Raw genomic sequence first — 72089 nt, forward strand, 5'->3', positions numbered from 1 at the left:
TTTTGCACATGACTATTCATTCCATAAATATCAACAGGAATACAAACGTGACCAGAAAATATTATTGCACATGGTGAACATCATATAACCTGATATAGAAGGTGTTATCAGTCGTTGCATATGGAGATAAAAGTCCCATCATGCTCCATGTTTCCTCCTGCTGAACGGGGAGGAGTTATACAGCCTGATGGCCACAGGTAGAACAGACTTCCTGTGCTCGGTGCTCTGGTAGGACTCCAGTGTGGCGTGCAGGCGGTGAGCGGTGATGTCCCTGATACTGAGGAGTTTCCTTAGCATCCTCCTCTCAGACACTTCCACCAGAGACTCTAGCTCCACTCCCAGGACAGAGCCCGCCTTCCTCATGAGCTTACTGAGTCTGTTAGCGTCCTGTGTCTTCAGCCTGCTGCCCCAGAACACTGCAGCGTAGAAGATGACGCTGGCCACCACCGAGTGACAGAACATCAGCAGCATGGTTCTGCAGACGCTGAAAGATCTGAGTCTCCTGAGGAAATACAGGCGGCTCTGACCTTTCCTGTAAACAGCATCTGTGTTTTTAGTCCAGTTTATTGTCGATGTGGACGCCCAGGTACTTGTGCTCGTCCACGATGTCCACCTCTGCTCCGTTGATGCTGACTGGATTTGGACCGGTCCTTCGCCTCCTAAAGTCCACCACCAGCTCCTTTGTGTTTGTGATGTTGAGTTGTAGGTGGTTTAGTCCACAGCACTCCACGAACCTGTCCAGCACACTCGTGTACTCGGCCTCCTGATCCCTGCTGATACAGCCCACGATGGCAGAGTCGTCCGAACACTTCTGCAGGTGACAGGACTGTGACTGGAACCTGAAGTCCGAAGTGTAGAGAGTGAACAGGAAGGGAGACGGGACTGTCCCCTGTGCTGCTCACCGTTATGATTAACAGAAGTTATAAGTATAAATCCAGATTGTAAAATCGACGTTTGTGAGGATCTGCGAGCAGGATTATGTTCTGTGTCTGTAACTTTTCATAATGATCTTCATTCTGATCTTTAAAACAATAGTTTGATCCTGTTTAAACACAGTGTGGAACATGCAGTCAGTCCTGTGTCCCTGGACTTATAATTCATTCATTCATCTCATCCTGTCTGAAATACTGTACCTCTGCTCCTGCTTAAAGTGTCTTTAGTCTAGATTTTTATATTATTATCCATCTAAACTTTTTGAGATATTTTTGGAAAGTTTACTATCATTTAGCTTTTTATTATTAACACTCAGTTGTTTTACAGTCTCTGATGTCCGTTCTCTGTGATCTTCTTTAATTCTCCTTCTGTTTATTCGTCGTCGTCCTCTGCAGCTGCTACAATCCTCCTGCTTTGTTCAGTAAAGTTATGTTGAAAGCTTAAAGCTTACACAGTGATCCTCAGAGCTGAGGCGCCTCCTGGTGGCCAGATGTGGAAGCAGCACAGAGAGAGAGCGAGTGTGTGTGTGTGTGTGTGTGTGTGTGTGTGTGTGTGTGTGTGTGTGTGTGTGTGTGTGTGTGTGTTCAGAGTGAGGAGCGTCTCTGCATGTAAACATGATGTATGATCTTCATCATGAATGTGAGCCTGTTGTTCCCACACAGAGGAGGGTGTGTGTGTGTGTGTGTGTGTGTGTGTGTGTGCGTGTGTGTTTGTGTACAGCGGTGCCTTGTCCACACATAAGCCGTCATGTGTCCCTGTTAGTGCCAGTGTGACTGTCTGTCGTCCCATCAGTGTGGGGAGCAGAGGAGGAACATGTTCAATTAAAGAAACACTCTGCACGTCTGTGATTATAAACACGCTGCACGTCTGTGTTTATAAACACGCTGCACGTCTGTGGTTATAAACACTCTGCACGTCTGTGGTTATAAACACGCTGCACGTCTGTGGTTATAAACACGCTGCACGTCTGTGGTTATAAACACGCTGCACGTCTGTGATTATAAACACGCTGCACGTCTGTGGTTATAAACACGCTGCACGTCTGTGAAATATAAACACGCTGCACGTCTGTGGTTATAAACACGCTGCACGTCTGTGGATATAAACACGCTGCACGTCTGTGATTATAAACACGCTGCACGTCTGTGGTTATAAACACGCTGCACGTCTGTGGATATAAACACGCTGCACGTCTGTGATTATAAACACGCTGCACGTCTGTGAAATATAAACACGCTGCACGTCTGTGGTTATAAACACGCTGCACGTCTGTGGTTATAAACACGCTGCACGTCTGTGATTATAAACACGCTGCACGTCTGTGGTTATAAACACGCTGCACGTCTGTGATTATAAACACGCTGCACGTCTGTGGTTATAAACACGCTGCACGTCTGTGATTATAAACACGCTGCACGTCTGTGGTTATAAACACGCTGCACGTCTGTGAAATATAAACACGCTGCACGTCTGTGGTTATAAACACGCTGCACGTCTGTGGATATAAACACGCTGCACGTCTGTGGTTATAAACACGCTGCACGTCTGTGGTTATAAACACGCTGCACGTCTGTGGTTATAAACACGCTGCACGTCTGTGGTTATAAACACGCTGCACGTCTGTGGATATAAACACTCTGCACGTCTGTGATTATAAACACGCTGCACGTCTGTGTTTATAAACACTCTGCACGTCTGTGATTATAAACACGCTGCACGTCTGTGGTTAGAAACACGCTGCACGTCTGTGGTTATAAACACTCTGCACGTCTGTGTTTATAAACACGCTGCACGTCTGTGTTTATAAACACGCTGCACGTCTGTGGTTATAAACACTCTGCACGTCTGTGATTATAAACACGCTGCACGTCTGTGTTTATAAACACGCTGCACGTCTGTGGTTATAAACACTCTGCACGTCTGTGATTATAAACACGCTGCACGTCTGTGGTTATAAACACTCTGCACGTCTGTGTTTATAAACACGCTGCACGTCTGTGTTTATAAACACGCTGCACGTCTGTGGTTATAAACACTCTGCACGTCTGTGATTATAAACACGCTGCACGTCTGTGGTTATAAACACTCTGCACGTCTGTGTTTATAAACACGCTGCACGTCTGTGTTTATAAACACGCTGCACGTCTGTGGTTATAAACACGCTGCACGTCTGTGGTTAGAAACATGCCTGCGATTACGAGATACAGAAGTTGAGATGTCGAGGAAATAACTGAGATTACTCGTTATCACAGGAAATAACATGTACGTGTGTCTGCTCAGGGCTTCCGTAGAACAGCTTCCTGTACATGAGGAGACGTTGCTTTTTTTAACAGTCTAAGACTGGGCGGGGACGTAGCAGGACGATGTGTGTGTGTGTGTGTGTGTGTGTGTGTGTGTAACAGTGTGACTCACTGATGTGTTTATGTCACAGAGGAAGAAGATAAATAAACGCACGTTCGTGGATGTTTTCACAGGATAATCCTTTCAAACACATGAAGCTGTCTGATCACATGACTTATGTCATACTTTTATTCATTATATGAACACTTAATCCCAAAACCTGTCCAAGGTCCCGACGACCCCGACCCTCCACGTCCACGTCGGCTGTTTGTTCACTCGTGTTTCCTCCTTTTTCTCATCTGTAATAATATCTGTTCCCTCTGTCCTGTGACCTCCGTGTTCAGACCTGCTGATTATTTCATCCGTGTGAGAAAGTTTCCAGCTGTCAACATTCCTCTGCTGGATTCCTCCCATGATGCACCAGGGCTCAAACAGATGCAGGTATTTCAGTGGGAGGCTGGAGTCCTCTGCTGTGTCCGTCAGATGAAGTCACAGACGTGGGGACTGTAGTCGCCTCCCACTCTGCAGCAGCACAGAGGCTCTTTATGTGGCCCAGTACCAGCTGGTACCAGCGCTCCTCGTCCTCCTCCAACACTTCATCTGTGTCTGCGCCCGAGCTCCGGACATGGAGCTGAAGCTGAGGATCAAACCTGTGGACGTTCTCCTCGGAGGGCTCGTCTCCGTCTGCTTCTGTTCACTCTGCTTGGCTGAGAGACGTGAGTACAGGACGAGTGTGTGGGGGGACTATCAGTGTCTGATGGGGGGATGAAGGAGTGAGGACGAGGCTGCTGAGTGTCACGGTGTTCCTCCTCCTCCTCCTCCTCCTCCTCCTCCTCCTGATTCCTCTGTAGAATCAGTGACTTTTCTTTCTCACGTTGGATTAAAGGATGTTCAGAGGCCTGCAGGTCGAAGAATCCACAGCTTCACAGCAGGAATTTAACACAGTCAGAGAGCTTAACCTTTGTGCAACTGAGATACTCTTTCTCTGTCTCCTTCCTCTCAATCATCCTCCCCTCAGCTTATGGGGCCCAATGTGGCCCCTGACCCTTATGTTGGGAACCAGTGCTGAAAGGACAGACTGGTTTCAAAGGCTTCATTTAAGTCTTGTGGGATTTGTAGTCAGCAGAGGAAACAGCAGCACAGACAGAGATTAGAGATTTGACGTGAACTCTGAAGATGGATTCATGTGCAGCTTAAAGAGACGAGATATCACACGTTAGCTTGTCAGCTTTTTGGTGAGTTTACAGCCTTCGTGCTAAGCTAAGCTAAGCTAACAGGGCTGTTGCTAGAGGGTTATCCTGGATTTTGCACTTGATTCTGCAGACCTGATGTAGACTTAGACTCTTCTTCTCTCCATATTCTGATATCTCCTCCCTCAGTGTGCACGGTTCCTCCTGGTCCCGTGTCGGTCCCTGAAAACAACACGGCCGACGTGCAGGTGGTGAAAATCATCTCCAGCAGTGATGTGACGCTGACGGTCTCAGTGAACCCTGAAGATCTGTTCTACCTGAGAGGAGACGCTCTGATGGTGAAGAAGGGACTCGACTACGAGGTGACTGAAGCTCAGGAGCTCAGGAACACTGGAGTCTGAATATAGATCAGATTATTACAGAACACTTGTGACAGATCAAATGAACAGACCTGATTGGACAGATTTCAGTGATAGTGTCTGTCAGAGAGCCAATCAGGGCCCAGCCCAGCTGTGATCACTTCCTGAAGCTGGTCTGAAAGACAAATAGATGCACCTGATTAACAAATGTAAACTGAGAAATCAGAAGTGAAACTCAATCAAATGTAATAATAAATATATGACATCACTTCCCCTGTGAGAGAGAGCGCAGCGAGCCGGCTGCACGCTCTGCTCAGTAACTGTAGTTTAACTTTCATCGCTCGTCTTTGTTTGTTTTCGTATCAGACGCTCACTTTGGGACAGAATGAAAAAGAAACCAGCTTTGACTGACAAACAGAGACAAGTACCTTCATCATCCTCATCATCACACAGCTGTTACATGAAGTCTGTGTGTGTGTGTGTGTGTGTGTGTGTGTGTGTGTGTTCCTGTAGTCGGTGTCCAGTGCGGCTCTGGTGGTGTGGGTGCAGTGCAGCAGAACCGGATCGAGCTCTGTGAGTGAGACACCTTCAGCACATCATCACAGTGTGTCAGAGAGGAGCTTAAAGTGCAGCCACACTGTTCAGCACGCGACACATCAGGCGGATATCGTCACATCATTAACTCATGAATATTCTTCATGCACCAGAGAACACACCAACGTGTTTGTGTCACTGAGCGTCCTGCAGGGGGCGCTCTGACCAACACATGATTGAAATCTGAAGTACATCTTTCAGAGAGCTGTCAATCATTAAATCCTCCATCTTTACTCATCACATCAGCCGCTCTCATCTCAGATCTGCATTTACTCCAGGTTATTGATTATCGGTATTGGCCATGACGAGCAGATAATTATCGACATCGGCTGGAAAAACATTTTGTGCATCAACAAATACTAAACGATGTAATCACCTGTGAGATTGTCTCTGATTGGCCGGCTGCCTGCTCTCTCTCCTCCAGGTGAACGAGTCTGTGGAAGTTCTGGTTGAAAACGTGAACGACAACCCTCCGAACTTTGCACAGAACCACTTCCTCCTGGAGGTGAACGAGGTGAGGAGAGTCACATCAGGGCTGCATGTGTTCATGTGTTCATGTGTTCATGATGCTGACTCTGAGTTTGTCTCCTGCAGCTGACTGCAGTGAACTCCAGTGTCGGAGTGATCGAAGCGACAGATGTCGACTCAGAGCCGCTGTACTACCGCCTGGAGTCTGCCACAGTAAGAACGTGTCACGTGACCGCAGCTGGACTGTTGTCACGTGACCGCAGCTGGACTGTTGTCACGTGACCGCAGCTGGACTGTAGTCACGTGACCGCAGCTGGTCACGTGACCGCAGCTGGACTGTTGTCACGTGACCGCAGCTGGACTGTAGTCACGTGACCGCAGCTGGTCACGTGACCGCAGCTGCAGATAGAACAGTATGAATGACTTCAGCTTAAGGATATATTGGCTGTTACATATATCTCACATGTACATCACACTAACTGATGTTAGTGGTGAAATGTTTTAACCTGTTGCACCTTTGTTTTAAAATGATGCTGTGTAAGTGTGACTGATCGTACCTGTGATGTGTCTGTGGAGCACCTGTGTGTGAGGCTTTTCTTTGTCCGTTAAAGGAGAAGTACTTCCGCCTGGAAAACATCAACTCTCCAAAGATCCTGGTTAAAAGCATCCTGGACTACGACGTGGTGCAGAAGATCTCTCTGGTGTTACACGTGCAGGTACAGAGAAAATTGGTGATAACATTATCCCTGAAGCTGCTTCCCTCCGACCTTTGACCTATGACCTATGACCTATGACCTATGAAATGTGTTGTATGTTCCAGGACACGTTTAACGGTTCGGCCTCCGACGAGCCCTTCTTCACCTCCGTGGCCTCCATCACGGTGCTGGTGAAGGACGTAGATAACCGGCCGCCGTGGTTTCAGCCGTGTCTGAGGACAAACTTAGGAACCGCCAAGCTCTGTGTGAGCGGCGGCTACAGAGGACGAGTCAACCTGACCGAGAAGGAGGTGAGACGTGATCCACCTCAGGGCTTCAGTTACACCACGGGAGCATCAGAGGGAGAGTTTCACGATAATATCTGTAACACAGAGAGGCAGAATCAGGTCGATCATCACCTCCAGGATTCATTAAGTTCTATCTTAGGTTTATTATACTGGTTTACACATGCACTGATTTACACATGCACAGGTTTACACATGCACAGGTTTACACATGCACTGGTTTACACATGCACTGGTTTACACATGCACAGGTTTACACATGCACAGGTTTACACATGCACAGGTTTACACATGCACAGGTTTACACATGCACAGGTTTACACATGCACTGGTTTACACATGCACAGGTTTACACATGCACTGATTTACACATGCACTGGTTTACACATGCACTGGTTTACACATGCACTGGTTTACACATGCACAGGTTTACACATGCACTGGTTTACACATGCACTGGTTTACACATGCACTGGTTTGAGTCCACAGGAGGGGCCGTTAGTCCTGGAGCCCGGTCCGGTGTTCGCCAAGGACGGAGACAAGAACCGGAGCGAGCAGATCAGCTACAGGATCCTCAGAGGTCTGAACACCTTTGATCTGATTTGTTGTTTCACACGACATGTTTCTGGACTTTGTTTGTGGGTTCAGCTAGAAGATCAACAATCAGCTGTTGTGAAGCAGTGCGAGTCATGTGATCAAACCTGAACACAAATGATCTTCCAGCAGAAACAAAGAGAAGCCGATCTCTCTCTCTGTCCTTTCAAACACTTTGAACTAAACTACAAACTACAACAAAGAAGCTGTAGAGAGCAGAAACACAGGCTGAGGTCAGACACACACACACAGATGGCCGTCTGGCCCTGTCTGCCTTCTGCTGCTCTTTATACTCTCCTTGTTTGGTAAGTGGGCACAGGTGAGCTCAGTCACCTGCTGCACAGATAGAGAGCCACACCTGGAGAGCACAGGAGAGAGAGAGACAGGAAACGCACAGGACTGTGGCAGGTAACACCTCCCTGATAAGAGGAGACGAGATAAGATAAGATGATGAGACGAGACGAGCTTTACTGAACCTCCAGAGGGGAAATTTACTCGGCCCCCACAGCCTCATGCGGGGGGGGGTGTCCATGACAGGGGTCAGCTGACATCCTCCTCTCACCCACCTCCTCTCTGGAGTCCAGAGGACAGTCCAGGACAGAACCGGACTCTTCCTCTGCTCCTCCTTTACCACTTTATAAACACTGTATGAACTATATATATATACATATATATATAAATATATATATACACATATATACATATATAATGTCCTTCTGGATGTCGTCTCAGAGTTTTACTGTCTTTTCTTTCATCATCAGGAAATGAAGGGAATATTTTCCAGATAGACGAGGACACAGGAAACATCAGCATGACTAAAGCCGCTGACATCGTGGGCCCCATCACGCTCACCGTTCTGGTAAAATCACCTCTTTCTCTCTGATGTTGTTGGATGGAGACATAGCAAACTCTTGGATCTTCTCGGTTGTACCTTGTCTCTCTGGGTCCATCAGGCGTCTCAGGTGACCAACAGGGATCAGTTCGCAGTGACGCAGGTCACCGTTGAGGTGATGAAGAAGAGCAGGAACCCTCCTCGCTTCGAGAAGGAGAGATATGAAGGATTCATCTACAGCAACTCGGTCCCTGAGAGCATGATCCTCCGAGACCGCAGCACCAACCGGCCCTTCAGGGTCCGAGCGCGCGACGAGGACTTCGCTGCGGTGAGGATCTTTATCTGCAGTTAGAAAGCTTCATCTTCTCGTCTCAGAGCTACAGAGACAGATGTTTCCTCAGGAGGAGCCCAAAAACAGAGCTAACAGAGTGTTAATGATTTAAACTCCTTTCACACATCTCATGTCTCACGCAGCAGGAGGTTGTTTGTGTTGGACGCTCTCACAACTTGAAATACTCATATGTTAGGTATAGGTGAGGGGGCGGAGTCTGGGTAGATCATGCAGTAGGAGGAGGAGGAGTCTCAGTCATGTCACTGTTGTTCACTCCAACATGTATCACCTGAGGGAGCAGGGAAGAGGATAAAGCAGAGAGACTCCGCCCACTGGCTGTGTGAATGTTCCTGCTGCGTTCACACACCTTCACACACAGTGTCTGACAGGAAGAAGTCTACTGACAGTCCTGGTCAGACACACTGTTCACACATGCAGCCCAGCAGCACGATGTCAGGTAGTGTGTGTGAAGGGGCTTTAAAGGAAGCTTCTGTGCTTCATAGTTTTACTGATGTACGAGTCAGTGAGCTAAGCTAACAGCTACAGGCTGCTGTTATTAGGAAACAAAGCCAGACAGAAGAAGTGCGTTCTGACTGTGCAGCACCAGACAGGTGATGTGGTGAACATGAAACAGTAGAGAGACAGGTGATTACTCCAGAGAAACAACCTGTCAACGCCTCTCACAACACAAACACCAGGTTAGATCAGCACGAGCACACATCCCAGGATGCTTCTCTTTGCCCTGTTCTTATTGCGTTTCTGTGTGTGTGTGTGTGTGTGTGTGTGTGTGTGTCAGGGCGTGAACCCTGACATGAAGTACGAGGTTCAGTACAGCAGCTACGTCAACGTGACGTCAGACGGTTTTGTGATCCTGAAGAGAGTGGTGAAGACGGAGTCGTTCGCTCTGCAGGTGACTGAACAATAAAACATGTCTGCTCACATTAATGAAACTTCTTCAGCTGTAAAACTTTGATCCGTCTCCTGCCTGCAGCTCAGAGCCGTGGACACGACGACAGGAGAGTTTGGAACAGCCGCCCTCTCTGTTCAGGTCATACCAGGTGAGTTTAACACTGACACAACATTAGAATGAGCAGCAGCAGAGACAGACGGTACGTGTATCTGAAACGAGCCTCATTTATCTTCTATCCTTTAAAGACACACCAAATGCTCACAAGAACACCACGTGTATCCATCCGCTGCTTTAAATAGTCCCCAAGAAGTGCACTATTTCCCCCTGTTTGAGTAACGTTTGTTATAATCTGCTGTGAGCAGCCCAAAATGACTGAACCTGAATCACAGACTTTATGTGTGAGCGTTTGTAACTTCTGTTAATCACTGTCAACACGTTTACCATCATGTACAAGCAAAAGGTTAAATACTAAACTTTCACACCTTTAAATAGCCCGACTGCTGTCATATTTACAAACCTGCATGAGCAGGGTAATGATCCTACTGATGATGTGATGTAACCCTGACTCTCTCACCTGTCCTTCAGCGGTGGCCATCCCGTCTCCCTCTAACGTCGGGTATCGACCCGGCGACATGGCGCTCCTCGGCCTGGTCATGGCGGCTCTGCTCGTCCTCTGCCTCATCGTGATTGGCTTCCTGATTTCCCGCCTGTGGAAGGGAAACGCTGGCATGGACAAAATCTGTGAGGTCAGTGTGTGTTCATTTTTAATATGTGAAGAGTTTCAGCTGAAACATCCGAACATCACGGCGAGCATTTAAACACACTTCCTGAAACACGACCACTCTCATATGTGTGCATAAATCAGTGGGGCTAAAGCCAGGAGGTGATTAGCCTAGCTTAGCATAAAGACTGGAGACAGAGGGAAAGAACCTGGCTTTGTTGAAGAAATGCAACATCAATAAATGAGCTGCAGCGTCACCTCTCAGACCAACAGTGTCTCATATCTGTGTGTTACTGTCGAGCTTCAGTCGTGTTGATGGACACATTTTTAAACTGAGGATCGAGCCAAGCTAGCGGTTTCCCCCAGCGCCCAGTCTTTATGCTAAGCTAAGCTAATCACCTCCTGCTTGATCTCAGCTGTGTTAACCCAGCCGTCTCTCTGCCTGCAGTGTCTGGGCCCCTGCCTGAAGTCGGAGCAGCCCCGCTCCGGTCACAGGGACTCCCTTCAGTACACCAACGACGGCTTCCAGACTGAGGGCGACCCGAGCCGCGGGGGGGCCCGGCGCTGGAACAACGCCATCCCAAGGAGGAGCACCTTCCCCCAGCCACGAGGCCGGGTCATCCCCCTGGAGAGACGGAACCGCCACTGCTCTTCCTGCGGCGTCTACGACAACCACGTCCCCGCCGGGAGCCCGTCAGCGAGGGCGTCCAGGAGGGGCCGGGGGGACGGTGACGACTATGGGACCAGGTCCATCCTCAACAAGCAAAGGAGGAGGGAGGGACAGAAGACCGTGTGGTTCAAGGAGAGCGAGGACTCCTCCGACATCGAGGTGGAGATCATCCCGGACTCTGTGGGCCGGGTAGAGGAGGAGACGCAGGAGGAGCTGGAGGTGGAGATGGAGGGGGTCGTCAGGGACCCAGCGGCCCCGCTCAGAGAGTCTGAGGGGGGGCAGGAAAACCAGAACACAGAGCCCGGCGAGGAGCGGGAACATGGAAACAACAGCTCAGAGACAGAGAGGCTGGGTGAGGAGCAGGAGGGCTGACAGCAGGGGTCAAAGGTCAAACTGGGAGAAAACTGAGCTGTTTTGTGTCTGTAGACGGCGTCCTGCAGGAGGTCTCAGCAGGCCGGAGAGACACGTCACCCTCTCTGGATGAACTCCTAAACCTGGAGGACAGATGATTTTTATACTGTGAGAGTTACTGAGTGTTCTGTCACACTTACACCGCCACGATTCTGCTTCACAAAAGCTCTTATTTTTCTACTTCATTTGTTTTGGTAATATTTTGTTCTCACTGAACTAATCAGAACATTGTTTCTTAAACAGTCTGAGCGGACTAAACACAGTCACAGAATACAGGCAGCAAACAGGAAGCTGCGGGACGAACACAGCTTACGGTTTGAAACATGACCCATGGAGGTATCACTACCCACAAGTGTCTGCACCTACAAGCTACTTCCACGCCCATGTTTTTCTTATAGCACAACGTTTAAACCTGCTCTGGCGTTTGAGCCTCCAAAACAGAGACGTTCGACAGCCTGCTGACCGCGTGTCCGTTCGACATCCCCGGGGCTCTGTCTCAGAGTGTGTGGCCAGAAACTGAGACCTTTGCTGCTGCTGCTGCTGCGCAGTTAGATTGTGCACTAAATAAAGCTACTGCTGCCTACATGCGCGGGAGGGAAGAGATTAAAGCTGCTTCCTCGGCCCATCGTGGAGTGCATGCCCCTTGTACGCCAGTGGTCATGTGATATAACATTTCATGTGTTCGTTCTGAGACGCTCGTGTTAAACGCTCGTCTGTCACCAGGTGAAACTACAACTTCTGGGTTTTGTTCCAAAAGTAGAAAAAGTAATTCCTAATCCCTTTGACATTTGACAAAATGTAATTAACAGAAAATCAGCAGTAATCTTATTTAAAGTATATTGTTTGGTTCATTAATGTAAGGATGATTTTAAATGATCTGATGTTTTGGTTTATTACGCAGCACAGAACCATCAGGTGTTCAGTATTTAACACTTAGAGCTCAAAATAAAACATCTTTTTCTGTGGTTTTAAACGTAATAAAATGCTTTTTCAGGAATGTTTTAAACATTTATAGGACATGAAATTCACAATGTAAGTGTCAGTATGTTACATCACCTGCAGTCAGGCGGGGGGGGCAGCACCTAACTAACACCTGTCTCCTCCTCCGCTCACTTCCTGTTCGAGCTTCACTAAACTCAACCAGATTTTGTTTTGAAATGATGTAATGTACTGACCACTGAAGCGCTGAGGGGACGTTTCCATGTGGTCTGTGTTTTACTGAGCACGTTAGTGAGGGACTTATTTTACGATGAGTACGATGTTAAGTTTAGTTTTTGTACATTAAAGTGATTCATGTCGATTTTAGATGAAATAATAAAGTTTGGAATGATTTGTTGAGTTTGGGGATCGGCTCGTTGGACAGTTCATTTTTCAGCACACATGTTCGCCCTGTGGGAAATGTGATGTTTAAAGGACAGTTCCATAACTAACAGCAGAGACTGAGGTCAGTGCGACTCGCCGTCATCAGCGTGAAATAGTGACAGGAAACACCTGATTAAACCACCATGTTTACCTTTTGCGGATTAAACAGAGACGACGAGTTTGAGAGTAGCTGGAAGGTGGATTTCCTAAGACAGAACTTTGCTGCTTTGTATCGTTTCCAGGCTAGCTACTACGCTAAGCTGACTGGCTGTAGTTTTATTTTGCATATCACACCTGAATCTGTGACAAACATCAGCTGGGGAATTGTGGGTAATGAAGGCAGGAGGTTTTACAAGCAATACGTGTGGTAAAAAGAGATGTCTCTTTGGTTCATCGTGTGTCCGTCCTCTGAGTGTTACAGGAGTGAAAAGATGAATGAGTGGAGTCTTTTTAGCTTGTTTGGGTTATAATACTCACAAGAACATTTTCATTGATGTCCAACCCCCTAAAATGAAAACTTTGGGGTTTTCTTCGACATACCTGAAGGGAGGGGAGGTGGTAAATATTTTCATTAAAGACAGAAAATCCAGATTCTTTTAAAAAGTGTTTATTGAGGCCGATCACATTAAGACACATCTCATCACCAGTCAGTAGTAGAACAACGTCTCCTAAAATGCAAATTTAAAGTTCTGTTTAAAACAATCCCTGATTAAAAACAAGAGAGATCACGTAGATGTTAAAGTGAACGTACCGATACGAACATCTGATCCCTCATCATTTACACCTGTCACATGACACATGAAACCTCCACCTGTCTCATTCAGTCTGCTGGAAATCGTACACTCTTCAGATCAGTGCATGAAGGCTCTACACAAAACCTATCGCTAAATACGGTTTGATTGGAAAGCAACAGAAAGCGTGCAGCGCAGATTCTCTCCCTAAAACTGTTAGCTTCGTACTTGATCGTGTTGCTCCTGTGCAGGATGTGCTTATTTGGACTTGGCAAAGCCGACCCTGTTGTTGTCCCGATCAAAGACAGTGTAGTACTGCCCAATGAATACATCTCCCAGAATCCACAGGGGCCCAGCGGGGGCGGGGATGTCCAGACCCATGAAGCCGCTCAGACAGATGGTCTTTCCTGCCTGAGTCACCTGGATAACAAGGAGACACACGCACAGTCAGACACTAAATCTGCAGGTAGAACACAGACCTGCAGGTAGAACCTAAACCTGCAGGTAGAACCTAAACCTGCAGGTAGAACACAGACCTGCAGGTAGAACCTAAACCTGCAGGTAGAACCTAAATCTTCAGGTAGAACCTAAACCTGCAGGTAGAACCTAAACCTGCAGGTAGAACACAGACCTGCAGGTAGAACACAGACCTGCAGGTAGAACCTAAATCTTCAGGTAGAACCTAAACCTGCAGGTAGAACACAGACCTGCAGGTAGAACCTAAATCTTCAGGTAGAACCTAAACCTGCAGGTAGAACACAGACCTGCAGGTAGAACCTAAATCTTCAGGTAGAACCTAAACCTGCAGGTAGAACACAGACCTGCAGGTAGAACACAGACCTGCAGGTAGAACCTAAATCTTCAGGTAGAACCTAAACCTGCAGGTAGAACCTAAATCTTCAGGTAGAACCTAAACCTGCAGGTAGAACACAGACCTGCAGGTAGAACCTAAATCTTCAGGTAGAACCTAAACCTGCAGGTAGAACCTAAATCTTCAGGTAGAACCTAAACCTGCAGGTAGAACACAGACCTGCAGGTAGAACCTAAATCTTCAGGTAGAACCTAAACCTGCAGGTAGAACACAGACCTGCAGGTAGAACCTAAACCTGCAGGTAGAACCTAAATCTTCAGGTAGAACCTAAACCTGCAGGTAGAACACAGACCTGCAGGTAGAACCTAAACCTGCAGGTAGAACCTAAACCTGCAGGTAGAACACAGACCTGCAGGTAGAACCTAAATCTTCAGGTAGAACCTAAACCTGCAGGTAGAACACAGACCTGCAGGTAGAACCTAAATCTTCAGGTAGAACCTAAACCTGCAGGTAGAACACAGACCTGCAGGTAGAACCTAAATCTTCAGGTAGAACCTAAACCTGCAGGTAGAACACAGACCTGCAGGTAGAACACAGACCTGCAGGTAGAACCTAAATCTTCAGGTAGAACCTAAACCTGCAGGTAGAACCTAAATCTTCAGGTAGAACCTAAACCTGCAGGTAGAACACAGACCTGCAGGTAGAACCTAAATCTTCAGGTAGAACCTAAACCTGCAGGTAGAACCTAAATCTTCAGGTAGAACCTAAACCTGCAGGTAGAACACAGACCTGCAGGTAGAACCTAAACCTGCAGGTAGAACCTAAATCAGAGACAGAGCAGTGTTGGATCCATGTTTGTTAATCTCAGGTCTATGTTGTGCGCCGTCTCTCCTCAGACAGACATCAGCCTCCTTCTGACTTCACTGAATCAAACAAAGCTGCACTTGTTGGTTTGTTATGACTCCACACAGTCACAGAGCTGTATTGTCCCTGCAGGAGCTGACTCTGTCGCCCCCTGCTGGATGACAAACATGTACACAGTCTCACCTTGAGGACGTACTGCTCTCCAGTCAGAGAGTAAGACTGCCCCCCGATCTTAAAGGTGATGATGGGCAGAGACGGGACCTTATCGCAGCTCACCATGTACTGAAACAAGAGCAGAGGTCACAGCTCAATACACAGCTCATTTTAATTCATCATCTTATCACTCGGGGCATTTTCGGCTAAAACGCCTAAAGCATTAAAAAAGTAAATAAAGGTCTGTTTTTGAATCACTTGGGGTACATGCATGGGTGTGGGCTTGTTTGAAAGGTAAGACTCTGAATTTCCTCCTCAAACAGTCAGAATCACTGTCAGTGCTACTGGCATTGAGTTATTTAAATTGGAACAACACAGAAATTTGACATTTTTATTGTCACCTGAATTTTTCTTTGCAAAAAAAAGCCTGCAGAGGATCACACTGACAGGTATGACCTGGAAAGGGGGGAGGGCCCTAGCCCTAGCCAAAGTTGTAAACTTGTCTCAGTCCAAAGTAGATTAGAAAAACAGCTGTAAACACATTAATATTTTGTGTTATTCTTAAGGTTGGTCCATGCGTTTCCAAAATGGACCACTTGGAGACTCCAAAGGACCCATGCTAACCAAGGCCACATACTGAGGATAAAATGACTAACTTTTGAATGCTTCAAGCTACAGACATGGTTCGGGGCTCTAATGAAAGGTGACACTTAGAGGTACCCTATCCCATATTCATATTCATATCCCAGATTCACTGTCAGTACTTCTGACACAGAACTATTGAAGCATAAACAACTTTTTAGTGCACTTTTATCCTTTTGAAACTAAACTTGTGCATATAAAAGAGTCAAAACAAGTGCTAGAAGTTTATATACAAAGTAACACACAGAAAACTATTGACATATCTACATGCACACACAGGTACACATCTATTTATAAAATCAACTTTTTACAGGTCCTTGGTAACGTCATTATAACAGCCCCCCACTAGCCCCCCTCCTCTGTATGCAAATTCACAGCCTGTTGGCAACATGGCAGCCATTAGAAGAGTCAGAGCGAGATCAAAGCACAACGGCACGTCCCAGGACGAGCACTTCACTGCACTTTGCCTGCACCGCAGCGGACAAAACGCATTCGTAACTCAAACTAAGGCTTATTTATAATAATATAAATTAATATATGTTATATCACACACACAAACACCTGCAGGTCAGCAGACGCACAGGGAAAACACACGGGAAAGCGAATGACAAAATATGCATTCATAACTCTAAATAAGGGCTATTTATTTATAAATATAAAGTAATATAAATATATATGTGTAAGTTATACAATATAATCATTACTTTGAGGGTCTACAGTCCAAAACAACGGCTCTAAGACGGGTCTCTCTGTTTACGCACAGACGCAGCCAGCTCAGCCTCACCACTTCTCCCTTTACGCTCCCCCCTCCTCAGCTTGCATCTACAGTTACCCAGACACATCATATATTGCCGTGTTCAGAATTTCATTGGCTTTCAGCTGATGTCAATCACACTTTGTTAAGTTGCATTTGGCCGGCTCTGCCTTCAGTCAAAGAGGAACAGGCACCTTCCTTCAACGCCGACTCTCGTTGGCTACTGTAAGCTGAGAATCAGTAATGGAAGCTCCTATTGGTTCAAATAAGACCTCTATAGAACGCTAAGAAGCTCGCCTCCATTTTGATATCGGAACGGAGCGGTATATGAATTTATTACAGTAAATACACGGGGAAATGAGGCATTTCTGACGGCTGATTAGTAACGACGAACGGCGATCCGTGGATACTTATTGATGGAATAATGCTTTTGGACTAAATACTTCACTGGATTATATCATCTGGACCTTTAGCAATGTACCAGGAGGGAATTCATGAAAATAATATGCATCAGTGGAATACAGCGAGCCTTCATCGGTGAGTTACGGCAATTTAGTAATTGTTTATGTATTGTTGGCGTTAATTGCACCCGCTGTGGTGATTGGATCTTTTAATGGTTAATATCAATAGAATCTTGAGAATCTTAGCTTTCTAATGATGTGACACATGAGTGACAACATAAAGTAAGCATCGTAGCACATATGCAAATGTTGCAGTGATCGCCATGACGGCCCGCCGGCGGGCCGTAGAGTGGTAAGAGGCTACCAACAAACTGGAAGTAAAATGTATAAAACTGAATTTCAGTTTGATTTCACAAAAGTATTCGGTACCACATAACACGGAAACACGTCAAGCAACACTTCAAATCCATGACGTGTATTTAAGGAGGTGCGTTCAGTCGCTTTGGTCTTTCTATGAAATATATCACCAATCCTTTAAGGGCAACACGCTCTATGTTATGTGTATTCAGTGTGTGTGTGTGTGTGTGTGTGTGTGTGTGTGTGTGTGTGTGTGTGTGTGTGTGTGTGTGTGTGTGTGTGTGTGTGTGTGTGTGTGTGTGTGTGCGTCTCACCTCTCCCTGGATGAGAGGAGTGGCTCCGATGGCTTTCTGTAGGTTCCTGACCTCAGCGGAGGGGCCGGTGATCAGGGACGTCCCTGTGTCCACGATGGCCTCACAGCCGCTCGTACACAGACTCAGCTGAGGGCCCACGGACATCCTGTAACACACACACACACACACACACACACACACACATTAATATACCGCACAAACACACATACTTCAGTATTTGAAGTACAAACACAGCCTCACTATGACCGGCGAGTGTTTTTATGAAGCACATATGAAAACAGACGCAAGCTTCAAAATAAAAGCAAAAAGAAAACAAAGGAAAGAAAGAGTTGGACAAAAGCCAAGTGAAACTGTAACATAAATAAAAAGGTTTCATGAGGATTATTATGAAATGACATCTATAACAGTGTTTCTCAACTGGTCTCGCCTCAGAACCCACCACCACCTCCTTAGTGACCAATTGTGACCCAAATTTTTTAACCAGTCAAATATATTTAATTAAAATTTGTGCAGTTTGCATAAGAAGAATATATTCCCTCTACAACTGATTCAATTAACAGCCTAACAGAAATAAGCTAAAAAAGTGCGACATAAAGGCAACTACTGTGGGGCTCAACAAACTTCAAGAATGTAAATGTGACTGTAGCTGGGATTACTAAATCAGTGGATACATGGAGTGTGAATAAACTACACTTGTCATGTCATAGGAAGCCCATGTCCTTCAAAATAAAAGTGCAGCAACCACTTTTTGACACAACTTTTCTTTTTTTCAAGCACACATCCGCGACCCACTTTTAGGTCCCGACCCACCAGTTGAGAACCACTGATCTATAAGATGTAAACTGTGTATAAGCTGCACAGAAAGGACTGGTCTTACAGATGGTGAGTAAATCAAAGATGCTGTGGTGGACGTCCCAGAGATCAGCTGATGTCTCTGATAGCGAGCTCTTTAAATTTCGCATTTTCAAATCAAAGGCAAAACATTTCCAAGTAAAGAAAAACAGTCCTCATGTCGGAGGTCAGAAAATGTGTGAAGTGGAATAAATGATTTCATCGTTTCGTCAGCTGACTGATCATCTTTACACATCTTCACGCGGTTCACACCTGTGCTCCCCCCCTCACAAGGATGAGGACAACACCATGACCCGTGCGTGGAGTGAATCTTTGTATTTATGCTATTGGAAAACTGACCCGTCCATGTGGATCTGCCAGTAGGCCTGGCGGGTGATGTTGACGTAGTTGAAGTCTCCACTGTAGTATTTGGGGTCTGTTCCACCCAGCAGCAGCTCACCACCAGGCTCCGTGTCCGGGTTCCTGAGGAGAGAAGAAGAAACTCAAAGTCAAAGGATCAAAGGATGAGGTCTCTTTTCTCGTCCTCTGCTTTAAAATATTCGTTAAAAATGGATTTGAAAGAAATTTTGATTCATCAAAGCATTCAAAGTTACGCTTTCCTGGTTACACAGGTTACACATTCCCACCTGTTGAGGTAGAAGGAGAAGACGTTCTTCTCCACCTTCTTCTGGCTCATGATGTTGTCAAACACCGGAGCGACCCCGTCCACTGAGATACGAGGGTACGCCATGCCGAGGATCCCATCAAACTTGGCAGCGATGAAGGCCACGCCCGGCTGCTTGATTGCTTCTCCGAAGAGCTGGTTCTCCACAGAGAGGTCTCCGATCTGCAACAAGAGAGGAGGAGTTAGAGAATTCAAACCCACTGAATTTAAAGTGTACTGTGATGAGATGCTCTTACTGTGCAGGTGTCCTGGCTGAGGTAGCCCGACAAGCTGCCAGTTCCATACTGGATGGCGAAGGCGGTGCCGTTCTTCACGTAGGTGCTGGACTTGGCAGAGTTGTACTTGTGGTGAAGCACTGAGAGGAGCAGAGCATGAAGACGTTAGATTTACTGAACTACAGACGTGTTGGTTTACAGCTGCTGATCACTTCATCAGACTCACAGCAGGCGATGTCTAAGATGGAGCAGTGGACAGAGGGCACCCACAGGTTGGAGGAGCCGGTGTCGAACACCACGGTGAAGGGCTGAGGGGGGGTCCCCAGGCCGATCTCTCCGTAGTACTGAGCCTGGTCAGGAGAGAACAGAATGTAATGATTATCAATAACAACAGGAATCATGGAGGCTCGTTGGGATTAACCGGATTTGAAAGACTAAACAAACCAGAGAGAACACAGCTGTGAGCTGATGTTTAACAGGAAATGAGATTATGATAATCCCTGAGAGAAACTGAGCACTTTAAATGTTTCTGGACTCATTCAGACTAAATAATGCTGATGTCATCCAGCTCGTCTGAACACAAGGACTGAACGGACACACACAGTGCGCTCTTATTTTGAAAATAAAACATCATCAGTGTTAATATGATGGGCTGAGAGTCGATCATGTGACTGCAGGTACATGAGGTAGGTAGTCCTTTGGGAGCCTCAGGTGAACTTTCTGAAAACTTCAACAAAATAAGGTCATGCTCATTTTCTTACCCACAATTCATCACAACACAGAGCTTGTAGTTTTTCTGTTTGCCGACTGAAAAAAATAACTTTTAGAATAATATAATATTTAACCAAATCATGACACAGAAATATGCCGTCTGCTTTAGAGGTCGTCAGAAACACTTAGGACTGTCCATCTGTGGTTTATTAAGTGTAGAACCCTAGCACTCGACTTTACGTGATGACAGTGAACACATCACAGAGGGAGTGTAGCGGATGCTGCTCCAACCTCACACGTTGCCATGACAACGGCGAGAGTGACTAAACTTAGCCCTTTTTCTCTTTAATGATTATTGTAATATTTTACCTTTGTTGCAGTCCTTAAGAATTTAATTTCACTGCTGTCAAAGTATTATATAAGCATTATACAGTATTAGTTAATGTCCTTTGTTATGTTCGTCCTGGTCAATAAAGTTTTGTTGTTGGTCATGTGACCATGCTGCACGCAGACGTGGTGCAGCGCCGGAGAGACTGAGAGCTGGCGGGTGGAAGCGGCACTTGTTGATCCCGTCTTTTATTTTGCATTTCTGTTGGTCTACCAGGCGAACACGGTAAATATTAAGTTATTTAAATTGTTAATTTACTGTCGTTATTTATTCCATGCTAAATGTCTGAAATAGTCTTCCTTGGTTTTGGAGTTTTCACGGTGTTTGACTGTCTTCTGTGAAGATTAGACATGAAGGTGAACATCAGTACGAGTCGTGGATTCCTTTAAAGACCAGCAGCTATAGGGAGGACTCAGCTTCACAGTGTTTTCACACTGATCACTGTTACACAGAAACTTCAACAGAAATCTGCTTTAACTGGATTAAAATTAAATTAAAGCCGCAAGCGGCGATGAACGGGCCCTCGCACCCGTGGCCACGTTGGGGCGTGTCGCGGTCACGGGGTACGAGCCAGCCTTGGGGCGTGCTGCAGCAGCAGAGTGTGAATGAGCCACAGCATGTGCTGCAGCCAGGGGCTGTGCACCAGTAGGTGGTGCTATCAGCATCACCCAAAATCCTATGGAGATCTGTTCAGGGCAGTACCCTCATGACACCTGTGAAATTTGGAGGAGATTGGACAATGTATATGAGAGTTGATACAGGCTCTGCCCAGTAGGTGGCGCTATGACTATGAGTGAAAAATGTATCTGTAGATGTGTTCAGGGCGGTACCCTCATCAAACCTGTGAAATTTGGAGGAGATTGGACAATGTATATGAGAGTTTATTCAGGCTCTGCCCAGTAGGTGGCGCTATGACTATGAGCGAAAGATTAATATGTAGACCTGTTCAGGCCGAGACTATAATCATGCATGTACATTTTGAAGCTGATATAACATTGGATGTGAGAGGTAGTACTGGCTCTGCCCAGTAGGTGGCGCTATGACTTTGAGTGAAAAATGTATATGTAGATGTGTTCAGGGCAGTACCCTCATCAAACCTGTGAAATTTGGTGGAGATTGGACAATGTATATGAGAGTTGATACAGGCTGTCACCAGTGGGTGGCGCTATAGGATTGGTAAGAAAAGGAGTGTGTAGATCTGTTCAGGGCGGGACTCTGATCAAGCATGTGAAATTTGGTGCAGACAGGATGAAGTACAGGCGAGTTATCGCAGCCTAAATGTTATGGCGAGGCATCATGGCGAAGGTTATATTCGTGGCGCCGCCAGGGTCACGCCCTCTGTTGTAACCTCACCAAGTTTTCTCACAGACCTTAATCAAGATCTTAAGAGTTTCCTGACATGAATTTGAGGTTAATATGTTTTACCACCTTGGAGGAGGGGCTTGTAGAGTAAAACATGTCACTTCCTGTTTCCAGTAGCGGGCGCTAGGCCTGATGGGAAATATTTTCATGTAATTGTGTTGGGGCTGGGATTCTTGTCATACATGTGAAATATGAAGAGGATAGAAGACTGTATGTGAGAGTAACAGTGATTTTCATTTTTTGGCATTTTGCCCAAAAAACATCAGACTTTGACCCCCAGCCAAGGCCACGCCCATTCTCAAAAACTCAAGCTTTTGATAACTTTTAATCTTCAATGTGTTGTCAATAAACTCAGCGACTTTGAAAAGTCTGGGAGGAAGTCCCTAGGAGGAGTTCGTTAAAGTATGACCCCTGTAAATCGCCAAAAACACGTCTTATTTTGAAATTCAAAGCAAAATGGCTGACTTCCTGTTTGGTTTGAGGTATGGGTGCAAGAGGCTTTTTAGTGCGTCTTGGGCTGTTCAATATGCTTACCAAATTTCATACACCTAGGTGAAAGTAACCTCTATGGGGAGGCGTTTTTGAAAATTTCTAGGGGGCGCTATGGAGCCATTTTGCAACAGTCATCTGCGAAACCCACAAAATATCAAATTTTTCACCAGACCTGATGCACAGTCCAAATTTGATGAGTTTTGGGGCATGTTAAAGCCGCCAAATATGCGATTCATTTGGCACCAGAAACAAACAAACAAACAAAGAAAGAAAGAATAATAATTCCTTCAATTTCAAGAGGTCCTCGCACCGCCTTCGGTGCTCGGGCCCTAACAAGTTGATGATTAAATAAATCTTCCTGCTCGATTTGTGCTTAAACTCTGAATCACTTCAATTATCTCAAACGAGTGCTTATGTTTGTAACCCTTATATCTGCAGGTTATTGGAAACAGTAAAACAAACACTGATCTGAAACAATCTCTCTGCGATGATCCAGCCGACGAACAAGCCGTGACACCAGCTGCAGATGAATGTTAAACCAGTCTGCAGTTACACATGTACAAAGAACAGCAGCCTGTGTGATAGAGCAGGCTAACAGTCGATCAGCCTCCTGTCAGCTGTTTGTGTCACTAATGTCAGCAGGACGCAGGTCACACACTCAGACACGTCCATAAATCACTCGTGAGACTTTCACCACCACAGCCTGACACAACAAGTGATTACTGCACAGAATGAAGTCGACTTCGTGTTCATGTGACCGACAGAGACTCGAGTCACTGAGGCGTCAAACTACTTCCTGTTTCTGATCAGAGCTTCACGCCTGATTTATTCTGTGGTCAGTGATCGGCTCAAAGTACAGGATATCCGATTTCATCTTCCTCCGGTGGTATTCAGCTCTTTATAGTTTGTGGTCCAGGTTTGAAGCATGGAGCTTCTGCCTAATATCAAGGAGAACACTTTGAGGCGTTAGAAACAGTAAAGCGGCATTTCTGGACTAAAATCTAAATTCTGGTGAATTTGAACATTTATCTGTCGGCAGCTGATCAATGGTCACGTTTTACAAAGTTCATTCTGCAGCCAACATCAGATAACATAACATAACATAACATAATGTTAATAAATTAACATAATGTTAGAATGAATGACTCCGACGGACGTCCACGGTGTGATGTTCAGATGACAGTGTTTCCACATTCTCGCATCACAAAACAAAGGATCTTGACGACGCAGTGATGAGATGATTATCTTAGACCGACTCAGTGTAAAGTAGAACATGTGATATCACTGCATCATTGCAGATTCTGGTTCATTGTAGCTCAACTAGAGCTGCAACGAATAATACTTTAAACGACCAAAAGGAGATTCAGCTCCAAACATTTTTAATTGATTTATCGTGGTGACTTTGAGCCAAAAAGTCAAAGGTTTGCAGGTTCCACCTGTAAAGCGACACATCCGTTTGGGCTTTTGGGAAACTGTGCTGAACGGTCCGCTTGGGCCAATCAAAGCCCAAATTGTTACAAAGTTGCATTTTGCCTCAAGTCTGGTTTGTGTTCACACGGCAGCTTTCACCAGCGGACAAAAAGTTTTGATGCGCGAGGAAACTGCTCTCTGATTGGTCAGAATTTCCACATGGGTAAACTCCCTGAAGTAAACAAAGCTAGAGCACACTGATCGATCACACTCAACATGATCGCAGACTTTAACGTTTAACGTCACTTGTCTCTGTGCTCTTGTCCTCCCTTTAATCTCAAAGACTGACGATGTCATCACGAGGCTAAAGGTGACTGTCCAACATGTTAAAGTCAAACCGAGAGCCAACTAACTTCCTGTCAGCTGAGGGGCAGCTTCACAGTCAGCTGAACACACTGAGTCAGCAGTCAGGTAGTATTGGTGATATTACTGTAGAATCTAGAATGACTCAGCGTTTCGGTCTGTGCAGAGGATTTACTCTGTGCAGGAGGGTCCGACTCTACGTTCAGCTGGGAGGATTTACAGACCAGGTCAAACACAAGGGGACCTTTGTTGTGGCTTTTTAGCGTCTCAGTGGTGCACTAATGAAAGTGAAGACTTTAGAGTCCACAGGTCAGTGATTTTTAGAGAGCCATGCTTACGTCCAGGTAGTTCTTCAAGGTTTCTGGAGTGGGTCCATCACTGGACGGGAAGCCAAAGTTGTACTTCAGGGAGTGTTTGTCGGCCAGCAGCTCCTCAGCTTTTTTCCCCGAGTCCGTCAGCTCACGTCTGATGGAACGGAATTTCTTTAAGGGGATTCTGAAGGGAAGAAAACAGGAATAATTCAGGAGTCCATTTGTAGCCTGGTTACAGATCTGTGAATCAACACGTACAGCTGCTATTATTTGGATTTGAATAATATAATAGGGAACACATGCAATGGAAGACTGGAGGCGGTGCTGATAAGATTTGACCCACATACTTCAATCTTATCTGCACAGCATGTTGCACAATATAATGAGACATAAAGCAGCTGTGAGTGAGACCAAAACACACCCAGTAATAACAGAAACACCAAATAACAGGAAATGTACAGTTAACAAAAAGTTTAAACACAAACTTTAAATTAAAACCGTCTGGATTCATTTCATCAGTGATAGTTTGAGCTTGTTCCTAATAATGTGGCAACAGAGTGTGGCAACTAGTTGCATCAGGTTTCATCAACGTTTCCTACAGTTGCCGACAAGGGCAAACACGGCTCAACAGCCCAAAAGATTTCCTTAGAGAGAAACAGGCTGCAAATTCAGAAACACGCACAATAATCCAAAACGAGTACAACGATGGAGACACGCTGCAGAACACCAAACAAATGCATCAACAGCAAACGCACTGCAAACAAATAAAAGACGTGACAACAGAGTGCTGCAATGCATGATAAATGAATCCACCAAATATGCTTTGTTATTAATTTGGTTCATAATGTGTAAAAAGGAAAGAGTTGCACATTCCTAGATTTTAACTTTTCCAGACAGAAGTTTCGAACAGCAGATCACAGTGAGGGTTTCAGGTCGGTCTGGTCCAGTGTGAGCTGCAGGAGAGAAACTCTGACTCTGCACATTGTTTAAAGTGTTCCAAAGTGCTTCAGTTAAGAACCTCAAAAATACCTCCAAGTATTTTCACTTCCTTCTTGCTTCCCTCCAGGGGATCCGAGAGGATACATAGTCGTATTCACACCCGACACATTCACACCGCACATTAATATTTATGGGCATAGTGATTTCAACCAGTTACAATATGAGTAGTGCACACATTTAAGCATTGTCAGTCTTAATGTAACAATATGCAGCTATACACTTAAGTATTTTTAAGTAGTAGTGTAGTTCCTGCACCACTTCTATACTTTATATATTTTTTTATTTTTTTATAATGTACACACACAGTAAATAAGTCTTATACTTTAACTTCTGCACGAGTATGTGGTTGTAACTGTTGTAAATATGACTTAAAAGCTGAATCAAGAAGCGGTTTCTGGAAACACCTCTCCTCCTGCAGAGAGGTGACAGGATCACAGCGGCCATGACTTACACATGTCACATGACCAGACATGTAACGTTACAGACAGTTACATAGAGAGGAGTGGAGATAACAACAAGCCAACGTTAGCTCAATGAATACATGGTACTGAAGTAGCTGAGGTGGCTAGCTGTTAGCCAAAAGCCTTAGCGACCCTTCAGGTGATACTTTGCGCTAAATGTGCTGACAGACCGTTTTCTGTCAGTTATCTAACAGAGTCCACACAGTGTAAGTTACATGTTAGCTAGCATTAGTTCACAAATTAAACCGTTGTCATGTTTAAAATAACTTCCGCATTAATATTTCTTCTTCTTCTTTACTTACCGAATAAGCGCGTCGCTCGTGAGGGCAAACCCCGCGAAAAAAACCAGCAGTAAACCCCTCATCCTCACAGGATCCTGGAAACAACAATGACCAAGCACTTCGACTGTTTGCTATTAAACCGACTTTTATCAGCTGACCGAGGAGCCGAGCCACCGTCACGTGAAGCGCTCGGCCATGACGTCACTTCCTGATTTTTTTTTTTTTATATTTGAGCTGCTCGTTCTTCTTCAGGATCATGTGATCCTGGATGTGCAGGACGTTCTGTCTCTGCTCCTTAAGTTCCTTCATCAGTTTTTTATTTTGACTCAATATTTCACAGTTTTGACTCAAAGTAAAGAATCAAACATGAACTTATTATTGTGACTTAAAAAACAAAAATATTGTTACCATAGAATTTCATCTGAAGCTTGACCTTAAAGATCCAAAGATTTGACCTTGTCTCATCATTTATGACTTGAACACCTGTCCGACACAACAGGGTGTATTTCGTGTAATCCAATGAATGCATTTCAGGGATTATTGTCATGCACTGTTATCACATAATTTACACAGGATCCACTGTCTCTTTTCTGTTACTGTTTTGAGAGCAGCCGGAAGGAATTTTTGCAGTTAACATGTTTTGTGCAAATTAATTCATGAAAAACTGCTTTAGTACATTTTTGGAAGTCTTTTCTTCCACCAGGTGAAATATTAAGATGAAATATAAATAGTTAAAACCACTCAAGTCACGTTGTAATCATCACAGCTCTAAGTTTCCTCTGCTGTAATGACGAGGACTGAACATATAGGGGCAGCATCGTCACACAGATCACAGCCAGCATCCAGGATTCTCCCTCAGTGAACACCAAAGCTCTCTGTCCTTCAGCATCGCAGGGAAACTCTGAGACATCACTCCAACATGACCAACAGATTCAGAACAGCAGCCTGGTACTAAGACGGGGCTGGTCTCTATAGCTCATGTTTCACCAGCAGCAACTAAACTCCATTGACAAAAACATTTCACCTCACAGAAAAAGGGAGTTGCTGGTCCATCACTGTGTTTATCTGTTATCATTCTGTTATTGTGTGTTACACAAATATTGTTTTTGAGCTGAACAAATTGTTTAAACACCAAAGTCACTTAATAACCCCCACAATATAACTGATGGAGTCTTATTTTGAAAGAATCTCCCACATCTGTGGACCTCCTGTAACTTTTATTGGATAAAGTTTTCAGTTATATTTCAACACAAGAGAGAGCTTCCCTTTCTAACCACATTTAAACATCTCAACATGCACAGAAATACAGCAGACTCCTGGTATTACCAGCATGCATGTACTGCTCAGTTCTTTACTGAATACTAGCATGACTCAGCAGCATTAACATTCAGAGTTAAGAGGGACTCAGTCACATTTACAGCATGGATCACATGCAGTGCTGCTGGTTTCATGCAGCAGAGTCACATGTTTCACTAACCTGCCGCTGTAGAATAAAAGAGTGTACAGTTTTTATACTGAGTCATGTTTAATAGAGAGAGAAAGCACTGAACACAGCTGAATTAGAGACAAATCTGCAGCACCACATCCTGTTTTTCTGCTCGTTCACTGATAATAAAACACTTCCTCATAAAGCTGCAGCAGAGCTTTAACAACTCATTCAGTGCTGATGAGTGTTCAGCTTTGTGACGAGTCATTTTCAGGGGATTAAATATTTGATTCAGTTTAAGAATGAGGGGAATTTTTTCTCAACACATGAAGGAACTCTAGTCCTTCAGAGTGTGATGTGTTTCTGATTAGTTTCCTGTATATTAAGTGCTGTCTTGTGTAGTTGTTGATTTCTTTTGTTATTCATTTTTTCATGTATGTGGTGTAAAACAAGGTTTCATTCAGTATCACAAACATTCAAAATGAACACATCTGGAGATACAGGGTTTTTACTGGACAGGAAGTGTTTAAAACTGTAATCTGTAAAATGACTAAAGCTGTCAGACTAATGCAGAGCAGTAAAAACTACAATGTTTTCCTCTGAGGTGTAGAGAAGGACAAGTATAAAGTGTTGAAACAGAAACACTGACGTAAAGTTAGGAACCAGTGCGAGACGATCAAACCTACTTAAAAGCTTACCAGCATTATTCTTTTGATCACGTTAGCATGTTAGCATGCTGACATGACATTTATCTCTAAATGCAGCCTCACAGACTCTTCTTATTGCTCATTTTAATCTCACATTTGGCCTTATGTCTGTTTATCACAATGCAGAAGCTTTAATCCTACCTTCCTCCGATGGAAGAGTCTGAAAATGACATCAAATTAAAACTGCATCAAAAATCATCAATCTGACAGACACGTTATGTTTGCACCTTGAGGAGAAGAACACAATCACCTTAATCATGATTACAGGGTTGCAGATCAGCTGTGTCATACATCCTCATGAGTTTGGAGGCAGAAGTTCAGACAGTCAGCGTTTACTGAGCATGAGGCAGCAAACAGAGCAGATCACATGAGTCCAGACTGTGAGAGCAACAGACAGAAAATCATGAGGACGTCAGAGAAACAAAGTCAGACTGTTCAACAAAGAGGAACAGGAGTCACAAGTGTAACTGAGCGACAGGGTCTGACTCACATTTACTGCAAACAACAAGTGATGCAGCAGAGAACAAGTGTGTGATCATCACATCTACTGATTCAGATCCAGAAATAAACTCAAAAACCTGAATCAGAAATGTGTCTATATATGAATATAACTTAACCTCCCTGTCGCTGTCTCTGTGCTCTCCATGAGTCTGGTTCTGCTCCAGGTTTCTGCCTGTTACAGGAAGTGTATCTGTCTCATGATGGATTCATGTTGGTCTCTGTAGATAATCTAACACAGAGTATGCTCTACATCTGCTCTGTAAAGTGTGATGAGATATTATTAGTTATTTAGCGTCAACATTTTTACATTATAAACATGTTTTAAAAGTTGCAGCTTTAGAGGATGCTGACCTGACTGTGATCTGCACTCATAATGCATATATTATGTGTTTATAGAGATGCATAAAAGCTAATGTGATGGTAGCTGATGGGTTCAGAGATTGAATTCTTCTCTCCTGCCTCCTTAAAAACACATCCTGTAATCATTGCATCATTGTGTGTGAAAACCTTAAGATAAAGGACTCATAAATGATTCATGATGAGCTGTAACTCTGGAGTTTGTGTCTGGATTTTCGGATGAGCTGATTCACCCTGAAGCAGCTGATGAAGCTTCCTGAAAGGTTAACAGACGATCCATCGCTGCAGTCATTGATCCAGAAACATCAGAGCAGGAGGTCGTCCATGTTCTCTGACTGGACTGAAGCCTCTCCTGGTATTGATGTGTGTGTTTGTGTGTGTGTGTGTGTGTGTGTGTGTGAGAAAGAGAGAGAGAGATATGAAAAGACCATGAGAGCTATGAAAAGCTCACAGTGAGATGCTTTTATGCTGCTGTCACTCTGCAGCTCACACTTGAACACAAAGAAGTCATTGGCATTGTTTTTACATTCTGCAGTGTAACAATGGAACAATGTAATAATGGAACAATGTCATAATGTTACAGTGTCACAATGTCATAATGTCATAATGTAACAATGTTACATTGTTTCATTATTACATTGTTATAATGAAACAATGTAACAATGTAACAATGTAATAATGTAAGAATGTAACAATGTTATAGTGTAATAATGAAACAATGAAACAATGAAACAATGTAATAATGTAAGAATGTAACAATGTAATCGTGTAACAAAGTAACAATGTAACAACGTTATAATGTAACAATGTAATAATGTAACAACGTAATAATGTAATGATGTAACAATGTAACAACGTTATAATGTAACAATGTAATAATGTAAGAATGTAATAATGTAAGAATGTAACAAAGTAACAATGTAACAATGTAATCGTGAAACAAAGTAACAATGTAATAATGAAACAATGAAACAATGTAACAATGTAATAATGTAATAATGTAAGAATGTAACAATGTTATAGTGTAATAATGAAACAATGAAACAATGAAACAATGTAATAATGTAAGAATGTAACAATGTAATCGTGTAACAAAGTAACAATGTAACAACGTTATAATGTAACAATGTAATAATGTAACAATGTAATAATGTAACAACGTAATAATGTAATGATGTAACAATGTAATCGTGTAACAAAGTAACAATGTAACAACGTTATAATGTAACAATGTAATAATGTAACAACGTAATAATGTAATGATGTAACAATGTAACGTTATAATGTAACAATGTAATAATGTAACAATGTAATAATGTAACAACGTAACAATGTTATCGTGTAATAATGTAACAATGTAATCGTGTAACAAAGTAACAATGTAACAACGTTATAATGTAACAATGTAATAATGTAACAACGTAATAATGTAATGATGTAACAATGTAACAACGTTATAATGTAAGAATGTAATAATGTAAGAATGTAATAATGTAAGAATGTAACAATGTTATAGTGTAATAATGTAACAATGTAATCGTGTAACAATGTAATAATGTAATAATGAAACAATGAAACAATGAAACAATGTAATAATGTAAGAATGTAACAATGTTATAGTGTAATAATGTAACAATGTAATCGTGTAACAATGTAATAATGTAACAATGTAATCGTGTAACAAAGTAACAATGTAACAACGTTATAATGTAACAATGTAATAATGTAACAATGTAATAATGTAACAACGTAATAATGTAATGATGTAACAATGTAATCGTGTAACAATGTAATAATGTAACAATGTAATCGTGAAACAAAGTAACAATGTAATAATGAAACAATGAAACAATGTAACAATGTAATAATGTAATAATGTAACAATGTAATAATGTAATAATGTAACAATGTTATAGTGTAATAATGTAACAATGTAATCGTGTAACAATGTAATAATGTAACAATGTAATCGTGTAACAATGTAATCGTGTAACACAGTAACAATGTAATAATGAAACAATGTAACAATGTAATAATGTAAGAATGTAATAATGTAACAATGTTATAGTGTAATAATGTAACAATGTAATCGTGAGAGCTATTAGAGGAAACATAGCCCAGGCTGGGGGGGTAATTATCCCCACACACAGCATCTAATTAAAACACCCTGACTCTGTGAGGTCACAGTCTTCATCTCTCTCTCAGCCCTGTGATGTCTAATGGCTGCTCCACTGCTCACAACACATCCAGCTGTGTGTGAATGACTGCATGAATTCATCCGTTCAGCAGAGCGACTCATTTCAGATTCTGAACCGCACTAAAGAGAAACGTTTGCTGCTCTGTATTATCCGACCCACTGAGTCCACACTCATTTTAAATGCATTGGATTGTGAAGCTGCTCGACGTGTCTCTTCTGTTTTCTGTCAGTCTGTCTCCAACTTCATTTTCTGTCTGCAGCTCCATAAACACTGCTTCATCAAACAGCCAGCTCTGTGCTTTAGAACAGGCTCCTTTATAAATCAGAGTATTTCAGGGCACACTGACTGATTCTCTTTCACGGAAAACTTCACAGTTTCTTGTCACATGAAATGAAAGCAGCCTGCGGGTGCATGCAACGTGCTTTAATTTAAACAACCAAGAGTATTTTTACCCTCGAAGTCTGCCCAGAACCTGAGCGTCATGACGACCAGCTAACCTCTAAGGTTCACGTACAACATCAGGAAGGTCAGACCCTACCTGTCGGAGCATGCAACACACCTGCACCCTGTATATATAAGGACACACACACACACACACACACACACACACACAGTATATGTAAGGACACACATACACACACACACACACACACACACAGAGTATATATAAGGACACACACACACACACACACACACACACACACACACACACACACAGTATATATAAGGACACACACACACACACACACACACACAGTATATATAAGGACACACACACACACACACACACACACACACAGTATATATAAGGACACACACACACACACACACACACACACACACACACACACACACTATATATAAGGACACACAGCTGCAGTTAGAAAGGTACACACTTAAAATCCACATCTTGTTTCCATGGTGACCATGTGAACAGGAAGACTTTTTGTCAGTTGGAACCAGTCGGCTCTAAACCAGTGGACATGTGTGTGTGTGTGTGTGTGTGTGTGTGTCCTTATATATACTGTGTGTGTGCGTGTGTGTGTGTGTCCTTATGTGTGTGTGTGTGTGTGTGTGTGTGTGTGTGTGTGTGTGTGTGAGTGTGTGTGTGTCCTTATATATACTGTGTGTGTGTGTGTGTGTGTGTGTGTCCTTATATATACTGTGTGTGTGCGTGTGTGTGTGTGTGTGAGTGTGTGTGTGTACTGTGAATAGTCTTCCCTTACCTGGTTTAAGTTTTCAGTTTGAGTGGAGCAGGAATCTTCACACCTGGTTCAGACACAGTTCAACACTCTCTGACTTAATAAAGATAAAGGTTTTAAAGACACTAGTTCACCAACATGAGTAAACCTTCTTAGAGCTTCATGTTTCAAAGCTTCTTACTGTATAATTATAACACATGAAAAATATAGAACATGGGCTGTTTTCCATCCAAAGAGAGAGTAAGGGGGACTTCAGGTGAAACATTAATGGCTGCGTACAAAGCTAGGAAGGGAAGGAGTCATTGTAATCACAAAGAAAAAGTAACGTAACTAGAACGGTGGCGTGAGGGAGACAGCAGAGGGCGCTATGATGGTCAGTTTTGTGGAAAAGCTCATCAAGACCGGACTGGGAGAGGAAATCGGCATGAAAGGGATTCAGGCATTGAGCAGGCACACAGATAGTGCAACACCAAGATCTATCGTCATAAAGTTCCTGAAATTCAGGGAGGAAGCCTGTCACCTGGGAGGGTGTAACGAGTGTCTTTTGACCATGACTATGCACGTGAAGTGTTGTTGAAACCAAAGGAATACATCCCAATTTAAAGTGTCAAAAGAAAAAGGTACGCTGCCAAACCCTGCTGTTGAGGATGCGCATGTAACATGCCACAGTGCAGAACATGTGGACACCATCAGCACACTCACTTGCCTTCCATGGGAGAATGTGAACGGCTCCAGTGACGGAGAAAAGATGAGGTATCAACAAAGCATCTGTGAGACTTCAAGGATTCCAAAGGCACACTGGAGAGGAGGACACTACACTTCTGGATGATTGAGAGAGCTTTAGATCTCCAGCTGCTAGAATTAAGGTTAGTGGCCACTTATCAAAGACTATACATCGGAGCTCCAGTAAGAGGTGCAGTTACTTAGATGGCCAGCGTCCCAAGATCTAAGATATAAACATGGATAAGGTTTGGTTTCACATCATTTTGTTCTTTAGTAAAGGATGGGGACTTAATGGATTTTTATAGACACTTACAGATGCAGCACTAGTATGTAAAAGAAGTGAAGGGAATGAACAAAGAAGAACCTCTGATGTAACACAGATTTTCATTAAAGCATACAACTCAGAACTGACTAGACGGATCGTTGGGAACCTGTACCTCAGTATGCAACGGATGAAGAACAACTCAACAGACTACATAAAGCAAAAGTGGGAACTGACCTTCAAATAGCTATTAATATCAAACATGTAATATGGAAAAGTAACTGTCAGAACCTTTGATTTTGTGTGGATTTGGCGCCCCCTGTGGACAAAGTGTGTAGTATGAAGTCCCATTCAGAGCTTTGGTGATCCTGGAGAAGGTTGATCCGGTTTACTTTGAAAAACCAGGACAACAGGAAGCTGGATTATCTGATCGTGGAGAACATTGATGAAACACGCTGTGAAACTTGATGTCCTGTAGGGCTGCAACAAGCATTCTGTTCACTCTGGATGAATCTGCATTTTCCCTACATGAATAAATTGATTGTTTGGTGTGTAAAATAGTGAGAAATGTTTTGTCACAATGACTTAAAGAGACGCTTCACAATGCACCAGTCCAAACCTCTAAATCATTATAACAACGATCACATTGTTCAAAGAGAAATGTCTCTGTGGACTTTCAGCTGGACTGCATGAAAGTTTTATTTAGGAAAAAACATCTCTCTTATGCTTCTGTGCAGAAAAGAAGCTGTCAGAAGGTGTCAAATATTTTAATGATGAAAAATAAAGTAAAGTACGATAAAAATGTAAAGTACCTGATATTTGTCCCAAAGCACTCACATCGTGTCTGATGAACCTGTGCAGGTCAAATCCTCACCGTGTCTCCTCACTCCTCCTCACTCCTCCTCACTCCTCCTCACACTCGTCCAGCTGATCGGTGTTTTAAAGAGGACTTAATGATGTGACTCCATCAGCGCAAAGTGATGCTGCAATAAATCACACAGTGACTCAATGATTATTCAGGTCGTTACTTTATGTGGATTAACGTGTGAAGTGGAGCAGCTGCTGATCCTTGTCCTGAACATGATCCAACGTTCAGATGTGCAGAGAACGTGAACGTCCCGCTCACACGCTCGTCACAGAGGTCGACGGACGATTGACAGATTCTTAATGAGGAAGTCAGCCTTAGATGTAAGGACGAGACAGTCTTCAACATCAAATCAGACTTTACTGTTGTGAGAGAAAAACGTGTCTTCACTTCAGACACATAAACATACATACAGAATTTACAGCCTGTTGTTGTTTGAAATGTTTATATTGTGTCTGTGACCTCCTCATGACCTCTGTGTGATCAATGAACTGATCTGCTGATCAGTGTTCACGACTCTACAGACGGCTGCTCGAACAGGAAGTCATAAAAGTAAGATCAGCTCCTCGTTCCTCCTCCTGAGACGTCTCTGCTTCACACAACTGTCAGGTCACTCACCTGATGCAACTCTTCAGCTGCAGCCTCTGACCTCCAATAACAGCTCAAGCTTTGAACACTGCAGCTCCAACAGTTCATGATCCATGTTCATTATGATCTGATCTGATGACTTCACAGACACTCTGTTATATAACTGTGCTCCAAGTTAAGAAACTGTTGCTAAAATGTGTCATGTGTCATTCTAGTTTAGTTATGTTTTTGTCTTGTATTTCGGTGTTCAGTTGTTATTTCTTGATTTACCTTGTCACTTAGTCCCTTGTCATGAGTGTTCATCGTTTAGTTTTGTATTTAGTTTATTCTGTGTTCTTGTCAGTGTTTAGTCTTGTTTAGTTAAGTATTTCACTTGTGTCTCTTTGGTTAGATCATTTCCTGTTTTACTTTGTCACCTTGTCTCTCGTGTTGGTCCACTTCCTGCCTTTGTGTGTTTTCCCGCCTGTTTGATTCTGTGCCCTGCCCTGATTGTTTTCACCTGCCCCTTGATTGTCTCACCTGTGTCTGATTAGCCTCACCTCCTAAGTTTATTTAGTCTTTGTGCTCCCCTGTCTTGTTGCCTGTTCATTGTGATCCATCGTACGTGAGTCTATGTCATCCATCGTGCGTCGTCCTTCTCTGGAGTTTTGTCTATGTCCATGATGGATATTCTTCGTGCTTCCCCTAACCCCTCATGTCTCTTGGATTACCTGTTCCTGGTTTTGTTGTACGTTTTTTGCTCCGCCTTTTTGATTTTCCTTTTTGTCTTTTGTTGGAGTTAGATTTTGTTTTTTGCATTTTTTGCCTTCTGTTTATTAAACCTATTTATCTAAGTCTGCATCTGGGTCCTCACCTTTTTGTTTAAACCGAAACCCTGACAAAATGTAGTTATGATGAATGACTGTAGTAGAATCTGCAGGTCAAAGGTCATCCTCTTACTTACATTACTACATTATAAACTGTAACATGAGGTTCATAAAGAACTTTACTGACAGGAGGAGTAACCTAAACCCAGACGAGGATCCTTGTGTCGTCAACATTTCAAACTCGTCTTTGTTCTCCTCCCACTGAGCTCACACGTTACATCAGTCAGCATGAGCCGCTGCGTCCTCATGCTGATACAGCGAGACTACACTTCTGTAATGTGCTTCATGTTCATCCGTCTGTCTGTCTGCCTGCCTGCCTGTCTGTCTGTCTGTCTGTCTGCCTGCCTGCCTGTGTGTCTGTCTGTCTGTCTGTGTGTCTGTCTGCTTGTCTGCCTGCCTGTCTGTCTGTCTGCTTGTCTGTCTGCCTGCCTGCCTGCCTGTCTGTCTGCCTGTCTGTCTGTGTGTCTGTCTGCTTGTCTGTCTGCCTGTCTGTCTGTCTGCTTGTCTGTCTGTCTGCCTGCCTGCCTGTCTGCTGGTTCATGTGGGTCTGTCTCTAAACAACATACAGAGAACGTTCTAGCGTCAGGTCAGGTGAACTCACCTGCGCTGTTTGTAAAGTGTCCTGATAACTTGTGATTTGGCGCGATACAAATAAGGTTGATTGATTGATTGACGGATCTACTTCCTCTCTGTTTAGCTGCTTTTCAGCACCTGTCTGAAGTGCCTGAGCAGAGACTCCCAGGTGTGCTGAGACTGCAGACTTTGCTTACATTATTTAGATGTCAGTGTTAATGTGACGGGGATGAGCAGAGCACTCTGCAGGTGGTGCAACTGCAGAGTGCTCCACAACAAAGATAATGACGGGGGTGTTTCTGTCGATCCTCTCAAACGGTAATTTAAAGTGGCGGAGCAGAGAGAGCTCAGTGAGGAGCCGTCTCCTGCTTTGTTGGAGATATTTTATTAGACTCTCGGTGCAGCACAAACTGTGTGACAGATGAGAGGCCGCACACGCTGAGAGGCAGCTCTCCATAAGCTCTCCGTCAGCTTTGTGGAGGAGAAAGAGGCTGCAAATTGAAAGGCACTTTGTGAATGTGTGCAGCTGTCGGCCTGATGATGAGTCCATGCATCAGTCAGCTCTCTGCCTGACAAGGACTTCACTCAGACTGTACAGCTTTAGAACAACAAAGATAGAGTTATATATACAGTAGATATTCAGCCTCATGGTGCCGTGCAGCTCCGTTTGTTTAGCAGGAATAAAGATTAGAAGCTGATTCCACTGAAACAGCTCAGTCTCCTCACTAACAGCAGGAGCCTGTTAACACCTGTTAACTCAGTATTTAACCCCTCTGATTGATCCAGCACTGAATCATCCATCAAATCAGCTGAGAGCTGATTAAAGATGACGATGGTGTAACCTATGGAGTCAAATAACGACTCCATAAAGATTTTGTGCTTGTAAAATAATGTGCACACATAGTTTCAGTTGTATTTCATGTTTTGTGTGCATGAAAAAAAAATTCTGAATGCGTAAAAAAATGTGTCCTCACACATTCAGGTTTGTGACTGTAAATAAGTTTCACAGGTGTAGAAATATTTTGTGCTTGCAGGTAAGATTTGCAAGTGTGTAAAACGTTTTTGTTGCTGTAGAAACAATTCGTGTTTGTGGACTTTGTGTCACATATATTTTCACGGACACACACATTTCCTATGTGCAACCAGAAGCTGAAGTTATGAGTACGAGCTGTGAGTTACGAGTACGAACTTTTACTGTTTCTTGACGAGCCAATCAGCTCGCCTCCACGTTGTCCACTGACCATCCAATCAGAGGAAGCTAAACTGACTGTCAATCAGGGCGCAGCTGATTCTAGCGCAAAAATTAAATGAGCAAAAGCGAAACACATGCAAGAATAATAGAGCTAGATCCGACTGACTGTTGTGTAGCAGAGTCTACAATCTGGCAGCATGGTGGAGGAGGAGCCCAGTATTTGAAGCCGTGTTGATTGATGATGACAAGCAGCTGCCATCCAACTCCTGCACACCAGGTCCCACTCCTGTAATCAAGACACAGAGACAGGGAGGGAGACAGACCTGCTAGGAGGCAGCAGTGGGCGTGACATATTGCTGCCCTTCACAGGTCATTTGTAGAACTCCATTGACTTTGAGTTAAATCCTTATATAAAGTCCAGCGCGATGGAGAGAAGAGTCTTTGTTGCTTCATAATGTTCTACAATGAGTATTGATTTCCTCCTGACCGATCTTGTGTTTGCCAGCTGTTTCAGTGTTGGCTGTATTGAAATAAAACCTGCCTTTGTTTCCCTCCCCCCATTCTTTCTACCATAGCTTTGCTGTTCCTTCCTGTATTAAGCTCTTATATTCAAGCCTTCCATACACTACTTCAGATCTATCCACAGCCCCTTTTGCTGCTTTGTCTGCTTCTTCATTCCCCTGAAGTCCTACGTGAGCTGGGACCCAGAAAAACTCAACAGTGTCCCAACTTAAATACCTGATTCAGCCACAAGCTCCGTGGTGAAGACTGAGACATGGTTTGATATAACCGTGTTGTATCTGTAAATGTGGAATGTTTATTGTTCAGGTTCTTGGAGCCATCCGTGTAGATCTGCGTGTAATGTCAAACTTTCTTTAAGATGTTCACTTACTAGATCCACAGGTTCACCTGTGTCCTTCCTCGTGATGAGGTCTAATACAGAAAACATCTGGTTCTGGTGAAAGCCATGGTGGAACAGGTAACCAGCACACTTTTTGTGCTCTCTCACTCGTGGCGTTCACCGGACTCCCCCTTCTTACATTTTTCACCCTTTCCCTGAAGTTCCCGGTGTTCCCCCAACAAACATTTGGCAGGCATTGAATATATTCATCTGTAGCTTCGACCAGTAGTTCAGGGACACTTTGGCCCTGTGTCATCATTTATGTTCCTCTATCTGCTCCTCACTCAGACCGCATGACATTCATGATCTTCTCACACTTTGCCTTGTCTACATGTACCCTCCATGTCATTCTCTCCTCAAACCAAACACCCACACATTTTAATGTTGTGACTCTTTTGTTGTGACTCGTCTTGTTATAAAGTCTGACGTCCTGCAATATGAGGTGTGGGAGTCAGCAAGTCAGTGGTGCTAGTGTGTGTGCATGAGTGAGGTTATGCGGTGTGGGGTGTTGTGTGGAAACATGACAAAACACAAGATTAAGGAGCGTGGCGTAGTGGGGAGCAGACAGTTCTCCAACTCCCGTCCAAGACAGATCGAGGGACGCTTAAATAGGGTTGGGAACACCGGGCCCAGGTGACACGACCACACCCACTGGCATCTGAAACACAAACTGGAAAGAGCTACCAAGCAACCACAAGGTGGGGCTGTCACACTACTTTCTTCAATGCCTGCTGCAGCTGTTCATGAATGTGCTCTAAATTTCGACCTTTTCCATATCGCCCCATCATCAGCAAAAAGCGACATCCCAAAACCATTTCATCAATCATTATGTTGATCAGCACTGGGCTGATTAAACTTCCCTGAGGGCTCCCATTTTAGTCCAGTTTAGCATCCTTCCTCGTATCCCAGCATCATCAACTTTATCAGTAGCCCCTCCTTCCACAGCATATCATACGCTTTCTCAATGTCTACAAATACTGCCACTACTGCTTTTTTATTGGCTCGAGCCTTCCTGATGTCCAAGTCCAGCACGAGTGCAGAGTCCATAGTAGACCTTCCAACCCTAAAGCCACTCTGATAGCGGACAAAGTGTTCCTGTTTCTCAAGCATGTACACGAGTCTGTCTGTAGTGCAGGGCGGTAAGAGCCAGGTTCACTCACCGGGTTTCTGTGAAGGGACAACAATTGAATGTTTCCATTCTTTTGGCAAATGTTCCCTTATTGTATTGATTAATGCTAATACAGCTCAAGATCATCCAGATACCCTAACCCATCCCTTCCAGGTGTTGTGTCTCTCCCTTTTTGAAGTGCTCGTTCGATTCCTTGCAGTGAAAGAAAGTATTTACTACATTTGTATTATCATCATGTTCCAGTTTGAATGTTTCAGTCTTCAGCTTCTCCCTTTCTCTTTGCTTACTGAGCTTATTTTCTCTGAGCTATGAACTGTTTTAAATATTTGAACTACCACGTCTGCCTTAGCTTTCTTGTTAACTGCCTCCTGTCCCTCAGATTGTATGGTCGGTACTGTAGATGTCCTGCCCTGCCATTCGATGCACCAAAGCCCATCATTTCCTGACCTAAAGTACTACAAAATGTGCGCCAGCTTTCTGTCTTTGCATCCTTTATAACCCTCCTGGCCTTTGCCCTGAGTGTCTTATATTCCACAGCATGGTTTTCCAATGGACTGTTGCTCAACCGCCTACATGCTTTGTTCCCAGCTCGATAGCAAGAGTGCACGCTTCATTGTGTTTTTGGTATGAACGCGTCTGCAGCCAATGTCAGCATTGCACAAAGTATCGTTCCAGCCATCCACTTCATCAGTACGACTTACCAACTTCTGTCTGAGTCCTCTCACTGGACTCTTGAATAATTGAATCTCCTTGGCCTGTTATCCTGCTCTTTCACCAGCGTCCTACCAAACCTGCTTAATATTGGAACATGATCACTTCCCATTGTGTATCTGTCCATAATATCCCATTTCCCCACTAGAGCGAGCTCAGCTGATGTGAATGGTAAGTCTATGTATGTTTTTGCTGCTCAACTAACCTGGAACCGTGTTGGCCTGCCATCATTTCATACGCGTCCATGTTTTTACTGGAAATCCTCCAACACAGCATCAGTATCTGTATCAGTTCAGCCTAAGCATGACAGGAGCATCCTCGAACTGCTGCCACGTGGTTTCCCCCACAATTGCATCATTAACATGTCCATGACAATCTTTAATGTCATGATCCTCGCCACATTTCCCACATTGACGTTTTGGGTTACATGCTGCTGCTATGTGGCTCTCTCTGACACTTGTAACATCTCAGGGTCTTTCATACAGCCTTACTCGGAAACACACGTAGCCGAGCATCACTTTCCCTGGGAGCTCATTTCCTTGGAACGTCAATAACACAGCTGAGCTTTCTCGCCCGTCTCTTTGATTTGTTCCATGCAAGTAGCTTTCAGCACTTTCCCTCCTTTCAAATTAACACGCTGTAGTTAACCCCTTTAACACCGCCGGCTCCTGTTATAAAACCTTCTATTCTCTCAAGTCTGTTGATCAGCTGACTACAGACCACCATTAACATTTGCTAGTGTTTTAGCATGTTGGACATTTCCCAGCTCCCGTTCCATTGGTACTTTACTTACTCCCTCTGATTCATTGCCATCTTTCTGCTCTTCACCTGCCTGTCCATGTCGCTATCTGCTGAATGTTCAGTATCCTGGGGAAATGTTTCACCTGTTCCCATTCCCCTCCAGCCCCTCCACTCTTGTTTCTGTCACGTGTGTTTTCTGTGTTTACATGTTTCTAACTTTGCATTCATGGAACTGGTTCGGCTTCGTGCAGCGTTTCTGTTGTCTTTTTGTTTCTCCTCATGACAACACCTGAAGGAGGACCGTGATGTGTTGGCCGGTTTGAACCTGCTCTGTGAGGAAGATGAACCTGTACGATTCTGGTGCAGACTTTCCCTCCGGCCGTTTCAATGATGTTAACTTGGAAACGTTGTCTTCACTTCTCATCCTCAGCTATGTGAAGAGGCTGAGCGGCTCGCAGGCCCATCGGGCCGTTTCATTTTATTATTTTGCCAGTGTGGAAAGAGAAAATCCATCCTGTCACTGCATGTTTCATACAAAGCCTCAGACTGAACACGTGACACATGTGATCATTCACCTGTTTATACAACCTCTGCAGGGGAATATGAGTGTAAACCTCCTGCCATCTTTCCCGCCGTACTCCTGTATTATATGAATAATAAATCATCACACTGCATGTCTCTGCTCTCTGACTCCCACACAGGCAGAGGCAGCTGCTGGTGTTCTGCAGACATGTTGGGTCCAGCAGCTCGTCTCTTTGTTCCACCTGGCAGCAGCAGAACCATTGTGTTCCTCTGTCGCCCCAATCCAACGAGCCGTGTAACATCAGGATGTAAGATAAGCTGCATGACGTGCATCCAAATGAGAGCTCGACAATGAGAGTCAAGGTTAGCATCACAGGAGGCTTTCTAACAGTCTGCGAGTGGACGAACTGATTGTTGGATGTGAACGCAGCTTCTGTAACTCGACTGTGCTGAGTAACACGATGAAAAGATGCTAAAAGTCTGTAAACTACAGTGTCGCCATGCTGATTCAACGAGTCACAAACTTCAAGGACTTATTTACACTTTGGTTTGGTCGATTATGTATGTGTAGCTTTCTTTTTTTAAAAGGAAGAATCCTCCAATGATCCGGTTCGGAAAACATGGGCGACAGGAGACATGATTGACAGGAAACATGGCCGACAGGAGACATGACCGACAGGAAACATGGCCGACAGGAGACATGATTGACAGGAAACATGGCCGACAGGAGACATGACCGACAGGAAACATGGCCGACAGGAGACATGACCGACAGGAAACATGGCCGACAGGAGACATGATTGACAGGAAACATGGCCGACAAGAGACATGACCGACAGGAGACATGACCGACAGGAGACATGATTGACAGGAGACATGACCGACAGGAGACATGACCGACAGGAAACATGGCCGACAGGAGACATGACCGACAGGAGACATGATTGACAGGAGACATGACCGACAGGAGACATGATTGACAGGAAACATGGCCGACAGGAGACATGACCGACAGGAGACATGATTGACAGGAGACATGACCGACAGGAGACATGACCGACAGGAGACATGATCGACAGGAAACATGATTGACAGGAGACATGGTCGACAGGAGACATGACCGACAGGAGACATGATTGACAGGAAACATGGCCGACAGGAGACATGATTGACAGGAGACATGATTGACAGGAAACATGGCCGACAGGAGACATGACCGACAGAAGACATGATTGACAGGAGACATGACCGACAGGAGACATGATTGACAGGAAACATGGCCGACAGAAGACATGATTGACAGGAGACATGACCGACAGGAGACATGATTGACAGGAAACATGGCCGACAGGAGACATGACCGACAGGAGACATGATTGACAGGAAACATGGCCGACAGGAGACATGATTGACAGGAGACATGATTGACAGGAAACATGGCCGACAGGAGACATGATTGACAGGAGACATGATTGACAGGAAACATGGCCGACAGGAGACATGACCGACAGGAGACATGATTGACAGGAAACATGGCCGACAGGAGACATGATTGACAGGAAACATGGCCGACAGGAGACATGACCGACAGGAGACATGATTGACAGGAAACATGGCCGACAGGAAACATGGCCGACAGGAGACATGACCGACAGGAGACATGATTGACAGGAAACATGGCCGACAGGAAACATGACCGACAGGAGACATAATCAATCAATCAATCAATCAATCAATCAAATTTTATTTGTATAGCGCCAAATCATAACCAGAGTTATCTCGAGACACTTTACAGAAAGAGCAGGTCTAGACCGACTCTTTGTTAAGTTATTCAAAGAGAGGCCCAACATGAATCACCATGAGTAGCACTTAGCAATTCGGCACATTGGCAAGGAAAAACTTCCTTTTAACAGGCAGAAACCTCGAGCAGAACCAGACTCATGTTGAACAGCCATCTGAAGAGACTGGATGGGCCGAAAATGGGATAGAAGGAGATGCAGGATAGAGACAGGCAAAGAGAGCAACAACAACATATGTTCTTGTTACCACAACAACATGTGTCCTTGTTACCACAACAACAACAGACACATACTTATGGTTACAATGCCAATAATAGTGGTAGACTAGGGTGAAGATTGGCTAAATAAATAAATAAATAAATAAATTAGCGAGAGAAGCAGAGTAATGATAAAGGCTGAGGTAATCGTAATTGTAACAGTTGAAGTCAACAGGTCTACTATTAGCATTAGCAGCAACAATAATGATACTATGGGGAAGGCTGATGTTAGTAGTTGTTGCAGTCGAGCAGGTCCACAGCAGCAGGTGGTCTGCAGCAACGATCCTCAGGAACCTTCAAGACAAGGGAGCACAAGAACTCCTGGGAAGATATATGGTTAGTAATGTTAATGGGACCAGAAAATACAGAGTTAATGAGCTGCATTAATATGACAGAGAGAGAGGAAGAGAGAGAGAGAGAGAGAGAGAGAGAGAGAGTCAGAGAGTCAGAGAGAGAGGAAGAGAGAGAGAGAGAGAGAGAGAGAGGGAGAGAGAGAGAGAGAGAGAGAGAGAGAAGCTTGGTGTGTCAGATCCCCCCGGCAGTCTAAACCTATAGCAGCATAACTATGGGCTAGTCCAAGCCTGAGCCAGCCCTAACTATAAGCTTTATCAAAGAGGAAAGTTTTAAGTCTACTCTTAAAAGAAGAGAGGGTGTCTGCCTCCCGGACCCTGACCGGTAGATTGTTCCAGAGGAGGGGGGCCTGGTAATTGAAGGCTCTACCTCCAACACTACTCTTAGAGACTTTAGGTACCACAAGCAGGCCTGCATCCTGGGAGCGCAATGTTCTAGAGGGGTAATATGGCACTATGAGCTCTTTAAGATATGATGGTGCCTGACCATTAAGAGCTTTGTAAGTAAGAAGAAGGATTTTAAATTCTATTCTATATTTTACAGGAAGCCAGTGCAGAGAGGCTAATACAGGAGAGATGTGATCTCTCTTCCTAGTTCTTGTCAGCACACGTGCTGCAGCATTTTGTACCAGCTGCAGAGTTTTTAGTGACTTATTAGGGCAGCCTGATAGTAACGAGTTACAATAATCCAACCTGGAAGTAACGAATGCATGGACGAGTTTTTCTGCATCGTGTTGAGACAGGATGTGTCTGATGTTTGCTATGTTGCGAAGATGAAAGAAGGCTGTCCTTGATATTTGTTTTATGTGGGAGATGAAGGACATATCCTGATCAAACAGAACTCCCAGATTCCTAACAGTAGTGCTGGATGCCAGGCTGATGCCATCTAGGGCAGCTATATCATTAGAGAAAGAGTCTCTAAGGTGTTTTGGGCCGAGCACAATAACTTCAGTTTGTCTGAATTAAGTAGCAGAAAGTTTCTAGTCATCCAGATCTTTATGTCCTTAAGGCATGCTTCTAGTTTAGATAGCTGATTGGTTTCATCTGGCTTCATAGATAAGTATAATTGAGTATCATCTGCGTAACAATGAACATTAATGGAGTGTTTCCTCATGATATTACCCAGAGGAAGCATATATAAGGTAAAAAGAATCGGTCCGAGCACAGAACCTTGTGGAACTCCATGACTAACTTTGGTTTGCATAGAGGACACATCATGAACATTAACAAACTGAGATCGATCTGATAGATAAGATTTAAACCAACTTAGTGCAGATCCTGTAATGCCAATTAAATGTTCTAATCTCTGTAACAGGATGTGATGGTCTATCGTGTCGAAAGCGGCACTAAGATCTAACAGGACGAGTACAGAGAGAAGTCCTCTGTCTGAAGCAGGAAGTAGATCATTTGAAACTCTCAGTGCTGTCTCAGTGCTATGGTGGACTCTAAATCCTGACTGAAAGTCCTCAAATAAACTGTTGTTATGAAGAAAGTCACATAATTGATTAGCGACTGCTTTCTCAAGGATCTTTGAGATAAAAGGAAGGTTAGATATAGGTCTATAGTTAGCTAAGGTGCCTGAATCTAGGGTAGGCTTTTTAAGAAGTGGCTTAATTACAGCTAGTTTAAAAGACTGGGGTACATAGCCCGTCGATAAAGACATATTGATCATATCTAGTAAAGAAGTGCTAATTGAGGGAAAGACTTCCTTAAGCAGCTTGGTTGGAATCGGGTCTCAAAGACAGGTTGATGGTTTAGACGAAGATATCAGAGAATTTAGCTCAGGAAGGTCAACTGGAGAAAAACAGTGTAAACATCAGGTGTGTGAGCAGTTTCCAAAGATACATCTGCACCAGGTAACGGCAGGAGGTTACAGAGTCTCTAATCTTTAGCATTTTGTCATTAAAGAAGCTCATGAAATCATCACTGCTGAGCCCTATAGGAATACTTGGCTCAGTGGAGCTGTGACTCTCTGTCAGCCTGGCTACAGTGCTGAAAAGGTACCTGGGATTGTTTTTATGTTCTTCTATGAGGGAGGAGTAGTAGACACCTCGAGCATGCCGTAGGGCCTTCCTGTATTTATTAAGACTATTTTGCCAGAGTAAACGAGACTCTTCTGTTTTGGTGGATCGCCACATTCTTTCAAATTTACGCGACATTTGCTTCAAGTTACGAGTTTCTGAGTCATACCATGGAGCTAGCCTCTGTCGTTTAATAATCTTCTTTTTTAAGGGGGCAATCGAGTCTAGAGTACTTCTCAGCAAACCTGCAGGACTATCAACAAACTGATCAAGCTGAGAGGGACTAACATTAGCATAAGAGCTTTCTGTAGTAAACAGATGTGGTAAAGAATTAAAAGCAGCTGGAATTGTTTCCTTAAATTTAGCTACAGTCCTATCAGACAAACATCTTGTGAGTACATTTTTGTTAACTGGAGAGTAGTCGGTTAATAAGACATCGAATGTTACTAAATAGTGATCTGATAAAAGAGGATTTTGTGGGAAGACAATTAAGTTTTCGGTTTCAAGGCCATAAGCTAGAACAAGGTCGAGGGTGTGGTTAAAGCGGTGAGTAGGCTGGTTTACACTTTGAGTGAAACCAATAGAGTCCAAAAGGGACATAAATGCCATGCTAAGACTATCATTATCAACATCTACATGAATATTGAAGTCCCCTACAATAATTATTTTATCTGAACTCAGGACTAAATCTGATAAAAACTCTGAGAATTCAGTTAGAAAATCAGAGTATGCGCCAGGAGGGCGGTATACATGATTGACAGGAAACATGGCCAACAGGAAACATGACCGACAGGAGACATGATTGACAGGAAACATGGCCGACAGGAAACATGACCGACAGGAGACATGATTGACAGGAAACATGGCCAACAGGAGACATGATTGACAGGAGACATGATTGACAGGAAACATGGCCGACAGGAGACATGACCGACAGCAGACATGATTGACAGGAGACATGACCGACAGGAAACATGATTGACAGGAAACATGGCCGACAGGAGACATGACCGACAGGAGACATGATTGACAGGAAACATGGCCGACAGGAGACATGACCGACAGGAGACATGACCGACAGGAGACATGATTGACAGGAAACATGGCCGACAGGAGACATGATTGACAGGAAACATGGCCGACAGGAGACATGATTGACAGGAGACATGATTGACAGGAAACATGGCCGACAGGAAACATGACCGACAGGAGACATGATTGACAGGAAACATGGCCAACAGGAGACATGATTGACAGGAGACATGATTGACAGGAAACATGGCCGACAGGAGACATGATTGACAGGAGACATGATTGACAGGAAACATGGCCGACAGGAGACATGACCGACAGGAGACATGATTGACAGGAAACATGGCCAACAGGAGACAAGATTGACAGGAGACATGACCGACAGGAGACATGATTGACAGGAAACATGGCCGACAGGAGACATGATTGACAGGAGACATGACCGACAGGAGACATGATTGACAGGAGACATGACCGACAGGAGACATGATTGACAGGAAACATGACCGACAGGAGACATGGCCGACAGGAGACATGACCGACAGGAAACATGGTCGACAGGAGACATGATTGACAGGAAACATGGCCGACAGGAGACATGACCGACAGGAGACATGGTCGACAGGAGACATGATTGACAGGAAACATGACCGACAGGAGACATGATTGACAGGAGACATGACCGACAGGAGACATGGTCGACAGGAGACATGATTGACAGGAAACATGACCGACAGGAGACATGGCCGACAGGAGACATGACCGACAGGAAACATGGTCGACAGGAGACATGATTGACAGGAAACATGGCCGACATGAGACATGTCCAATCATTTGTTGGTGAAGTCTTCATGTTGATTTGGGGACAGTGACTAGACTTGTTGTTTAATACACTGTCACATTATGTTTACTGTATCTTACCTGTACACAATGTTACTGACTCTGAATCTTGCTAGCATACTGTTAGCCTTTTGGCTAATTGCTGAGCGAACTAGTATTATCACCTGTTGCCAAGTCGTAGCTAAGAACCGCTCTATTTCCTGCAGAACGTTTCCTTTCATTGGAACGTTACAGGATGGTTATGACTGTTCCAGGGGTTAGTCTGACCCTCAGGTGTTAGCTCGTGCTCGTGGTATGAGCTGAGCCCTGCAAGGTGTCCATTATGTGGAGTTAATGGACTTGGTTCGGGCCTCCACATGGTCCATACATTCCTCATTGGGCCTTATTCTTTACATCATGTAGAGCTGTACACCTGCATGAATATGATGGGATGGTACCAGCAATGTGACTGTTCCTGATCCACACAGAAAAAGTCGTGAACAGGAATCAGAGAGATGCTTCCTGAAGGTGAACAAATTCTATTTCAGTGGTCAAGATGTTTTATTACCAGACGTCCAGATTTTTTCATTAAAGTGTTAAAAGGACATTCCAGACAGTCAGCGAGGCCAGGAGGGCTGTCTTCTGTGAATGTTCCTGCACAGGTAGGTCTGAGGAGGAGGAGGAGGATGAGGAGGAGGAGGAGGGGTCAGAAAAACAGGCTCCACAGAGACGCTGAAGAAGACGTCCATTCAGACACATCAGAGGTGAAGGGAAGAGTTCAGGATGAAGCTGTCGCAGAGACAGCGCGCTGACATCACTGCAGGATTTCTCTACAGTCAACTCGTCAGGTCAAGGCAGAGGAGGTCACTGTCCCCCGAAAGCAGACGAGGTGGCTCCAATTTAAAAAGCACACAAAGAGTCCGGCCGGTGCTTCAGGACGAGGAGGCTGCTGTGCATGTTATCATGAAGTCATGGAGAGCAGGAAGTAAGAGACGGGCAGCGACTGCAGGAAGAGCTGAAGCTTACCGCAGACCTGAGGCCAGCACAGGTCTCATGTTCGTACTCGTCAGCAAAGCTTACACATCATTCATCAATGTTTCATTTAACTACGATTTTTGTTGATGCTTCATGCAGAACTTTGCACTGGTATAGCTTCATCTACAAATCCAGCTTCTCCAGCTACACCTCGCACAAACAGTGCTGCTGCTGCTGCTTACGCTCAGTGTGAACGCTGGCCCTGAACACACCACAGCTGTGAACGCTGGCCCTGAACACACCACAGCTGTGAACATACTTTACCCTGGAGAGAGCACACGTGTGGGAACTCGCTCGTGCAGCATGTACCTGTATTCTGTGTCCATCACATGATGACTGTCTTGTCTTGTATCTCTGTACTGAACGTCCTGTCTGTCTGCAGCTCTGTGCTGCTGCTGCTGTCCGAGCAGACGCCACATGTCTCAGTGAGATGACCCGTCTAACCCAAGGCTAAATAAATATAATACAAATGTTACTGCATAATATGTCATATTTACATCACAGTGAGCTGCTCTTACACTGGAGTTCATGCAGACTGTTCGAGCACCCTGAGAGCTGATCAGCTGATTTGAACCTCTTTGTTTCACCAGCATCATGTTAGCATCTTTCCTGAAGGTGAGACAGGTAATTATGCAACTGTTGGGTTGTTAAGCTCTGTGTTGCTAAGAAACCAAGTGATGTAACATCCTGGCCTTGGACGCTGCGTCGGGTCTGTGGTTTGATTTAAAGATGAAAGCGTCTCGTTTAATGATCGTCTCGGTGACAGATGATCACATGACTTACGTGAAGTCATTAAATTAAAGCTTCCAGGTCTGGTTTGTTGTCTTCAGGTCGTCTGTACACACTTTGAGCTTGGAGTTGTTGGGCCCTCAGCGCCCCGTCCTGAGCGACGCTCAGGTTGATTATATTTCTGCCCTGGGAGCGCTGATTCTCTCTGTGTTACAGCCGCTCTGCCCGTCTGACAGCAGCACATGAATTTTTAATGTTTGTGCCCCTGAGCTGCTCAGAGTCAACACAGCACGCTGCTGCTGAACAGCTCTCCCTCTGCTCTCTGTTCTCCGCGTGGACTCAGGCAGAGTTTAAACTTTGGAGGCAGCTGCTGGTTCATCGCTGAGAGGCACAAAGAACCATTCAAACTCTGTGTTTGCAATATTTTCTCATCTCGCCGGGTTTTTCTAACTTCAATTATCTTTATCGTCAATATGTGGATAAGAGAAGCGGGGGACGTCTCACAGCTCTGCAGGGACCCCGCTCGCTGCCCAGCGGCCATTTTGCTCTAATTAACATTTGAGTTCAGGCGAATGTTCAGATGAGATGTTGAGCTGCTGTTGCATCAAAGAGGCAGAGCGTGAAGCAGCTTCCTCTGAGCCGATATCACCATCGTCCTCTGCTCCTTTACGCTGACACAAAGATGCTTCCAAACATCACCAGTTAATAATGAATCAATACGACTGTATGACAAGCCCTTTAATGTCGCTGTGACAGCACAGTGGAAAACAGGATTAACACACACACTCACACACACACACACACACACACACACACACACACACACACACACACACTCATGTGGGTTTGTGAGTCTCGAACAGGATCTTCTTGAAGGCCCTCCTGAAGTCGCGGTTGAACACGGTGTAGATGATGGGGTTGAGGCAGCTGTTGCAGTATCCGATCCAGAAGAAGAGGTTGAAGAGCGAGTCGGGGATGAAGCAGCGCTCCCTGCAGACGGCGTGCAGACTGTATGTGAAGAAGAACGGGAACCAGCAGAGGACAAACACCCCCATCACCACCGCCAGCACGAAGGTGAAGCGCTTCTCCCTCATCTGAGCCACTTTGTGTCTGGACAGAGACGCGTGTCTGCTGCGGAGCGGCACGGGGGAGGGCAGCAGGAGGTGGTGGGAGCAGTGGTCCGAGGAGGCCCAGGATATGGAGGCGCAGGATGGAGGAGGAGGAGGAGGCTTCAGTCTGTTAGCTGTCCCCTCTGAGTCCTTCCTGTCCTCTGTGTTGGCTCCTCCTCCGGCTCTTCTGGTGAAGCAGAGGGCAGAGGAGAAGGAGGAGGAGGTTTTTACAGGAGCGTCACAGTCCTTCTCCTCTAAGTCGATGTCGTCCAGCTCTCCTCCTCTCCTGCTGCTGCTGCTCTCCATGTTGGAGGAGCTGAGTCTGTCTGCAGGCCGCGGGCTCGCCAGCTCGTACGGGGATGAACCACAGCCGGCTGTCTTCCTGTGGCAGGTCCTGGTGGTGCCGATGAAGCAGGTCTCCGACTGTGAAGGCTGCCGCTCCATCACGTTCTTGGCCACGAACACGGTGGAGGCCCGCTGCTTGGCCACGCGGTAGATCTTACAGTAAACCAGGATCATGATTACGCCCGGTGCAAAGAAGGACACGAGGCAGGAGGAGAGGATGTACCACGTCTGGTTGTTGAGCAGACACCTCCTGGTGTCGCTCTCCTCCTCAAAGTCCTCCTCCTGCTGCGTCATGAGAAGCGGCGGGGACGAGATGACGATGGAGATGAGCCACACGATGCTGATCATGGCTTTGATCCGTCTGGGCGTCCGTTTGCGGTTGTAACTGACGGCTTTGGTGACAGACCAGTAGCGGTCGAGGCTGATGGCGCAGAGGTGCACGATGGAGGAGGTGCAGAAGAGGACGTCCAAAGCCAGGTAGAAGGAACACCAGGTGGAGCCAAAGTACCAGTAGCCCATCACCTGAAGGAGACACACGGACAGATATTTTAATGACTCATTAAAGCAGCAGAAAGGAGCTGCAGAGGAGCAGAGAGAGTTCACTCGGGATCATCTCCTCTTAATAAACATTCTGTCAATATCTGCTTACTGTCGCCTCGGCTGCAGCGGAGTGCAGCTTCTCTCTGAGTCCCTGTGGTTTCACCTCAGGCCTCTGGAAGTGATAGAAGCTGACATCTCTTCACAGCCAGAGACACTGTAAAACATCCGACCCCTTCAGTGTGTGTTCTGCTGTCTGACTGAAGTCTGTGTGAGGAGAGCAGCTGATACAGGTTCGATTCTCTGCTGAGCTTCATCATCAGACTGAAAGTCAAACAAACTGTCAGAGTCTTTATCCAGAACTTTCTCTGGTTTCACGTCTCTAATATCTTTGTAAATACAGCCCGACCAGAAGTGGATCAGTGCCACTCACACTCACTCACACTGATGTGTCTGTCTAGTTGTATTTACCTTCCTGCCACTTTGTCTTGTGCTGCTGTTACAGCTGAACGTCGCTGTGGGGATCAATAAAGAATTACCTGATTATGTTAGACAGGTCACCTGTAAGCTTCACTATGCAGTCTACCTGTGATTGTCATTCGGCCCCTCCCTCTAATATTTACAATGGTCTGCCTCTAGCATTTTTTTTTAATTTAGCATGTTAGCATGCTAACATTGGCTAATTAGCACTTACAGCTAAGAACGTAGAGAATACATTATTTTTGCATGTAATTGTTCATAAAGAAATCGGAGCATTGGGCCGCTCCTGAGACATCTCATTACATGTTCACCTTCTGCATGTGCAGAGGTCAGTGCATCACTAGGTTTACACAGGGATCATTATATCCCTACTTCTGCTGAATGACAAAAAGATGTGCCCCTCTTTGAGTGATAAGTGGTACTTCTCCAACCGGCCATATGAAATGACTGAAGAAAACCTTTTCAACATAAATCAAAGGAAAGAGCAGCAACAGGACCACACTGAGCGCAGGCTGGATGACAGCGTGTTATTTCTGCTGCAGCTGCCCTAAATCGTCCTCATCTGATGGAGACGAGCGCATCCTGTACGGAGACGACAGACTTCTCACTGGACACACGACTCTCGCTTATGAGGCCGCAGCCAGTCCCATACTCCTCAAGGAGTTCCACCAACTCAAGTGTCATGGTGTCACGGGAGAGAATCTGCGAGAATTGCTGACCGCCGTCTCCACGCTCCCAGCGTCAACAGCCGAGTGTGAGAGAGGATTCAGCGGGGGTTTCCTCCCTGCCCGGAGATACGCAGAGCTGTGGGTAAAGAGGGGCGACATGCCGCAGATGACGCGCCACAGGACAGGAGAAAGAAGACAGGAGTCCGCCATCAGAGCAGACTGTTTTCTTAGCCTGATCAGTCGGCTCACAATTTTGCCTTTTTAATTCCACGTTGTGCTGTCCTGTTTCATTTTGACTGAATTCTTTTTCTCGTGGGTTTCGCAGCCCCAGTGTGTCCGCAACTGTGCATGAGGACAAAGCAGAGTTCTGATGAAAACATGCTACTAACATGACTGTAAACATGACTACTGATGATTTATGAGCATAATAATTATCTTCAGAGTCAGAGAGACAGCTGTAAGTTTGTGTTTTAGTCACAGATGGAGGTGAGCATCAGCCAGCAGCAGGGTGATGTAACGGTGCTGGGTCTGGATGAAACTGCAGCCAGCTCAGCTGAAAACTTCTACATGTCTCTGTTAGTTTGTTAGTGTTATACAAAGTGTCCTCATGTTCACAGCTGTGTGCAGACGTCTGACTGCTGGAGAACTATTCTGAGGTAAAACGTGGAAGTGAAGTTTAGTGACGATGGATGGTCAAACTAACTGGACACTTTCACAGAGGACACCGGGCTCTGAGTGACATGTACAACCAGATGAGAACACTGTCCTTCTCAAAGTGAAGTGTACATACTGTAACTAATCTAATGTAACTAACTAAAACCATAAACCTAGTTCTGTTGCCCTAACCTCCCCTATGTTTATTCTGGGCTGAAGGTGTGAGGAAGTGTTTAAAGACTGGATCAAAGGACACGATGGCAGCCAGCTCGAGCACAAGAAGGACAAGTAAATCCAAAAGAAGAACCAGGACATCCAACAGCCTGTTCTCGTTCCCACACCATTAAACACTCTGAAACAACTAACTACTCCAAAGTTAACCCGTCCACTGCAGCATGAGACACAGAGACACGCTGATGTTGTTGACAGTGCAGAGAGAGTGGCAGTCCGGAGGGATGGATCAGGCTTTAACCATGTTAGACAGGAGGTAAACACATGCTGCCATGTTCATCTGTATGACAAGCAACAAACACGCATGTATGAAACTGTTCATATTTGACGAGCATGAGAACACGAACAAATAACATGGGACATGACAGGAAACTGCAACAGACGCATCACAGAAGCAGCTGCAGTAAGATTTCATCTACTAACATCTGATTAAAGCAGGGCCAGTGATGCAGAGGATACAGCAGCAAAGATGTCCACAAACTACAGGAGGTGAAGTCATGTAAAGAAGCTCACCTCATTCTGAAACAGTCTTTGATATTTACTGTAACAGAATGGATCCTTTTTAACCCGAGGTCTGAATTAATAACTCACAAATATCAGATCAAAAACATGATCATGTCTACAAAGGTCCTCCTACTCATTCAGACACCTCAAAAACATCATCACTCATAAAGTTTCAAGAATGTGTAGTTTGTTTTTCACAAATGATTTTCAATCTGTTCACAGTCACACAGGGTGATTTGTGGGTAATGTAGCCCTTCAAAGTTTCAAAAATGTACAAATTCAATCACCTGCTGCTGGAAATGTTATTTAGTTTTATCAAGTTTTATACATTTTGTAAGGTTTTATACATTTTATAAAGTTTAATCAAGTTATATAAAGTTTTATACATTCTATAAAGTTTCATTAAGTTTTATAAAATGTTATTAAGTTTCATAAATGTTTATACATTCTATAAAGTTTGATTACGTTTTATAAAGTTTTATTAAGTTTTATTAAGTTTTATACATTTTATAAGGTTTTATCAAGTTTTATAAGGTTTTATCAAGTTTTATAAAGTTTTATCAAGTTTTATTAAGTTTTATCAAGTTTTATAAAGTTTTATACATTTTATAAAGTTTTATCAAGTTTTATTAAGTTTTTTTAAGTTTTATACATTTTATAAAGTTTTATAAAGTTTTATAAAGTTTTATCAAGTTTTATTAAGTTTTTTTAAGTTTTATACATTTTATAAAGTTTTATAAAGTTTTATCAAGTTTTATTAAGTTTTATCAAGTTATATAAAGTTTTATACATTCTATAAAGTATAATTACGTTTTTTAAAGTTTTTTTAAGTTTTATACATTTTTTTAAGTTTTATAAAGTTTTATAAAGTTTTATCAAGTTTTATTAAGTTTTTTTAAGTTTTATACATTTTATAAAGTTTTATAAAGTTTTATCAAGTTTTATTAAGTTTTATCAAGTTATATAAAGTTTTATACATTCTATAAAGTATAATTACGTTTTTTAAAGTTTTATTAAGTTTTCTTAAGTTTTATAAAGTCTTATTAAGTTTTATAAAGTTTTATCAAGTTTTATAAAGTTTTTTTAAGTTTTATACATTTTATAAAGTTTTATCAAGTTTTATCAAGTTTCACACATTTTATATAGTTTTATACATTTTATAAAGTTTTAAGTTTTATTAAATTTTATTAATTTTTATTAAGTTAAATACATTTTATAAAGTTGTATTAAGTTTTATTAAGTTTTATTAAGTTTTATACATTTTTTTTAAAGTTTTATAAAGCTTTATTAAGTTTTATCAAGTTTTATTAAGTTTTATAAAGTTGTATACATTTTATAAAGTTTTATTAAGTTTTTTTAATTTTTATAAAGTTTTATTAAGTTTTCTACGTTTTATTAGGTTTTATAAAGTTGTATTCAGTTTTTTAAAGTTTTATCAAGTTTTATGCATTTTATAAAGTTTTATAAAGCTTTATTAAGTTTTATCAAGTTTTATTAGGTTTTATAAAGTTGTATTCAGTTTTTTAAAGTTTTATCAAGTTTTATGCATTTTATAAAGTTTTATAAAGCTTTATTAAGTTTTATCAAGTTTTATAAAGTGTCATACATTTTATATAGTTTATTAAGTTTTATTACATTTTATTAATTTTTATCAAGTTATATACATTTTATCAAGTTTTATTAAGTTTTATTAAGTTTTTTTTAAAGTTTTATAAAGTTTTATAAAGCTTTATTAAGTTTTTTTTAATATTTATTAATTTTTATTAAGTTTTATTAAGTTTTATACGTTTTATTAGGTTTTATAAAGTTTCATACATTTTATATAGTTTTATTAATTTTTATAAAGTTTTATTAAGTTTTCTACGTTTTATTAGGTTTTATAAAGTTGTATTCAGTTGTATTCAGTTTTATCAAGTTTTATACATTTTATAAAGTTTTATAAAGCTTTATTAAGTTTTATCAAGTTTTATAAAGTGTCATACATTTTATATAGTTTTATTAAGTTTTATTACATTTTATACATTTAATTAATTTTTATTAAGTTATATACATTTTTTAAAACTTTTATTAAGTTTTTTTAAAGCTTTATTAAGTTTATAAAGTTTTATACAGTTTTAACAAGTTATATGAAGTTTTATACATTCTATAAAGTTTTATCAAGTTTTATTACGTTTTATAGGTTTTATTAAGTTTTATACGTTTTATTAAGTTTTATTAAGTTTTATAGAGTTTTATTAAGTTTTATACATTTTATAAAGTTTCATAAAGTTTTATTAAGTTTGATACATTTTATAGTTTTAAGTCTTATAAAATTGTTTTAAGTTTTATAAAGTTTTATCAAGTTTTATACATTTTAGAAAGTTTTATTAAGTTTTATAAAGTTTTATACATTTTATAAAGTTTTATCAAGTTTTATTAAGTTTTATCAAGTTATATAAAGTTTTATACATTAATTATACATTAACTATATACATTTTATATAGTTTTATTAAATTCTATAAAGTTTTATTAAGCTTTATTAAGTTTTATCAAGTTTTATACATTCTATAAAGTTTTATCAAGTTTTATTAAGTTTTATACGTTTTATTAAGTTATGTACATTTTATAGAGTTTTATTAAGTTTTATACATTTTATAACGTTTTATAAAGTTTTATAAAGCTTTATTAAGTTTTATCAAGTTTTATCAGGTTTTATAAAGTTTTATTAAGTTTTATACGTTTTATTAGGTTTTATAAAGTTTCATACATTTTATATAGTTTTATACATTTTATAAAGTTTTATCAAGTTTTATTAAGTTTTATAGGTTTTATTAAGTTTTATACGTTTTATTAAGTTTTAAGTTTTATAAAGTTTCATAAAGTTTTATTAAGTTTTATACATTTTATAGAGTTTTATTAAGTTTTATAAATTTTACAAAGTTTCATAAAGTTTTAGAAAGTTTTATTAAGTTTTATAAAGTTTCATACATTTAATAGTTTTATACATTTTATAAAGTTTTATTAAGTTAAATTAATATTTATTAATTTTTATAAAGTTTTATTACGTTTTCTACGTTCTATTAGGTTTAATAAAGTTTCATACATTTTATATAGTTTAATACATTTTATAAAGTTTTATTAAGTTTAATTAATATTTATTAATTTTTATAAAGTTTTATTAAGTTTTATCAAGTTATATAAAGTTTTATACATTAATTATACATTAACTATATACATTTTATATAGTTTTATTAAATTCTATAAAGTTTTATTAAGCTTTATTAAGTTTTATCAAGTTTTATACATTCTATAAAGTTTTATCAAGTTTTATTAAGTTTTATACGTTTTATGAAGTTATGTACATTTTATAGAGTTTTATTAAGTTTTATACATTTTATAACGTTTTATAAAGTTTTATAAAGCTTTATTAAGTTTTATCAAGTTTTATCAGGTTTTATAAAGTTTTATTAAGTTTTATACGTTTTATTAGGTTTTATAAAGTTTCATACATTTTATATAGTTTTATACATTTTATAAAGTTTTATCAAGTTTTATTAAGTTTTATAAAGTTGTATACATTTTATAAAGTTGTATTCAGTTTTTTAAAGTTTTATCAAGTTTTATGCATTTTATAAAGTTTTATAAAGCTTTATTAAGTTTTATCAAGTTTTATTAGGTTTTATAAAGTTGTATTCAGTTTTTTAAAGTTTTATCAAGTTTTATGCATTTTATAAAGTTTTATAAAGCTTTATTAAGTTTTATCAAGTTTTATAAAGTGTCATACATTTTATATAGTTTATTAAGTTTTATTACATTTTATTAATTTTTATCAAGTTATATACATTTTATCAAGTTTTATTAAGTTTTATTAAGTTTTTTTTTAAAGTTTTATAAAGTTTTATAAAGCTTTATTAAGTTTTTTTTAATATTTATTAATTTTTATTAAGTTTTATTAAGTTTTATACGTTTTATTAGGTTTTATAAAGTTTCATACATTTTATATAGTTTTATTAATTTTTATAAAGTTTTATTAAGTTTTCTACGTTTTATTAGGTTTTATAAAGTTGTATTCAGTTGTATTCAGTTTTATCAAGTTTTATACATTTTATAAAGTTTTATAAAGCTTTATTAAGTTTTATCAAGTTTTATAAAGTGTCATACATTTTATATAGTTTTATTAAGTTTTATTACATTTTATACATTTAATTAATTTTTATTAAGTTATATACATTTTTTAAAACTTTTATTAAGTTTTTTTAAAGCTTTATTAAGTTTATAAAGTTTTATACAGTTTTAACAAGTTATATGAAGTTTTATACATTCTATAAAGTTTTATCAAGTTTTATTACGTTTTATAGGTTTTATTAAGTTTTATAGAGTTTTATTAAGTTTTATACATTTTATAAAGTTTCATAAAGTTTTATTAAGTTTGATACATTTTATAGTTTTAAGTCTTATAAAATTGTTTTAAGTTTTATCAAGTTTTATCAAGTTTTATACATTTTAGAAAGTTTTATTAAGTTTTATAAAGTTTTATACATTTTATAAAGTTTTATCAAGTTTTATTAAGTTTTATCAAGTTATATAAAGTTTTATACATTAATTATACATTAACTATATACATTTTATATAGTTTTATTAAATTCTATAAAGTTTTATTAAGCTTTATTAAGTTTTATCAAGTTTTATACATTCTATAAAGTTTTATCAAGTTTTATTAAGTTTTATACGTTTTATTAAGTTATGTACATTTTATAGAGTTTTATTAAGTTTTATACATTTTATAACGTTTTATAAAGTTTTATAAAGCTTTATTAAGTTTTATCAAGTTTTATCAGGTTTTATAAAGTTTTATTAAGTTTTATTAGGTTTTATAAAGTTTCATACATTTTATATAGTTTTATACATTTTATAAAGTTTTATCAAGTTTTATTAAGTTTTATAGGTTTTATTAAGTTTTATAGGTTTTATTAAGTTTTATACGTTTTATTAAGTTTTAAGTTTTATAAAGTTTCATAAAGTTTTATTAAGTTTTATACATTTTATAGAGTTTTATTAAGTTTTATAAATTTTACAAAGTTTCATAAAGTTTTAGAAAGTTTTATTAAGTTTTATAAAGTTTCATACATTTAATAGTTTTATACATTTTATAAAGTTTTATTAAGTTAAATTAATATTTATTAATTTTTATAAAGTTTTATTACGTTTTCTACGTTCTATTAGGTTTAATAAAGTTTCATACATTTTATATAGTTTAATACATTTTATAAAGTTTTATTAAGTTTAATTAATATTTATTAATTTTTATAAAGTTTTATTAAGTTTTATCAAGTTATATAAAGTTTTATACATTAATTATACATTAACTATATACATTTTATATAGTTTTATTAAATTCTATAAAGTTTTATTAAGCTTTATTAAGTTTTATCAAGTTTTATACATTCTATAAAGTTTTATCAAGTTTTATTAAGTTTTATACGTTTTATGAAGTTATGTACATTTTATAGAGTTTTATTAAGTTTTATACATTTTATAACGTTTTATAAAGTTTTATAAAGCTTTATTAAGTTTTATCAAGTTTTATCAGGTTTTATAAAGTTTTATTAAGTTTTATACGTTTTATTAGGTTTTATAAAGTTTCATACATTTTATATAGTTTTATACATTTTATAAAGTTTTATCAAGTTTTATTAAGTTTTATAGGTTTTGTTAAGTTTTATAGGTTTTATTAAGTTTTATACGTTTTATTAAGTTTTAAGTTTTATAAAGTTTCATAAAGTTTTATTAAGTTTTATACATTTTATAGAGTTTTATTAAGTTTTATAAATTTTACAAAGTTTCATAAAGTTTTAGAAAGTTTTATTAAGTTTTATAAAGTTTCATACATTTAATAGTTTTATACATTTTATAAAGTTTTATTAAGTTAAATTAATATTTATTAATTTTTATAAAGTTTTATTACGTTTTCTACGTTCTATTAGGTTTAATAAAGTTTCATACATTTTATATAGTTTAATACATTTTATAAAGTTTTATTAAGTTTAATTAATATTTATTAATTTTTATAAAGTTTTATTAAGTTTTATACATTTTATAAAGTTTCATAAAGTTTTATAAAGTTTTATAAAGTTTTATTAAGTTTTATGAAGCTTTATTAAGTTTTATCAAGTTTTATCAAGTTTTATCAGGTTATATAAAGTTTTATTAAGTTGTATTAAGTTTTATACATTTTATAAAGTTTTATACATTTTATAAAGTTTTTTATAAAGTTATCTAAGCATGAAGTTTTCATCGATGCTTTCACTGATCCTCAGACACCATGTTGACTGACCACCGGTATGAAACTCCAGCCAATAACAGAAGCCTTTACATCTCCTCCACCTGATCTGAACATGCTAACATCATGTGATGTCATGTGATCACCATTGATTAGCATTCTCATCATCTGTGTTCCACCTGCTCTCAATAAAAACTGTTAATCACCTGTAGGTTTTACTGTTAGTGTCAATGGTTGTCTGTCTCTATGTACCAGCCCTGTGATTGGCTTGTTACCTGTCCAGGTGTACCCTGCCTGTTACCAAATGTCATGTGGAACATCACGGAAATGTCTCACTCCAGTTGAGTTTTTCATCTTGCACAAATCTTTGCGTGATGTAAGCGTGTGTTTGAGTCTGTTTTACATCCGCCAACACAAGTCTGACGAGTGTCTGAACACTGACTTTGTAACATCAGATTTACATTCATGCAGCTTTTCTTTGTTACAGGCAGTTTTTCTCTCCAGACAGTTTTGGTGACATGTTTTTTTGTCCACTTTTTGATGGACACATTTTGGTCAAACTTTATTTGTATAGCACATGTAAAACAACCGCAGTTGGCCAAAGTGCTGAACAGGCTCAGAGAATACAAACAGGTTATACAAAGTGCAAACAACAAATAAGAATAAAAGAAAACAGTAAAGTCAAGGTGTCAGACTCAACTCGAATCGAGCACCATCGAGAAGAGGTGTGTCTTCAGCAGTGACTTAAAGGTTTCTGGGTCTGAGCAATTTTTACATGAACAGGTAAGCTGTTCCAGAGATTGGGGGCAGCCACCGCAAATGCTCGGTCGCCACAGTTTTTTAGTCTAGATCTGGGAACATGCAGGAGCATCTGGTTTGTTGACCTCAGTGCTCTAACTGGAGTATACAGATGCAGGAGTTCTGCTGGATAAGGTGGCCCCAGCTCATTTAAAACCTTAAAAATAAGCAATAATATATTAGAATCAATTCTTAAATTGACAGGAAGCCAATGGAGGGAGGCCAGTACTGGTGTTATGTGCTCACACTTTCTTTTTCCAGTTAAAAGACGAGCAGCTGCATTTTGCACTAACTGCAGACGGCGGAGGGACGACGGGTCTAGGCCCACGTACAAAGAATTGCAGTAGTCTAACTGAGAGGTAATAAAAGCATGAATAACTCTCTCGAGATCTTTGGGAGAGAGATAGGCCTTTACCTTGGCTAATAGTCTGAGCTGGAAAAAGCTAGTTTTGACAACACAACTAATTTGTTTATTAAATTTGAAAGCTGTCAAAAAGATTCTTAACAAAAGGTCGATTGTAAGATTGTCATTGAGATGAACTCCATCCCGAGCATGTACCCTGTGTCCCCTATCCCTTTGATTTTGTTTTTTTTGTACATAAACAGCAGGTTGTTTATGGTTTGGGCCGCAATGATCAACAACGTCTGGATGGATTGTCTTTTGGACGATCTTTTTAAGACCATCATCAGGTCAAAACACACCATCTTTCACCCCTCTGTGAACGTGTCTTCTGTTGTACATAGAGTTTGCATGTGAACACCAGCTACAGATGGAGTGAGTATAAAGTGTTCAAACAGTGTTCTCACCTCGTTAGCTAAGGAGAAGGGGATGACCAGCGTGGCCACCAGGATGTCGGCTGAAGCCAGAGACACCAGGAAGAGGTTCTGAGGCGCCCTGAGGGCTCTGCTGGTGAACACGGCCACCACCACCAGCACGTTGCCCACCACCGTCCCCAGGATGATTACCGTCACCACCAGCCCGATGAACACCGACGCCACCTGAGAGTGAGGAGGAAGAGGAGGGGACCTGGGGGAGGAGGACGAGGTCTGGTTCTCCAGAGAAGAGTTTGGAGGTGAAGTGGCCGGCATGGTGGCCAACACAGGAGTGAATACATCCAGTAAGTCCATGCTGGTTAAATCTCTGACATGATCATCCCATTTTTATACTGAAGACAGACGGAGCGCCTTTACAGCAGCTGGCGAGAGATCAACAGAGCGGGAAAACCAGGAAAGAAATGAGAAGGAAAGAAGTGAAAGAACCTGCCTGAAAATGTCTCTTTGGATACTGAATGAAACTGTCAAATAAAATACACCTTTTAAATATAAACTCCGTCTAAATGAGAAACGACAGACGCATGTCTCTAATCGTCCCTGCGCTCCAGCTGTGTTCAGTATTTCACCCAAACACAAACTGCTCCCTCTCTTCGCGCTGTAACACGTCTGAAAGAGGGATTTGCATGATTTAAATTCGGATTAAAAAGTAGTACCTGTTAGAATATCCTCTCATAAGCACATTAGAGACAGAGGTTGACGAGCTGTGTGAAAGCTAAAAGACTGAACCAATTATCTCCAATGAGATGCAGAAACAGAAGAAAAGCATCTGTGTGCGAGCTGGAGTTAGAGCGAGGACAGAGAGCCTGTTTGGAATGCAGCGTACCCTCAGACTGCTGCACGCCGACAGGATCAATGTGGCGGAGGAAGGATGGAAAGTGAGGAAGAAATGAGGGAATGAAATGACTGAAAATAAACAAACAAGAAGAGAGCGAAGGAGAGGAGAGAAAAAAAAGAGAAAAAGAGGAATCCTCAATTTCATCCGAGTCGTAGCCGAGCTGAGTGACACTGCTGCTGCTGCTGTTCACTGATTGTCTGCTGCTGGAGGAGAGGAGGAGGAGAGAGAGAGAGAGAGAGAGAGAGAGAGGGACTAATACAGAGGAGAGACGATGAAATGAAAGAGTAGGAGAGGATGAGAGGGAGAGAGGGAGAGAGAGGATTAAGTGTTTTAAGGAGGAGAGAGTAAAGGAAAAACGGGAAATGAGAAATCAAAGAAGTGAAGCGACGGATGAGAAGGTGTTAGACTGAAGAGGAGAGGAAGGAAGGGAGGAAGAGAGAGGGATGAGTTGAGGACAAGAGAGGACAGAAAAGGGAGGAAAGAGGAGACAGGTGGAAAGGGAGAGGGAAAAGGAGAGGAGATGGAGATGAGATATAAAGGTGTGAGGGGAGGAGAAGGAGATGAGGGATGATGAACTTGAGTAGGGAGAGGAGAAGAAAGAGGGATGAAAAAGAAGTCAGGAAAGATAAAGAAAAAGAGGAGAGGGGAGAGAAGAGTGAGTGGATGAGAAGGGGGAGAGGATAATTTGGAGGTGAGGAAGATGGAGAAACCTCCTGTTTAGTACTCTCTGACCTGCATCAGTTTGTCTGTTCTTGGCTCTTTGCCTTTTCTCCTGCTTCACCTGCCTCAAGAAAAACAGAAGAACAAAGAAAGGAGAGGAAACACATAAAGAGGGGTTGAGTCGAGGAGAAGAAATATAAGACAGGAGAGAGAGGGAAGGAGGTACAGAGGGATGAGGAAGACACAAGTAGGGGAAAGAAGAGAATTATCAGGAGGAATGAAACAGAGAACAGAGGAGAAGGAAACAAAGAGAGGAGAGGACAAGAGGAAGTGGAGAGAGGACAGGATGGACAGACTGACATGAGAGAGACAGTCTACTTCAGTCATCACTTCATCAATCACTTCATATTACTGACAGCAGAGAGAGAGCAGCTCTCTGTCTCTGCTGACTGACGCTGATGATGATGACAAGGACATGTCCCCACACACTCCTCCTCTACCTGAATCTATCAGTAACTCACCTGTACTTCAGCTTCAGAGAGACGACCTGCTAAATGTGGCTTCACATGAATCCAGGCCGGGGGGGGGTTAATCCCATGATGCAACAGCCCGTAGGGAGACTGCACAGATCAGGAGACTGAACATCTCCTGCACACAGCTGTTTGTTCTTCCTGAGGAGCGTTCAGGGTCTGTGGGAGGAATGAAGATCGACACGTGAGCACTAATGTAATCAGGGTTTGTGAGGTGATAATGAGACGCTTCATTAACAGGATGAAAGACCCTCGAGCTCTCCTCAGACACACACAAAGAGCCAGAGAGCTGCAGGGCATCATGGGACACAGACCTGCACCCTGTTCTCACAATCAGTAAGGCTTTATGCTAAACAGTGAGTGGAAACGCAAGCAGGACAGGCTACTGCTATTGATGCTAATAATAGTGTAGCGTCACATCATTACTCTATTGATGGGCAGCGGACTCTCAGTGATCGGATCATTTGGCTCATCAATGACAGCTGTTCTCTGGGCTCCAAACAGACCTGTGACTGCTGGATGTGCACGTGTCACTTGTTTAACTTGGTATATAACGAATCTGATCACTTCCTACACAAATATCACACATGTCCTCGTTGGTAGAGTTGTATCGGAAACTACCGACAAATCACCGACATCTCGTTGACACGAGAGGAGAGAGTGCAGACACGTTCATAACTCCGACCACTCTCACCTCGGATCTGATGGCTCTGATCCTTTCTGAGAGCCGTTAAGATCCGGCTCCCTTCAAAGGGCCGTAGTTCCCAACATTAGGATAATAGCTAATTCATGCGTCCCAGTCGCTGTGTCACAGCTGTGAGTACTCACCGAGGAGAGCCGTCAGATGGGTCCTCCTTCAGGACGCCAGCAGGAGGAGATCATCTCTCTCCAGGTGGAATCAGGATCTCCTCCTTACGACAGTGTTTCATTGTCTTTTCTGAGAGCTCTGGTTAAAACCATCATTTTGATGTACAGTTTAATACTGGTTATGATGAGCCTTCATGAATAAATGGACATTTTCCCATGATGCATTTCTGTGTAGTTGAGTTTTTAGTAGATTAACCAGCAGAAAGGCTCTTTGCATGGATAATATACTGTATATATTTGGGACAGCTCTGAATCTGAATCACACACACACACACACACACAGGGAAAACAAGGAGGCACAAAGAAACAGGAACAAACTGACTAAATCTTGTTTAAATGTGATTTTTCATCTTTATTTTTTCTTTTCTTTTACTTTTAAATTTCATTGTAACCATTTCAGAGATCTTTAAATCAGTGTTTGGATATCAGTCACTGCTCGATTACTTTTCATGGAAGAGTCTTCAGAGTCTGGGTACAAGAGATCCTGAATCGTCTCCTCTGTCCTCAATAGTCTCCTCTGACCTGAAACGTCTCCTCTGTCCTGAATCGTCTCCTCTGAATCGTCTCCTCTGTCCTGAATCGTCTCCTCTGAATCGTTTCCTCTGTCCTGAATCGTCTCCTCCGTCCTGAATCGTCTCCTCCACTTCTCCTGAGTGAGCAGAGTTGAATGCGACGTGAGGCATCGATCCAGTGACAGCTCTGTGTCCTGCCCGGCTCTGGTTTCTTTGTATTCAGGCTGATTTATTCTGACAGGCAGCACACGGCACAGTGTTCCCGTCTTTATAAAACCTATACCACAGCTCCTTCAGGACTCCATGTGTCCTGTTTCCTCATTATTCTCCCTCTCCAACATGCACACACCAAATCTCACAAATGCACTCAGACGTTTGGGACCTCACCTGTGTTCTCTTACCTGTCCCAAAAATGTTTGTTCCTCTGTGGCCACTTTTAAAGCTTTACGTCCTCACCATGAACAAGTTGTTCATATATTCATGACCTGACGGACAGGCTGCTGTGATCAGATACCACATCACGGTGAATGTGTAAGCAAACATCAGACAGCTTCAGCTTCATTCAGCTGCAGCATGCACACTCCATGAGAGCGGCTCAGTCAGAAGCCCTCAGCATTATCACACTGTATGAAGATCTGGGTACCACTATAGCATCAGTTACAGACGTGCAGAGGTCTGGAGCAAGTTATCTATTATAAATATGCAACATCCTGTGAGATGTAAAAAGCAGTCAAGTTATCAATAATCAATCATCCAGTTAGATGTTCCAACAAAGGGTGCTGAGTTTTGGACGTGCATCAATCATGAACAGGTGAGCGCTGTGAAAAGTTCACAGTTTATGGTGTCTGCTGATGATGAGAGAAGCTTTACACTCAAACACCTGTTAGCTTCTAGAGAACAAGCTCTCACTCATAATGGACTCAGGCTGTAGGTAGAGCAGAGATGTACATTAGCTAACATTAGCCGTGTGTGGGCGGAGCTGGCAGCAGTGTTCGTACCGGGCAGCTCCCTGACGGTGGCAGCTCTCATACATGTGTGTGGATGAGTGTAGCAGGTTTATAATGCTAACACTCACACTGTTAGATACAGGAGGCAGTGTGTTCTATCATCTGTAACATTTATTACACATTAAAGTGGTGTTAAAGGGCAAACTGCACAGTGTGGAGTCCTGAACAGTGTCAGTGAAGCAGATAAAAGCTCCAGGGCTCAGAGAGCAGATTTCTCCTGGTGTATCTCTGCAGGCTGAAGAGGATGAGCTGAGAGCCGGCCGCTCTGACGCCCTCTGAGGAGCCTGAGAGAAATGTTTGTGAGTGTTTTGTTCACTTTATTAGGAAGAATAAAAACAGACGGAGAGGAAACTGTGGATCTTTCCAGGAACATTCATGCTCTCTGTAGCCCCTTTCACACTGCCCATTCAAGGCGGGGTTATTACGCCTCTGTGACGTTCCGTCTTCTATGTAGAACGCACGGAGGCTGAATGGTGGGGCGAAGTTGTTCTGCCTCTGAGCCGGCATCGGAGGTAGTAACAGAGGTGAAACGGCGTCTGTGTGAACAGCGGAGCTGGCAGGCTTGCTCTGCTTCACGGAGACATGGCTTCACGGGAAGATATCGGACAGTCTGCTGGAGCTGGCCGGCTTCACGCTGGTACGAGCGGACCGGGGGAAACAGAGCGGTAAGAACAGAGGAGGAGGTCTTGCTGTCTTTGTTAACTCTAAATGGTGTCATCCCGGACATGTTACTGTGAAGGACCGTATCTGTACTCCCGATACTGAACTGATGGCGGTAGGATTGAGACTGTGCTATCTGCCACGGGAGCTCTCACATGCCATTGCTGTTGCTGTTTACATCCCCTCATCGGCTGCAGCAGCCAGTGGACGTCATCCACTCTGTGATCCAGGGACTACAAACCTAGCATCCCAGCGCCCTCATATTGATCAGTGGGGATTTTAATCATGTCTCCCTCTCTCCTGTCCTGACGAATTTTAAACAATATGTGGGCTGTGCAACGAGAGGGAATAAAATCCTGGACCTGCTTTATGCCAACGTGAAGGGTGCATACAGCTCTTCTTCTCTCCCCCCTGTTGGAGAATCAGATCACAACCTAATACACTTTGACACCACCTACAGGCCACTGGTGAAACAGCATGCGGCCAGCACAAGGACTATTAAGGTTTGGTCTAAGGACACAGAGGAGGCCCTCCAGGAGTGCTTCAATGTGACAGACTGGGAGCTGTTTCAGGAGGACCACAGAGATTACATTGAGAGTCTCTCTCGGTGCATAACAGACTACATCTGTTTCTGTGAGGACACCATTGTCCCATCTAAAAAGGTTTGTTGCTTCCCCAGCAAAAAAACCATGGATCAATAAGGAGATTAAAGGCCTTCTCAACAGCAAGAGCCGGCACTATGAGGGACAGAGCAGACGACACATGTTGAGGAAATACACAAAAAGATGGCAAAAGAGAAAACAGACAGAAAGTCATCGGGATGCAACAGGTGCGGAAACCAGAGGAAGCATCTTTGGAAAGACTGAGTGTAGGAGATGTCACAAAAAGGGACACTTCGCCAAGCCAGCATGGTCAGCCGGCAGCGTTCATGGCATCACAGAGACACATGCAGACTGTAAAGAAGAGGCAGGTCAGAGCTATCATGGAGATGCCTGAACCAACCGGGGTTGAAGGTGTGAGCAGAGTAATGGGGATGGCTAACTACTTGGGCAAGTTTTTACTCTACCTTGCATCATACACACTCATCAAAGATCTACTCAGCAAGAAGACTGAATGGTGCTGGGTAGCGCCACCGAGAGAGGCGTTCCAGAGACTTAAAATGGAACTGAGCTCACCACGGGTGTTGGCCCCATACTTCCCAACAGCAGAGGCTTGTGTGTCAGCAGATGCCTCATCCTTTGGCCTGGGGGCCGACAGATGGAACAGGGAGACCGATAGTGTACATGGCTGAAAAACACGCCTTACCTCCTGGGGCTGGAATTCAAGTTAGAGACTGACCATAAGCCTCTAGTGCCATTGCTGTGTACCAAGGCATTAGACGAGCTGCCTCCAAGAGTGCTCAGGTTCCAGCTAAGGCTGATGAAATTCACGTTCAACATTGTGCATGTGCCCGGTAAGCAACTAATAAGCAACTAATAACGGCAGACGCCTTATCAAGAGTCCCCGTAAAACACACACTTACAAAGGACGAACAAGGCACAGGTCAAGGTGTTTGTGGATGCAGTTATCCAAAGCCTCCCTGGTACAGAAGCAAGACTGAAGGTCATACAAGACAAACAGAGAGCTGACCCTGTCTGTGCAAAGCTCATCAGGTGCTGTAAGACAGAGGGGCCAGAGAAACACGCCCTCCCTCCAGAGCTGGGCCACACTGGCCTGAAAGAGAAACCCTCACTGTGGCAGGGGAGCTGCTTCTTAGAGGCCAAAGAAGTGTGATTCCTCACTGCATGAGACAAGAACGACCTCCACAGTGGCCACCAAGGTATCGTCAAGTGCAGAGCACAGGCCCACCAGTCCGTCAGGTGGCCAGGACTGTCAGTACAGCTGGTGGAGAACTGTAATGCATGCTTACAGCACAGGGCAGAGCACTGAGAGCCCTTGCTGACCACCCCAGTACAAGAGCGACTCCGGCAGAGGGTGGGTACAGACATGTTCATCTGGGAGAAAAAGACCTACCTGCTTGTGGTGGACTATTTCTCACGCTATATTGAAGCAGCTCACCTGAACGTTGAAAGCACTGTCACTGCTGCGCTGAAAGAAACATTCAGCTGCCATGGAATACCTGAGACAATGTCACAGAAAACACACCACAATATAGCTGTGAGCTTTTCAAAGACTTTACCACAGAGTATGGACTTACACACATTACCAGCAGCCCAAGATTCCCGCAGGCAAATGGGGAGGCGGAGCGTGCAGGGGCTACTATAAAAGGACTGTGGAAAGGAGGAGGTGAGAGGTTACTCCCTAGCACAACTCCTCATGGGGTGAAAACAACGCACCACCATACCACAGCTCCCAGCAGGAAGCTCGAGAAGTGGGCAAAAGAGAATCAATAACATAACTACAACCTGCGTCACAGATCCCGCCCACAGTCCGGCCAAAATGTGTGGCTACCAAGAGAGAAGACGCAAGGGACAGCTATTCAACAGGCTAAAACACCCAGATCATTCAAACAGAGGAAGGACAGGTCAGGAGAAACCGCACACACATGCGCACAGTTAACCATCCACAATCTCAGACGCCACCCGAAACAGGTGTTACAGCCACAGGGCCAAATAACAGAAACACGCACAAGCATCATCCCGGACAGTCACAAACATACAGACACAACTAACACGCCGTATGTGACGACCTCAGGACGGGTGTCACGGCCTCCAGATCGCATGGATTTGTAAAAGACTGCTAAAAAGAAAAAAACTGCTTCTATGTGTGTTTTAAGGTGTTGTTGTGAGATGTTTTGTTGTTGACGAACTAAGAACACACCATAAGAGTGTTTCACCTCTGAGAATGGTTAGGGTGTCGGGGGGGTTCTGACTGAAGGGGGGAGGTGTTCTGTAAAGGGAACTATAATGAAGCTGTTGCTACACGGACTGTTATGTGTGAGGCACTACAAGTTTGTAGTACACGCCGACTCCCCGTGTCTTTATTTAATAATGTTGGCACGGCCAGTGTGCTCACAAAACAGTAACTGCCACCTTTTGACTAAGCTTGTAAATATCTTATTGTCTATATGTCACTTTATTTCTGTTTTTTCTACTGTAACTTTGGAGCAAGACTTTCCTTTGGGAATAATAAAGTTCTATTCTAAATCACTTTGCACCCTGACTGTTGAAGTGTTTCTGAGTTCAGGTTGTGTTCTCTGTAACCGAGTTAGAAGCTAAAACCTCCTGAACAAACCACAGCTCGATGGAGTCCTAATATAACCGATGCTTCCCTCTCTAACCTGGAGAAGGTATTCACACGTCTATTCATTAGATTCAAACATACAACTCTTTTTTCCTGCACTGCAGAGTCCGGCTTGTTTCGTTTTGTTGTAAGACATCAGATTTAAAGAGACTGAAAGAGAGATGATAAGAATCAGCATCTCTTTAAAATATAAAGACAGAAAACGTGGATTTATTCATTTTGAAACAATTACATTTCTGTTTAATGCTCAGCTCTGCAGGTCGCATCGAGTGTTTGAAAGACTGTGCTGCTGCTTTAAAACAGAGCTCCATGTCTAACTAAAGAGCCTGCAGAGGGAGCAGAGGGGGACGGTGACCCTGCGGGTGAGTCAGAACTCCACTGTGAGGGCGAGGTGGGGATAAACACAAAGACTAAACCTTCAGAGTCCGAGCCAACATCACGTCTCTGAGGTTACAGACATATGAGTGTGTGATTTCTCACAGAGAGGTTTGAAATCCTCCAACAGGGTGAAACACAGCTCATTAAAACGGTACTGAATGTTAACTCCCGCAGACAGGAGGAGGTCGTCTGACGTTTAACTACAGACTCTTTCAGGTGAGAAGCAGACGGGTAGAGGGGGCGTTTGTCGTATCTGAACAGCTTCCTCCTCCCTTCAGCAGCGTCTCACTCTTTCTCTTTTCATTCTCTGTCTACATTATTCATTAACACTTCATGTATTTATTCTGCACCAACACAAACTCACTTCTGAAACCTTCTGCTCAGTGAACCTGAGCGTCTAACGGCTGCAGCCTCTTCTTCTGCAGTCTTGGTTGAACCTGCTGCAGAGACTTCAGCATCGCTGACGTACAGCACACAGACTGTGTAAGAGGAGGACGTAGCACCTGTGATTTCACCTGTTGAATTCTTGAGTTTGGCTTTTTGCCTATCGCCATCTTGTTTTTTTGGAGCCAGAAGTGACCATATTTGGATGAGAGGATGGAGAAGGTTACGTTCAGTGACTGAGTTAGCTCAGGGGACACCTAGCAGACAGCTAGCAGCTCCCACCTGTCACTCAAAGAGGCCACGCCCCTAATGCTGCATCACTTTAAGCCTTAATATAATGTAAACAGGTGAGCTGTATAAAGATTCTCCCCGTACACTTGTCATGAAGAGAGAAATGAGCTATAGAGACCCAAACTGTTTTTTGTACCAGGCTGTAAACATGTTTATTTCTGCTGTAAAGTTTAACATGGGGCTCTATGGGGACTGACTCACTGCTGGAGGCAGCCTCAAGTGGACACCAGAGGAACTGCAGCTTTGTAGTCCACTTCCAGCAGCTCTGCAGGTGCGTGACAGCAGCACATTTCTTCACAGATGTTTGAGCTAAGTGAAACAGCTATAGAGATGACACGATGTGGCACAGACAGCTTTTTCTTCTCCATCACCAACAGACTCAGTCTTTGTTTGTGACGGTCGAAGCTCCAAAATCTGCTTCAAAAACCTGTTCTTTGACCTGAAACATCACACAGGGGGGTGTTACTTGTCTGAACAGGATCAATACGTTTTCTTTTACTGTACAAAGTAAGTGATTAATTTCTTCACTTCTTCTCAGACGTCTTT

The 72089-nt window shown here is 42.5% G+C and overlaps 3 protein-coding genes across 3 annotated transcripts; 1 reads left to right on the forward strand and 2 right to left on the reverse strand.

Annotated features, from left to right (window-relative positions):
• Positions 1 to 6366: 6366 nt before the first annotated feature.
• Positions 6367 to 11832, forward strand: cdhr5a (cadherin-related family member 5a). Its single transcript, XM_069679245.1, has 10 exons — positions 6367 to 6375; positions 6496 to 6600; positions 6705 to 6890; positions 7374 to 7464; positions 8240 to 8337; positions 8432 to 8638; positions 9438 to 9551; positions 9633 to 9699; positions 10137 to 10297; positions 10721 to 11832. Exons 1-10 carry the CDS (start codon positions 6367 to 6369, stop codon positions 11312 to 11314), a joined length of 1632 nt encoding a protein of 543 aa, XP_069535346.1. The 3' UTR covers positions 11315 to 11832.
• A 1474-nt stretch (positions 11833 to 13306) lies between these two features.
• On the reverse strand, positions 13307 to 26413 carry ctsd (cathepsin D). The gene is made up of 9 exons (XM_069679257.1): positions 26273 to 26413; positions 24538 to 24694; positions 19700 to 19823; positions 19495 to 19613; positions 19221 to 19420; positions 18934 to 19056; positions 17743 to 17887; positions 15305 to 15403; positions 13307 to 13866 (listed from the first exon to the last, which is right to left on the reverse strand). The coding sequence occupies exons 1-9, from the start codon at positions 26332 to 26334 to the stop codon at positions 13705 to 13707; spliced, it is 1191 nt and encodes a 396-aa protein (XP_069535358.1). The 5' UTR covers positions 26335 to 26413; the 3' UTR covers positions 13307 to 13704.
• Positions 26414 to 50593: 24180 nt separating this feature from the next.
• On the reverse strand, positions 50594 to 62470 carry LOC138606825 (alpha-2Db adrenergic receptor-like). The gene is made up of 2 exons (XM_069679291.1): positions 62150 to 62470; positions 50594 to 51733 (listed from the first exon to the last, which is right to left on the reverse strand). The coding sequence occupies exons 1-2, from the start codon at positions 62468 to 62470 to the stop codon at positions 50594 to 50596; spliced, it is 1461 nt and encodes a 486-aa protein (XP_069535392.1).
• Positions 62471 to 72089: the final 9619 nt, after the last annotated feature.

This window comes from Semicossyphus pulcher, unplaced genomic scaffold (assembly GCF_022749685.1).
Source record: "Semicossyphus pulcher isolate SPU_LCO1_2020_fin unplaced genomic scaffold, fSemPul1.0.p SCAF_38, whole genome shotgun sequence".
NCBI classification, from domain to species: domain Eukaryota; kingdom Metazoa; phylum Chordata; class Actinopteri; order Labriformes; family Labridae; genus Semicossyphus; species Semicossyphus pulcher.

Excerpts from the sequence above, each read along its gene's own strand:
- cdhr5a (XM_069679245.1), top strand. Across the intron at positions 6,891-7,373 it reads TCAACCTGACCGAGAAGGAG|GAGGGGCCGTTAGTCCTGGA; the intron begins GTGAGACGTGAT and ends TTGAGTCCACAG. Across the intron at positions 10,298-10,720 it reads GCATGGACAAAATCTGTGAG|TGTCTGGGCCCCTGCCTGAA; the intron begins GTCAGTGTGTGT and ends CTCTGCCTGCAG.
- ctsd (XM_069679257.1), bottom strand. The coding sequence starts at position 26,334 with ATGAGGGGTTTACTGCTGGTTTTTTTCGCGGGGTTTGCCCTCACGAGC. Across the intron at positions 24,695-26,272 it reads ACGAGCGACGCGCTTATTCG|AATCCCCTTAAAGAAATTCC; the intron begins GTAAGTAAAGAA and ends TCTTCCCTTCAG. Across the intron at positions 19,421-19,494 it reads TCAGCCAGGACACCTGCACA|ATCGGAGACCTCTCTGTGGA; the intron begins GTAAGAGCATCT and ends CTCTTGTTGCAG.
- LOC138606825 (XM_069679291.1), bottom strand. The coding sequence starts at position 62,470 with ATGGACTTACTGGATGTATTCACTCCTGTGTTGGCCACCATGCCGGCC. Across the intron at positions 51,734-62,149 it reads CCTTCTCCTTAGCTAACGAG|GTGATGGGCTACTGGTACTT; the intron begins GTGAGAACACTG and ends TGTCTCCTTCAG.